Genomic DNA, 72,089 nt, shown 5'->3' on the forward strand with positions numbered 1-72,089 from the left:
TAAAATGCCCAGACATTAAATTCAGAGATAATGAAGTCTGGCATCGACCTATTAACCCCTGTGCATCCTGTCTCTGCTCTCAGTCTGCAGGTCACTCTGTGCCATGCCTGCCACCAAGCCAGCTCAAGAAGGACAAGGTTTTTGAATTGCAAAAGTTTTGCAAACACTCTTTCTGTTGACTACATATTAACTTTTCTGTTCATGCTGCATAAAAGTGGAAAGTTCTGTTGACTTGTAATTGCTATTTTAAAAACCACTCCAGGAAAGTAATCAGGCCATCATGACATTTGAAAAAGTCATAAGAGAAGCTCCTAGGAGGCAAGTTCAATGACCTGGGCTACACTCCTGTGACAAGCACAGCATCACAGCAGGAGGTGTCCCAGAGGAGAGAAAGACCCAGGAGAGGCTGGAGTGTGGCTCCCATGAGCTCAGCCTTCCCTGGTGTAAAGAAGGTCCATCTGCATCTCTGGTTTCAGCTCCATGGCCACCCTGAGTGGTCAGGGGGGCAAAGGAGGAAACTGAGACTCAAGGAGTAGGACTGCAAATCCCTGAGCCTCAGCGCAGGACCCCAGCCTCAAGCCCAGCACCTCCCAGTCTCACAGCTCTTTCTCCTCCACCTATGGATTCCCACACACCCTACATTGAGGTGCTGGTTGTTCTCACTGTTGGTGGTGCTGAGGGTGGGTGATGGGCCAAGGGAGCCTCAGAACAGTCCTGGTCATCCCAGGAGACCAGACTGTCACAATCCCCCTGCAGGGATGAGCTTCTGTGTCAAGGGCAATGCAGACCTGCTGTCTGTCCCCAGCTCCTCTAAGGTTCAGGTGAAGATTTCAATTTCAGGTGAGAGTGGGGTCAGGGGTGGGGCTGGACTCTCGGCCACCAGCCAGCTTGGTGAGCCCGCCACAGGGTCACCTCCTCCCAAAACACACTTCTGCCCCTCAGGGTCCAAGAGTTACGCATGTGGGCAACAAGCTGTGGGATACCAGTGAGAGGGTAACAGGCAGGAAGGCCAGGGGTCTCCAAATAGAGGAAGTAGCCTGCAAGTGTCAGACATTTTTATCTCTCTTAAGCGGCAGGAGGAAACAAACTAGCAATATTTTTTCCTTCTCTATACAAATTTAAAGGGAGGTTTCTCTTAAAATATTGTGTTGCCATAATGACACCCGGCTTGGCCTGAAGTTAGCTATTCTCGAGTCTAGAGATAACCAATGCCTTTTTCTTATGGAAATGTTTGTCTTAAGCTATGCTAATGTACTATGCCTTTACCCCAAACTCTGTCTCCAAGTTGGTTCCGCCTCTTGGCCCAGAACCTACTTGACAAACCAGTATGGATATTGTTCCCCTAATCTATGTAAATGAAACTATTTGTATGGTGGTCTGCCCTTCTTCAAGATTCAAGTTAATCATTTTATGGCCCAGGATAAACCATTTGGTGCCAAGATTATCCCAAAATGCATCTTATGGGTGAGGGGCCTGGTGCCATTCTGAATTTTAAGACATTCCTTTCTTTCATTAACAGACTGCTAGTGACTATATACCATCCAGCTAAAGACTAGCAGGGGGGTACTCTTTCTGCCCCCTTCTGATGCCTATGTCAGAAGCTTTCTCTATCTCCTTTATACTTCAATAAAACTTTATTACACAAAAGCTCTGAGCGATCAAGCCTCGTCTCTGGCCCCGGATTGAATTCTTCTCCTCGGGGGGCCAAGAATCCTGGTGTATTCGCGTGATTCAACAACAACCTTTCACCAGCTCACCCTACCTCCATGAGCTTGATCATGTTCCTCTCTCTGCTGAAATCCCTTTTTGGCTCTCTCCTGATCCATCATCCCATCTCAGCTCAGGGGCCACCTCTTCCAGGAAGCCTTCCAAGAACTAACTGCCCTCCATGCCTCTTTCAGCCTCCCCTGTCTAGGCCTCATCTTGCTGCCATTGCTCATGGCTGTAATCAGGGCTCTGCATTTCCATCTCTCGAAAAATGGGGCCACTTCCTCCCAAATGGGGCCCAGGCTGCCCGTCCTTCATATGGTGTTGACTGAATATTTGTTCAAAGATGAAGTCTATAGAGAATAAAGGAGCTTATCTCCGGGGCTGATTTTTCCTTTCTGAACTTCCTGATGTTCAAGCTGGTTTTAGAAAAGGCAGAGGAACCAGAGATCAAATTGCCAACATCCGCTGGATCATAGAAAAAGCAAGAGAGTTCCAGAAAAACATCTATTTCTGCTTTATTGACTATGCCAAAGCCTTTGACTGTGTGGATCACAACAAACTGTGGAAAATTCTGAAAGAGTTGGGAATACCAGACCACCTGACCTGCCTCTTGAGAAACCTGTATGCAGGTCAGGAAGCAACAGTTAGAACTGGACATGAAACAACAGAATGGTTCCAAATAGGAAAAGGAGTACGTCAAGGCTGTATATTATCCCCCTGCTTATTTAACTTATATGCAGAGTACATCTTGAGAAACACTGGACTGGAAGAAACACAACCTGGAATCAAGATTGCCAGGAGAAATATCAATAACCTCAGATATGCAGATGACACCACCCCTATGGCAGAAAGTGAAGAGGAACTCAAAAGCCTCTTGATGAAAGTGAAAGAAGAGAGTGAAAAAGTTGGCTTAAAGCTCAACATTCAGAAAACAAAGATCATGGCATCCAGTCCCATCACTTCATGGGAAATAGATGGCAAAACAGTGGAAACAGTGTCAGACTTTATTTTTCTGGGCTCCAAAATCACTGCAGATGGGGACTGCAGCCATGAAATTAAAAGACTCTTACTCGTTGGAAGGAAAGTTATGACCAACCTAGATAGCATATTAAAAAGCAGAGACATTACTTTGCCAACAAAGGTCCATCTAGTCAAGGCTATGGTTTTTCCTGTGGTCATGTATGGATGTGAGAGTTGGACTGTGAAGAAGGCTGAGCGCAGAAGAATTGATGCTTTTGAACTGTGGTGTTGGAGAAGACTCTTGAGAGTCCCTTGGACTGCAAGGAGATCCAACCAGTCCATTCTGAAGATCAGCCCTGGGATTTCTTTGGAGGGAATGATGCTAAAGGTGAAACTCCAGTACTTTGGCCACCTCATGTGAAGAGTTGACTCATTGGAAAAGACTCTGATGCTGGGAGGGATTGGGGGCAGGAGGAGAAGGGGACGACAGAGGATGAGATGGCTGGATGGCATCACTGACTCGAAGGACATGAGTCTGAGTGATCTCCGGGTGTTGGTGATGGACAGGGAGGCCTGGCATGCTGCAATTCATGGGGTTGCAAAGAGTCAGACACAACTGAGCGACTGAACTGAACTGAACTGAACTGAACAACCTTCACATTGCATCATGTTGTTCAATCACTCAGTCACGTCGACTGTTTGTGACCCCATGGACTGCAACACGCCAGACCTCCCTGTCCTTCACTATCTCCCATTCATGTGGAGATTCATGCTCACATTCATGTCCATTGAGTGATTAATGCCATCCAGCCATCTCATCCTCTGTTGCCTGCTTCTCCTCCTGCCCTCACTCTTTCCCAGCATCAGGTCCTTTTCCAGTGAGTCGGATCTTCGCATCAAGTGGCCAAGGTATTGGAGCTTCAGCTTCAGCATCAGTCCTTCCAATGAATATTCAGGACTGATTTCCTTTAGGATGGACTGGTCTGATGTCCTTGCAGTCCAAGGGACTCTCAAGTCTTCAATGTCCTGTCAACTCAGAAGTCTGTGGTTGTAGGGCCCTGGCTGTCCAGGACATACTGCTTTGTGTGAATTCTCTGTGTCGGTCCCCACTGGCCCCAAGATCCCCCAGGAAACAGCTGTGTATCCTCTTTCTTGCATCCCCAGCAGGTAGCTCAAGTGCCAAGAGATGGCAGATTTTTGGTTGATGTCTTGGTGTATGAGTGAATGAACAAATGAATGAATGTTAAAAAGTTAGAAATTGATAAATATTTTAACCAAGTTGAGATGTTCAAAAAGCAAATTCCTAAGCAAATGGACAGATAGAGAGCTGTCTGTTCTCTGCCTGTGATTGGTAAGGATCAGACATTACAGATGAAGGTTTCTTGGAGGGAATTTCAGTTGATTCTTCCACTCATAGACCAGAGACCTCAAGTATAGAAAAGTCCAGGACTGCCCACGGTCATCTGGAAAACCAGAGCTTACGCTCTAGAGACGACACCAAGCCAATGTATTATACCCTTTCAGATGGGCAGGGTAGAGAGTGGTGAGACTGAGGTGGTGAGGACAGAGGTGGGGCCTCTCTAAGGCGGTGACCTTAGAGCAGAGAATGAGTGAAGTGAGGGAGTGTGCCAGCGAAGGGGCTGCAAAAAGCCCATTCAAGCAGCTGACTGCAAGTGCAAATGTCCTGAGGCAGAAAACAGCTTTCTAAAATCTAGAACAGCAGGAAAACCAGAGTTGTTGCAGCAGAGGGTGGGCAAGGATGGTCATAGGAGAGGTCAGAAAGTTGGCAAGAACAGATCATATGGGGCACTGATGAATATTTTTCTTGAAGAGCTGGGGGCCATCAGGGGTCTCCAGTAGGAAGTGAAAGAACCTGAGTTTCCCTTTAAAAGGGTGACAGTGGCTGACTCAGTGGATCCAAGGGTCAGCTTACTAACACAGATTCTGTGTCCCCCAAGACCTGCCAAGTCAGAATCACTAGGCAGGATACAGCCTCAGGTCCAGCAGGGGAATAAAACCAGCTGCCTTCCGGGGGTCTGCCCTGAGCCAGGCCTTGGGCAGTCTCATGATCACTGTGATTTCCTACAACCCTGGGATGTGTTAAAGAACCCACCTGCCAATGCAGGAGACGTTAGAGACACGGGTTCTATCCCTGGGTCAAGAAGATCCCCTGCAGAAGGGCATGGCAATCCACTCCAATATTCTTGCCTGGAGAATCCCAAGGAGAGAGAAGCCTTGCAGAGCTGGACATGACTGAAGCGACTTAGCACACACGCTCTGGGACGAGGGATTCTCACACAACCCCACAAAGAGGAGGGAGCGGCCCAGAGAGGTTGGGTGACCTGAGGAAGGTGGCAGGGCCCCAATGCAGCAGTGGAGCCTGAAGCTGAGCCCAGGTCTCCAGGACCCCCCTGCACAGGAGGTTCTTCCTGCACCTGCTCCCCGTCGGGAACTCCCTGCAAGTTCAAGACCAGGGATGAGAAACGGGGCTCAGATGGGCTAAGTCAGGCTCTGGGATAAGGGTATCTGAGGAGGGGTCAGCTGGAGGAAGGGCTCTGAGGGTGTCTGATGAGACTGAAGCTCTGTGTGTGAGCCTAGGAGGCAGCGGAGGGGCGGGGGCAGGGAGGAGCGGCAGGGAAGAGGAGGATGGGGGCTTGAGTGCCACCTAGAGACGGCAGAGGGGACAAGCTAGAGAAGACCCAGCTGACTTGAGACCTGTGACGTCTCTGGATTCCAGGGACCGGTGTGCAGGAAGCCGGATCCCCACGCCGGGTTGGGGAAAGAGAACATGCACGCACAGGGAGGTCAGGGCACTCCAGCAGGTGCACAAGGTACCTGGCCTCTGTCAGACAGCTGTCTGCTCCATGATCCTCTCATCTGGTCAGGACTCGCCTCCCCCCGCAAGACTCTGGGCTCAGTCCTGACTCCAGCACTACCAGCTGCTGGGCCTCGGGCAGCTCCCTCAGCTTCCTGAGCCTCTGTTTCCATCTCGGTCGAGTGGGAACCTGTAAACTGCCCCTCCCCCCAGGTGGGACTGCGTGGTGCTGAAAGGGGGGCGGGATCTTGAGGCATTTGCACAGGGATTGGCACAGAGCACATGCTCCGTGGCTCACTGATCACGGTGACTGCGGTCATTGTCACCATCCTTTCCTGCCCCGGCTTCCATACCAAGGACCCCAGAGGATGGAGGCCCCTCGGGAATGGCTGCTGGCCACTGTGCTCGTGGCTGTGGCTCACAGTCTGACCCTGATTAACCAAGGCATGTTGATCTCATCCACTCTAGTCACCAGGACCCCTAAGCCTGGGCCAGCCCTGCCTCCGTCAGGGGAGGATGTAGAACACATCAGGTGGTGGAGGAGCCCAGCTGGAAACCTGCAAGTAGCTAGTCTCCCAGGTTGGGGTGCTGGGGGGCGGAGGGGTGATCCTGGAGGGAGAAAGGCCCAGCTCAGCTGCAGGATGGCAGGGTCCAGGGGCTGTGCCAGAAGACGTCAGGGCTGGAGCCCCTGCAGGTGAGCGCAAGGACACATCCCAGGCCCTGGGGAGGAAGAAGTGGACCTTGACCTGGAACCAGAACCCCCGGAAGTGGGCAGCAGGGGGCCCTCCCTGTCCTGGGCCTGAGGTCCAGTGGGCTCGGTCACAGGCACAGAGCCCGCTTCTGGGCCTTTTGACGAGTCTAAAGCAGAGGGGCCCAGGGGTGGGGAGGTCTGGGCGCTTGACCTCGGGGCCCAGGCAGCAGGGCATGGAGTCAGGTGGATCAGGGCAGAGACACACAGGAAGAAGTGCAGTCCAAGGAAGGTGGTTTACTGCTGTCGAAGGAGCCTCCTCGTGACTAGGACGCAGACTCCCTGTGCATGTAGAGCCCCAGCATCATCACTGTCACCTTCCCAGAGGTGAGCAGGTGGGGACAGGCAGGGTGGATCCTCAGTGCCCAGGGGCCAGGCTGCACCCAGGGACCTGGGCATCCTGCTCCTTAGGGAGGGCACCCACAGCTCAGAGCGGAGCTCTAGGCTTGATTGGGGTTGGTGACTTTCCCCAAGAAGGTGATGCTCTGGGTGTCTTTGAGAACTACGGCAATCAGGAAGGGCCTGTCGAAACGCACAATAGTTCTAAATGCGGACTTGAAGGAAAGTTCTACTCCCGTGGCAGCAGCTCCTTCCGTGCCCACCTCGTCCACGTCCAGCACAGCGCTGTGGACCATCTGTGGGGACAGCAGAGTATTACCGATTGGAGACGGGGTGGGCGGAGGTGAGCAGTCGCCTGAGCGCCTCTAAGGAGACTGCTATTCATCCACCTTCTGCCACTGGCCTGTCACTATGCTGTCTACCTTTTCAACTTTATTTTTCCCAACAAACCTGTCAGCTGGTTCACATATACATGACCCACAGCTGTGCAGAGTGCAGTCAAAGGCTGTAAGTCCTGCGCCCAGGGTCAGAGAAGCAAAGAGCAGGGGCTCCCTGATCTGAATCCCCTCCGTCTGAGTCCAGAGACTCTGCTGTCCCCAAACACTCCCTAGTGTAAGGGGAGGGGCAGATAGAGGCATTTTTCTTTCCGGGAACTGTCCACAATCCCTCTATGTCAAAGCAGCAGATGGGCAAGCACTGCTTTCTGCTTCTCTCCTGCCCCAGCTGACATGTCCCTCAGCCACCTTGCCTAGGATTGGCTTCCCATCCCTGGACCACAAAGCCCCATAGCATCTGTGTCTGCTTTATCAGGTCCCCTGGCAGGTGGGTGCAGGGGAGACTGCAGGGCTGTCCAGCACCCGCCCCCCTCATTCACTCTGATTCCTCTGCTTCTCAGATCGCAGTACCAGGACCGCTGGTGTTCTTCTCTCCTGCTCTTAGTGTATACTGATCATGATGGCCCTGAGCCACTGTTAGTACCTATTACCTCTTACCTGCTCTGCTGAGCACTGCACAGGAGCGAAGAACTATCATGTCTTTTAAAAATGACAAGATTCAGGACTAAGGGCTTTAATAATTTATCCCATAGGCAGTAAAAGGTGCTGCAAGGGATGGGGGTTTACAGCTGATCCCACCTCAGGCACATTCCCAAGACTGATGTCTATCCCAAAATTCATTACAAAGAAGGTAGAATTAGCCCCCAGATGGTTATAACCCAGCTCCCCTGGGCTTGAGGGTCGCAGGCAGGGTAACTGAGTACTGCCCAGCATACTAAAAAGCAAAGACATCATTTTACCGACAAAGGTCTGTGTAGCCAAAGCTATGATTTTTCCAGCAGTCATGTACAGGTGTCGTTGAACCATAAAGAAGGCTGAGTGCTGAAGAATTTATGCTTTTGAACTGTGGTATTAGAGAAGACTCTTGAGAGTCCCCTGGATTGCAAGGAGATCAAACTCATCAATCCTAAAGGTAATCAGTCCTGAATATTCATTGGAAGGACTGATGCTGAAGCTGAAGCTCTTATATTTTGGCCACCTGATGCGAAGAACTGACTCATTGGAAAAGACCCTGATGCTGGGAAAGATTGAAGGTGGGAGGATAAGGGGACGACAGAGGATGAGATGGTTGGATGACATTACCGACTCAATGGACATGAGTTTGAGTAAACTCTGCTAGTTGGTGATGGACAGGGAGGCCTGGAATGCTGCAGTCCATGGGGGTCTCAAAGAGTTGGACATGACTGAATGACTAAACTGAACTGAACTGATCTGAGTAATAAGCAATGTAGTTGTTCTGCAAATTCAAGATTACCCAAAGGTCTGCCTTGCTGTCACCTTTCAAGCTCCCATGTGGAAGATGAAATGTTCAAAGTTTAAAAACTCACCTGGGAAACTTCTAAGTCCATGACATCTGTGATTCCTGACAGGTCAGCCTCAGAGGTGAAGACTTTCTGGATGCCCAGCTCAGAAAGGAAGTGTTGCAGATTATAGTCACTGGAGATGGAAAACTTTGGCAGGTAGATGGTATCTATCAATCTAGGAGGTGAGAAAAATAAACTTGATGGTTTACTCAACTTGGTGCTCACCGTTCTCCCACATCTCAGCTAGGTCTTCCTGGGTTTCGTCTCCATCCACCCCATTCTCCCTGGAATAAGCACTCCTTTCCTCAGTTTCCAGATTCCTCAGGCTAACTCTCTTTAATTCCTTCATTATACATTCCTGTGTGCAGCTTTCTCACCTTCAGGGCAGCGTGCCAAGGCAGGGGCTGTGGGCTTGCCCCCACCTGGCCCTGCTTCTCCCCTGCAAGCCTGCAGGGCTCAGGAATCACCCTTCTCCAACACGGATTCCACAGCTGCTGGGAGACCGTGCTGGGGGGAGGGGGAGGAGGGAGCACAGGGAGGGATGTACCAGGGTCATCAGGAAGGCTTCTTGCAGGAGGTGGCATCCAGTTTGAGTCCCTGGGGAGGGGAAAGAGTGGGCTGGTTGAAGAGGAGGCCACGAGGCAGGTGGAGGCACTTGCAGGAAAGAGGGGCTGCTGCAAGGTGGTGAGGGGCTTGGCAGGGACAACAGTGGGACATGAAGGGCTTGGGGCTGCATTCAAGGGTTTGGGGGGCCTGAATCATCCAATTCAGAGTCTGTCTTGCCTTCCCAGTGAGCTCCTTGCGGGCAGGGCTGCTGCATCTGAGCAGAGCCGCCAGCAGTTTCTTGGGGTAAGAGATGCTGTCTCCCACCCCCAGGTTCCCTCCCCATCTCTCTGTCTGTACTTCCCTTAAGACTCTTACCATGGTGACTGGTCTGACAGATGCTAAATGCGAGGAGACTGAGGCTTCTCTTAAACCTTGGGTCCCTTGTAACAGGGAGGTAGTTGTTCCTCCTCATTGACCTACTTTCTTTCTTCCTTACATTCATCCTTCCTCCCCCCTTTATACACGAGTCAATAAATTCCTACTGAGCATCCTTTATGGGCCAGGAATGTATAGATACATGTCTCCTCAGTGATTGTAAATCAAGGTGTCTGATGCATATTTTCTCCATTTACAGCTATTGACTGGGCCGCTGCCCTGTGGTAGCTCTTGGGGTTGGAGAAGGAAGGGCTGGGAAAGGAGCGCAGGCAGGGCGAGGGGGTCCCCTGTCCTGAGTCTCCTGGGATCTGCAGGAAGGGGAGGCTGGGAGTCAGGAGCCCCAAAGCCTCAGGTCCCCTGGACAGGAGTCGAGAAGGGGCTACAGCCTCTACTTCACATGCAGGCAGGTCTCCAGTCCCCCGTGCTTTATGAAGTGCCTCCCACATCCATCCCCACTGGGTCTGCAGATCCCGCACTCAGAACAGAGGGTCAAGGACACCCCTCCCCTCACAGCAGGGAGCTGAGCCCCAGAGAAGCATAGGGAGTGGCCGGGGGAGTGTGAGCCTGGGAGTGGGACTCTGGGTCTGGGGTACCCCCGCCCCCTCATGCTGCCCTCACCCCCTCCCTACCCGCCCCTGCAGACCCTGGCCCAGCACTGCCTCTCCCCTTGTCCCCCTGAAATAGGTCTCCTGAATCCCACCTCCTGGCCTGTGTGTCTACCCTCCATTTACCCAGAACTCGACCCCTCCCCACGCTTCCTTCTCCTCCTGGTCCAGCCCCCAGCGCCCTCCCCTGGGGGACCCCTCTGGGCTCCTGGTGGCCTCCCTGCCTCCATGCATGTCCTCTGCCATCTGCTTTCCACTCGGCACCCTCGGTGATCCTTTTAAAGCATCGCTCAGATCTTTCACTCTTTGACCCAAAACCTTGTGATGAGTTTCCGTTTCCCTTAGACAGTGGGGGAGTCAAAGTGTCTGCAAGGCCTTAGGTGACCTTAGTCCTCCCTGAGGACCCCGACCTCTCCCAGCTTCCCCCTCACTCCCTCTGCTCTCCTGCTCTGGCCTCACTAATCCTCAACCACACCAGGCTCGGTCCTGCCTCAGAGGCTTTGCGCTGGCTGTTCTCTCGGCCAACAGGGCTTTTCCCAGCACATCTGCATGGCTCAGTCCCTCACCTCAAACACCACCTAAGGGCGCCCCTAGTTACAATCACAAAATACCTCTGGGTCCAATTTTATTTATTTATTTATTTATTTTTGCTTTACTATCCCTGTCTCTCCCTTTCTAACCATTCAACACACCAAATTATTCATTACATTTATTTCCTGTAGGTTTATCTCAATCACAGAGTAAGCTCACGAGGGCAGAGAATTTACTGTTCTATCTGCTGACCTACCCTCAGAGCATAATTAGTCCCTGGCACACAATAGCTTCTCAATCGATCAATCAGCCCTCAGCTGATACAAATCCATCTGCTCCCCCACCCAAGAGGTGGGGACATGAGACAACAGCACGCGTGTTGGGGGCTTTGTTGAGGATCCTCACGACACAGCACGTGTTAGTGTGAGAGGAAGGCCCTGTCCCCTCTGACGCCATCATCTTCCAGAAGGAAAGAATCAGGCTCAGAGCCACCCAGGCAGCAAAGGGCAAGGATATCTCAGTACAGGCTCTCCCACGTCTGCCCCCAGTCCCACACATTCCTGAGGCCCTGTTGCTGGGGGTCAGGAGTCCAGGAAGAGGGGGAAGGACTGAGAAGGCAGGTGAACCCACAGCTCTGGGTCCTGGGGACAGTCACCTGGGCTGCAGGGAGTTTCGCCACCTCGTCAGCATCTCCGGGGTCAGCTTGGCTTCCAGGTCCTGCATTTTGCCCTCGTCAGGGAGGATGAAGAGGGCGCTGTCGTTGCTGGTGTATGTGAGCTCCACCAGCGTGCAGCCCAGCTCCTCGTCCCGGAAGTAAGGGGTCACCAGGCTCCCAGTGCTCATCATGGGCACCTCCACCGTCTTGTTCTCGCTCACGTGGAACTCTGCCTGCTCAGTGCGCTTGGGGTCAAAGGGGATCTTCCACCTGGCTGGAGGAGGGCGGACAGGTGAGGAGTCTGTGAGTGCAAGTCTCTCCCTCCTCGGCCCTGCCTGAGCCAGCAGCGCCCCACACCACGTGCCTCTGGGGGTGGGCCTGCCAGCTGTGCATGTACACCTGGGAAGATGGGTAAGCCCTTGGGGATGCGGTGAACCCCGCAGGTCAGGATTGAGAAGCGGGGCATGAAACAAAGCTGGTTAGTTGTGCTACATGCAAAGTCAACAGGAATGTGGAGGGCAAGGGAGAGATGGGGATGAGGCTGGGCCTGGGGAGATATGGGACCTCCTGGTCCTTCAAGGGAACAAGTGACCAGGGGTTAGTTGTTGGCCTTGTAGGGAGGACACACGTCCCCATGGCCTTGTGAGCCCAACTGGAGCAGGAGCCACACGGTGACCCAGAGGGCAGGGTGGGGTCAATAGACGTCTCCACCCAGGAGAATGAGTCTCTTGCTGAGGCAGGGACTTCTATGGGAGATTAGGGCTCTGGGGTGTGTATCCATCCCCACCTCCTTCTTTGATTCCATCCCTGCCTGTGTCCCCATGGGGAGAGGCAGGAGCAGACAGAGAGGGTGCCCCTGGGGAGGAGATTTTAGAGGAGAAATTCTCAAGATGGGGTGGGTTGTTAGGAGAAGAAAGCATGCGAGATACAGGTAACAAACACGGCACGTCATGCCTGGATTCCTTTTCCAAGGAAATGCCATCCCGTCCCTTTATTTACAGATGAAAACACAGATGAAGGAAGGACATCCCTGGACTCATCCAGGAGCCCCTAACTCAGGGCTAACTTGTCCCCCACAGCTAGGGTCTCTTAGACACCTTACCATTTCATGATTCAATGATAATCTTTTGTGCCTTATCTATTTTGAGTCCCTTTTGCACTGCTGGCTCCCTGGGTGAAATCTTTCTGCCTTCACTCTGCCTCTTATGAGTCTCCTGGCTGAGGTTTGTCATAGCAACTTGCTATCCATGGGACTGGGCACGGGACCAGCTAGAATCTGGAGAGATATTGTGTCCCGGAGGGAGTTTTAAGAGGGAGGAACATGTGTATACCCATGGCTGATTCATATTGATGTTTGGCAGAAACCAACCCAATTCTGTAAAGCAATTATCCTTCAATTAAAAAATAAATGAATTAAAAAAAAAGAAGATATTGTGGCCCAGATATTGTCCAACCCCAAGACTTTCCCCAGATGTGGTCTTGCCTCAGGATAGCAGAAGCCCACCACTGAAGAATCTTGAGATGGCCAGGCTGCTCAGAGGCTGTCGCACTGGGAAGATGGCCACCAGCCCCACCTCAACCCCCAGAGACAAGGTCTGTTTAGAGGGACCCCACGTCTGACGCAGCCCGCAGTGTGCGGAGCCAAGGCCTTCCTGAGCGTGTCCTAAAGTGTCTCATCAGGGAGGAAGCTGGAGTCGCCATCCCCCACGGGATAGATCTGAAAGGAAAGCTCTCCTTCTTTTGGCAGGCAGGCAAGTTTAACTCAGAATAAAGTCTCCCTCTGGGACTTCCCTGGTGGTCCAGTGGCTAAGAATCCCTCTTGCAATGCAAAGGACACGGGCTCAACCTCTGGTCGGGACGTAAGATAACACACGCCTCCAGGCAAAGCCAGCCTGCCACAACTGCTGAGCGTGCCTGCCACAACTGTAGAATCTGCCTGCTGCCACGAGAGATCCCACGTGCTGCGACTAAGAACCAAGGCAGTCAAACAAATAAATTAAAAAAAAAAAGCATCCCTCTGCCTCACGTAAGGGAATCACTGCCCTACAATGAGAAAAGCAATTTGGAAAAAGCTAAAATAGACAAAGACTATGGTCAGAGTGGGCCTTGGTGTTTAAGCCCCCCAAGCCACGAGGAGATTTCTCGATAGTGGGTTGCTGGTAACATAGTTGGCTGAGCTGGGTTAGAAATGATTCTGAAGCCTGAGAACTATATGTGCGTCTCCCTCAACCCCAATCCAGGTATTCACCTTTAAAGTAGATGTAATTCAGCAGGATGATCTTCGTGAGGGAGTCAAGGTTCTTGAACAAGTCTTCAATTTTCCCCTGGGTTTTATTCTTCACATAGTCGTTGATGAGCTTCATGGCAGCATTGGAATCGTTGAACTCAGTGGGGAAGGCCTCGGAGGAGTACAGCACCCAGGCGTCTTCCCTGAACTTCCCTGTCCAGAAGCATCAGCTGCTCCTGCACAAACATGGCGTTGCCCACACTCAGCTGCAGCTCATTGCTGGGTCGATTGAGCGTCTGCAGGAGATGCTGGAAGCCCTGGTGGATTTCTGTCTTGGGGGTCTCTGTGAGGTTGAACTTGAGACCCTCCATTATCTCCGTCAGGGTGGAGCCACGGGCCCCCAAGGACAGGAAGCCCAAGGCTATGGAGACACTCAGAGGGGAGAAGTGAGGTTTTCCAAAGCCAACTGCTTGTAGAGGCTGAAGGCGAAGTCAGTGTTGCTTGAGGCTAATGAGTGGCCATCCACAGATGTCCCTTTGTGCTGTTCTTCTGGGGTCACATTCTCCGGGAGGCAGTGGACCCTGGAGCACAGTCCAGCCACCAGGAGCCCCAGAGCCAGGAGGGGGGACATTCTCTCTGCCCTCATGTCTGAAAAGCAAAGCTCCTTTCAGTCCACATGTCAGATGATGTCCCAACCCCTACCCTCTATCCCCCGTGGTCTCTGTTCTCTTGCCCTGCTGCTCTGGGACCTCTCAGGGGTAGGCACCCTGCTGGGCTCCCAACACACAAGGAGGCTCTGGGCTCTCTCTCACCCTTTGATCAAGTGCTGTGATCGTTAGCAATTTCCCCAGTGGAGAGACTGGGCACAGAGAGGGGAAGGGGCTTTTCCAAGGTCACACAGTAAGCAGTGGAGTACTAAGGGTGAGGAGCCTGGGGTGCCTGGCTCCAGGGTGAGGAAGCTGGTGATGGGTGTGAGGTGCTGTCCAGCAAGAACCCATCTCCCTCTTCCTGGGAGCTGACACTGTGAGAGGGGCCTAGGAAGCAGCGCTCCTTTCCCACCATGTCCCCTCTCTGTCCCCCCAGGAAGGAGCCCTGCACTGATCAGAGGACACAGCACCTCTCCCCGCCTCTGAGGATAAGGGTGTGACCTCAGGGAGGCTCTCCCATCGAGGTACCTGGTCACAGTGAGGGTTCAGGAGAGAGGCCGCCACAGGCAGTGGGAGCCGTGCTGGAGCCTGGCTGCCCTGAGGAGGGCTGGTGCAAAGAACAAGGAGGGCAGAGCATTCTGCTCAGCCCCTGCCACGTGGACATGTGAAGGGTGTTTCCAACAAGAACCTGGAAAGGCCTCCTAGTGGGGAGAAGCAGGGTGAGCTCAGAGTCTCAGGGACCTGGTAGAGGATTTCATTTTGGCTACTTGTGAGTGCTGTGTGTTGACGAGCAGTGACTGAACCTCTCTGATCCTAAGTTCCCACCTCCATCCAACATGTGGAATGGCTCAGGTGACATACAGGATGAAGGTGGTGGGCTCCTAAGAGGAGTTCCAGACGTGTCACCCCCTCCACTGGTCACCCTCTCTAGGACTCTACAAGCCAGACTGTGATCCCTGGCAACAGAGGACCGAGCTACTGCCCAGATGCCTCAGGGGAGACTGAGGTCAAAGCTGTGACCTCAGCAAACAGGACTGTTTCCCTTCGGTCTCTGCCCCTCATCTCAGGGTTCAGAGGAGAGAGCACTGCAGGGGTGTTGAGCAGGGAGGGAAGGCAAGGAGGAGGTGGGAGGGAGGAGCCTGAGCTGAGACTCAAGCCCAGGGGAAAAGCCTAGGGGCAAGCCTGAGGACAGGGGCGATCAATCTTCCCAAAAGTTTGTTTATGCAGAGCTGATGCAACGGTTTCTTTCACAAAGAATTAAACGTTTTCCCCCAAAATTCTTCCTGGAAAAATAGCTAGCCAGATGCTCTCCTGGTGGGTCAGATGGTAAAGAGCCTGCCTGCAGATGCAGGAGACATGGGGAACATGGGTTTGATCCCTGGGTCAAGAAGATCCCCTGGAGGAAGAAACGACAAGCCATTCCAGTATTCTTGCCTGGAGAATCCCATGGACAGAGGAGCCTGGTATGCTAGAGTCCATGGGGTTCCAAAAGTGTCGGTCACGACTTGGCAACTAAGCAACCAAAGAAGCATTTGGCCAGGTTGGAGGGCTGGCTTTGTTTCTGAGCCGTCTGTCTTTTTCAGTGCTAGGCAGATTCAGGTCCTGTCTGCTTGCCAGGGTCCCTGGAGAGACAATGGAACCCAGAAAACCCCCCTGGAGACCCCGCAGCCTCTGCCCAGAGGGACCTGGTGCACTAATTCTGTCCCCAGGACTCTCTGAGAGCAGTGCCCTGTGCCAGGCAAGGAGACGCACCTCAGGGCTCTCGGAGGACCTCTGACCTGACGCTGGATGCACAGCTGGATGGGGCACAGCTGGCTCGAATCACAAACCCAAAGACTCAAAAGCAAAAATGCCCCCAGAAGCCATGGTGGCACATCCCTCCCTTTGCAGGATGAAAACAGAGACCCAGAGAGAGGACTGGTCCTCCCAGCATCAGACGCACATCCTCCCGCCTCCTTCCTGCCTCAGGCTCTACTGACCCCTGATCAAGGCCAGAACCACCCCGGGAAAGGGGTCCCTTGGCTCCCAGTGTAGGAGCATCATGGATTACCTGCCTGCGAGAGCGGGGTGTGGGCAGTGGATCCAGAGCCGCCGCTTGCCCGGATGCTGGAGTTTCCCGGGTGCTGCTGCCTAATTATCCTGCAAAGCCCTCCTCCCAGGCTTGTGAAATGTATGTCCTCTGACTGGAAATTCACAGCCTCCCATTTCCAGTAACAGAGTTTATTAGATCTATTTGAACAATCTAGTTACAGGAACCACTCACTTTTTGTCCCTCCCCACCAGAAAACCTAAACTAAAAATAAACAGAAATTTCCCTTGAGAGTGATTTCTCCCATTTAAGAAAATCCATTGAGGGGTGTGTGAAAGCTCAGAATATATAAAAAGGGACATTGAAAAATACCTCTGACTCTTTTTCTTTTAAAAAATATATATATTGACTCTTCTTAGTTTTTTCCTCCCCGTTTGTCATATCCTCATTAAAGACCATGTAAAAACCCAGAAAATGGAAAGAATATTTGAAAATATTCCCCAGAGCTGTGTCACTCCAGGACACCTTTGGCTAACGCTGCGTTTCTTCTATGACTCACTTGTCTTGATGTGTGTGTGCAAGTGTGGGTGTGTGATCAGGATCCCCAAACACAAACTCAGACAAAATTGAAATGCAGGACCCTTTATGTGAATATGGCTCGATTTGTATGTTGAGATGCGCTCCCATTCCCAGACAGGGCTGTTCCGCCCGAGGGTCCCTGAGAGTGTCAAAAGCACAAGTGTCTGAGACCTCTGATATCTGGTGCCATCTGTCTTTGGGGGCCTGCTGTGCTTTGGTTTGTCCCGTTGCCGTTCACTATTGGTTCACTTCAAGAGCCGGCTGTCCCTCATTCTTGCCCCTGGGGTCTCCTAGGACACTCTCTGAACTAATCTCAGGCCTTTCTTGTGCTTGTGGGGGAACACCTACCCCTTCATCTCTTACACTCACAACCATCCATCCATGAAAGACCACGACAAACCTCTGTTACCCTTAGGGACTCCACCAAACTCTGTTTGGAGATCACTGTGTTAGTGGTGAGAATGTGGCTTTGGCAGAAGATAAACCTGAATCCTGAAAGTCTACTCACCAGCTGTGTGACCTCAAAACCTTTATGGAAACCCTTCCACCTTCATCTTCTCATCTCTAAAGGCAGATGCATTTCCCTGGGAAAGGAGGGGTGTCTTAAAAGGTTAAGTGAAATAATTCTAAATGTAAACTCTGTTAAGACAGGATTTTTGACTTGTTTTGTGCTGTGCTGCATCCTTAGAGGACGCAATAAACATTCATTTGACTGTAAGACACTGAGGTGACCAAGGAGAGTTTGATCGCATCTTTCTGAAATGATGCGTCCTTTCAGGCTCCATATATGGCAGAATTGATAATATATATTAAGTTACACACAATCCCTAAGAAACAGTGGCTGAAACAAGGTTGCAGTTTACTTCCCTCTCATGTAGGTCCAGATGCAGGCAGCGTCTGCAGGCAGACATGGGGATTTCACTTTGGCAGGGACCCAGGTTCCTTCCAGCTTGTTGCTCTCCATTGCTAAGGTTTGTTTGCCAGGAGGCTCATTGCTGCGTCAACCTTCCAGTTAATGGGAAGTGAGGAAGGGAAAAGCACAACCTTCCCTTTGAAAGAAATGTCCTAAATGTTGCCTATGTTATTTCCACTTCTGTTCCATCGGCCATTGCTTGGTCACCGGGCCACACCTAGCTGCAGGGGAGGCTGTTCAGTGCAGCCAACATTCTAAACTGTGTAGCCATGTCCCAAATAAACATGCATTACTTTGAGAGAAAATGAGAACGGACATTTTTGTTGTTGTTTTTCAGTTGGCCAGACCTGTCTGACTCTGTAAGCCCATGGACTGCAGCACACCAGGCCTCCCTGTCCCTCGCCATCTCCTGAAGTTTACCCAAGTTCATGTCCATTGCATTGATGATGCCATCCAGGCATCTCATCCTCTGATGCCCTCTTCTCCTTCTGCCCTCAGTTTTTCCCAGCATCAGGGACTTTTCCAGTGAGTCAGCTGTTCGCATCAGATGACCAAAATACTGGAGTTTCAGCTTCAGCATCAGTCCTTCCAATGAGTATTCAGGCTTGATTTCCCTTAAGATTGACTGGTTTGATCTCCTTGCTGTTCAAGGGACTCTCAGAAGTCTCCTCCAGCACCACAGTTTGAAGGCATCAATTCTTCAGTGTTCTGCTTTCTTAACTGTCCAGCTCTCACAACCGTACATGACCACTGGGAAGACCACTGCTTTGACTGTGCGAACCTTTGGCAGCAGAGTATGTCTCTGCTTTTCAACATACTGTCTGGTTTGGCGTAGCTTTCCCGCCAAGAAGCAAACAGCTTCTGATTTCATGGCTGCAGTCACGGTCCACAGTGATTTTCTAGCCCAAGAAGAGGAAATCTGACACTACTTTCACTTTTTCCCCCTCTATTTGCCATGAAGTAATGGGGCCAGATGCCATGATCTTAGTTTTTTTTAATATTTAGTTTTAAACCAGCTCTTTCACCCTCCTCCTTCACCCTCATCAAGAGGCTCTGTAGTTCCTCTTTGCTGTCTGCCGTTAGGGTGGTATCATCCACATATCTGAGGTTGTTGATGTTTCTCCCATCTGTCTTGATTCCAGCTTGTAACTCATCCAGCCCAGCACTTCTCATGAAGGAGTAGGACAGAGCTGTCTGCTCTGTTTGTTTAATCTATATGCTGAGCACATCATGAGAATGGACATTACACATCAGTGCTAATTGTTGCCCCAATATTTTCCCCAAGTGTTCCCATTTCCTTAAGACTGAACTGACTTAGTCTGAACTCCAGTTGATGTAAAGCTAAAGAATTTTCTGTTTTTCTGAGTGCTGCTGAGAATGTCTGTGGGGGGCTGATTTGTCCTGGATGTCCTCTGTCCCCTGGAGTTCCACACTAATGCTCCAGGGCCATCTCTCAGCCTCTCCCTGAGCTCCTATAGTCCTCATTAGTCTCAGCTCAGTTCAGTCGCTCAGTTGTGTGCTACTGTTTGCAACCCCATGGACTGCAGCACGCCAGGCTTCCCTGTCCATCACCAACTCCTGGAGCTTACTCAGACTCATATCCATCAGTGATGGCATCCAACCATCTCATCCTCTGTCATCCCTTTCTCCTCCTGCCTTCAATCTTTCCCAGCGTCAGGGTCTTTTCCAATGAGTCAGTTCTTCACTGGAGAAGGCAATGGCATCCCACTCCAGTACTCTTGCCTGGAGAATCCCATAGGCAGAGGAGCCTAGTAGGCTGCTGTCCATGGGGTCTCGAAGGTCGGACACGACTGAGGGACTTCACTTTCACTTTTCACTTTCACGCATTGGAGAAGGAAATGGCAACCCACTCCAATGTTCTTGCCTGGAGAATCCCAGGGACGGGGGAGCCTGGTGGGCTGCCATCTATGGGGTTGCACAGAGTCGGACACGACTGAAGTGACTTAGCAGCAGCAGTTCTTCACATCAGGTGGCCAAAGTATTGGAGTTTCAACTTCAACATCAGTCCTTCCAAAGAATAGTCAGGACTGATTTCCTTGAGGATCGATTGGAAGTCCAAGGGACTCTCAAGAGTCTTCTCCAACACCACAGTTCAAAAGCATCAATTCTTTGGAACTCTGCTTTCTTTATAGACCAATTCTCACATCCATACATGACTACTGGAAAAACCATGGCGTTGACTAGATGGACCTTTGTTGGCAAAGTAATGTGTCTGCTTTTTAATATTCTGTCTAGGTGTGTCATAGCTTTTCTTGCAAGGAGCAAGTGTCTTTTAATTTCATGGCTGCAGTCACCATTTGCAGTGATTTTGGAGCCAAAAAATTAAAGTCTGTCACAGTTACCCCATCTATTTACCATGAAGTGATGGGACCGGATATCATGACCTTCGTTTTCTGACTGTTGAATTTTAAGCCAACATTTTCACTCTCCTCATTCATTTTCACCAAGAGGCTCTTTAGGTCTTCTTTGCTTTCTGCCTTAAGGGTGGTGTCATCTGCGTATCTGAGGTTGTTGGGGTTTCTCCCGGCAATCTTGACTCCAGCTTACTGGTCTGCTTTGTTTTAAAAAAATTTTTTTATTTAAAAATATATATTTATTTACTTTGCTGCAGAGGGTCTTAGTTGCCACTTGCAGGGTTTTTGGTACTGGCTTTTTCTTCAATTCCACATGCACTGTTCCTGCAAGGATGGTCATGGAACCCTGTTTTCCAGGTACTGATGAGAATATAAGGAAATTATGATACAGAAGAGATTTGAGATTGGTTCTTCCTCTGTGTGAAGTGAATGGAAGCATTTCTCCCAGAATGCATGGAGGGTCTTGTCCAAGACAGAGACCAACTTCTGCTCCATAGAAAGAAGGCTCCACAGATTTTTTTTTTAATATTCATTTTTGTCCTTGTTACCCATGGACTGTATAGGTTACAAGCACATTTGTAATATTGCTCATTCCTTTATTCCATCTGTTCTGGGAGGGACAGATCTTATTTCCCTGTCCAGGCATTGAACCTAACTGCCAATCCATCAAGGGTTAGAGGCTAGAAGCAAAGTTCTCTGATTTTGTACCCTGTTTGAAAGCAAAACCGTTTCAATGAGGCAAAACATGCCAAACAGGTACAAAGTTCATTACTAAAGAGATAGTGCAGTGTATGGGGGAGCACAGAGAAGCCGTTTCTTTAAGTCAGAAGCAGGACAGAAATACACACCCGGAAAGGAGTGGCAGCATCCTGAATGAGAAGCGAAGTGAAAAGGTCCTTCTGGGTCTTTGTTTACACTTAGCCAGTTATGTTGTTTCTTTTTTCACACCGGACTGGGTCCTTGGTCCCTCCCCAAGATGCGTACTCGACGTTTTGCTAAGACGGATCCCACTGAAAAGGCCTCTGGGTACATGTCCACACTTATTGTGGGGTAGGGGGTCCCTCCTTTTTGACCCCCAAGAAGGCTTTCTGCGCATATGCAGACAAGGAAGTCTTCCTGGACCTCCAAGTGGACACCTTATCTCTTTACTTCAGGAGAGCTCAGCTTCTGCTGGTAGCTTTGTCCTTGGAGTGTCTGGGTGAGAACAAAGCTTGAATTTTACTCCACTTGACAAACCCCAGCTATGTAGCCCTGGACCCATCATCTCCTACCTCACTTCTTTCATCTGACAAATATTTACAAAAGGTGATTTCATGAGCCAGGCTTTCACCTAGAAACTGGGCATCCAGGAGGGAACAAAACAGGGCTGAAGGTGAGTCGTTTCTCTAGTTCTGGAATATCACCCTTAATGGAGTTGGGGTCCATAATCCAGATGTGTTCTGTAAAAGGCCAGATAGCAACTATTTTATGTTTTAAGGCCACATTCAGTCACCTTCTCTCTTCCCCCGCTTCCTCTTCCTTCTCCTTTTGTTTTAGCAAACTTTTCAAATCAAAGTTAAATGTAACTTTAAAATATTTTCATAATATAATTTATAATATCAGATCAGATCAGATCAGTCGCTCAGTCGTGTCCAACTCTTTGCGACCCCATGAATCACAGCACACCAGGCCTCCCTGTCCATCATCAACTCCCGGGGTTCACTCAGACTCACGTCCATCAAGTCAGTGATGCCATCCAGCCATCTCATCCTCTGTCGTCCCCTTCTCCTCCTGCCCCCAATCCCTACCAGCATCAGAGTCTTTTCCAATGAGTCAACTCTTTGCATGAGGTGGCCAAAGTACTGGAGTTTCAGCTTTAGCATCATTCCTTCCAAAGAAATCCCAGGGCTGATCTCCTTCAGAATGGACTGGTTGGATCTCCTTGCAGTCCAAGGGACTCTCAAGAGTCTTCTCCAACACCACAGTTCAAAAGCATCAATTCTTCGGCACTCAGCCTTCTTCACAGTCCAACTCTCACATCCATACATGACCACAGGAAAAACCATAGCCTTGACTAGATGAACCTTTGTTGGCAAAGTAATGTCTCTGCTTTTGAATATGCTATCTAGGTTGGCCATAACTTTCCTTCCAAGGAGTAAGCCTCTTTTAATTTCATGGCTGCAGTCACCATCTGCAGTGATTTTGGAGCCCCAAAAAATAAAGTCTGACACTGTTTCCACTGTTTCCCCATCTATTTCCCATGAAGTGATGGGACCGGATGCCATGATCTTCGTTTTCTGAATGTTGAGCTTTAAGCCAACTTTTTCACTCTCCACTTTCACTTTTATCAAGAGGCTTTTTAGTTCCTCTTCACTTTCTGCCATAAGGGTGGTGTCATCTGCATATCTGAGGTTATTGATATTTCTCCCGGCAATCTTGATTCCAGTTTGTGTTTCTTCCAGTCCAACGTTTCTCATGATGTACTCTGCACATAAGTTAAACAAGCAGGGTGACAATATACAGCCTTGACGAACTCCTTTTCCTGTTTGGAACCAGTCTGTTGTTCCATGTCCAGTTCTAACTGATGCTTCCTGACCTGCACACAAATTTCTCAAGAGGCAGGTCAGGTGGTCTGGTATTCCCATCTCTTTCAGAATTTTCCACAGTTTATTGTGGTGCACACAGTCAAAGGCTTTGGCATAGTCAATAAAGCAGAAATAGATGTTTTTCTGCAACTCTCTTGCTTTTTCCATGATCCATCGGATGTTGGCAATTTGATCTCTGGTTCCTCTGCCTTTTCTAAAACCAGCTTGAACATCAGGAAGTTCACGGTTCACATATTGCTGAAGCCTGGCTTGGAGAATTTTGAGCATTACTTTACTAGCGTGTGAGAGGAGTGCAATTGTGTGGTAGTTTGAGCATTCTTTGGCATTGCCTTTCTTTGGGATTGGAATGAAAGCTGACCTTTTCCAGTCCTGTGGCCACTGCTGAGTTTTCCAAATTTGCTGGCATATTGAGTGCAGCACTTTCATAGCATCATCTTTCAGGATTTGGAATAGCTCAACTGGAATTCCATCACTTCCACTAGCTTTGTTCGTAGCGATGCTTTCTAAGGCCCACTTGACTTCATATTCCAGGGTGTCTGGCTCTGGGTCAGTGATCACACCATCGTGATTATCTGGGTTATGAAGATCTTTTTTGTACAGTTCTTCTGTGTATTCTCGCCATCTCGTCTTAATATCTTCTGCTTCTGTTAGGTCCATACCATTTCTGTCCTTTATCAAGCCCATCTTTGCATGAAATGTTCCTTTGGTATCTCTGATTTTCTTGAAGAAATCCTTAGTCTTTCCCATTCTGTTGTTTTCCTCTATTTCTTTGCATTGATCGCTGAAGAAGGCTTTCTTATCTCTTCTTGCTATTCTTTGGAACTCTGCATTCAGATGTTTATATCTTTCCTTTTCTCCTTTGCTTTTCGCTTCTCTTCTTTTCACAGCTATTTGTAAGGCCTCCCCAGACAGCCATTTTGCTTTTTTGCATTTCTTTTTTATGGGAATGGTCTTGATCCCTGTCTCCTGTACAATGTCACGAACCTCATTCCATAGTTCATCAGGCATTCTATCTATCAGATCTAGGCCTTTAAATCTATTTCTCACTTCCACTGTATAATCATAAGGGATTTGATTTAGGTCATACCTGAATGGTCTAGTGGTTTTCCCTACTTTCTTCAATTTAAGTCTGAATTTGGCAATAAGGAGTTCATGGTCTGAGCCACAGTCAGCTCCTGGTCTTGTTTTTGCTGACTCTATAGAGCTTCTCCATCTTTGGCTGCAAAGAATAGAAACAATCTGATTTCGGTGTTGACCATCTGGTGATGTCCATGTATAGAGTCTTCTCTTGTGTTGTTGGAAGAGGGTGTTTGCTATGACCAGTAGATTTTCTTGGCAAAACCCTATTAGTCTTTGCCCTGCTTCACTGTGTATTCCCAGGCCAAATTTGCCTGTTACTCCAGGTGTTTCTTGACTTCCTACTCTGCATTCCAGTCCCCTATAATGAAAAGGACATCTTTTTTGGGTGTTAGTTCTAAAAGGTCTTGTATTTCTTCATAGAACCGTTCAACTTCAGCTTCTTCAGCGTTACTGGTTGGGGCATAGACTTGGATTACTGTGATATTGAATGGTTTGCCTTGGAAACAAACAGATATCATTCTGTCGTTTTTGAGATTGCATCCAAGTACTGCATTTTGGACTCTTTTGTTGACCATGATGGCTACTCCATTTCTTCTGAGGGATTCCTGCCCGCAGTAGTAGATATAATGGTCATCTGAGTTAAATTCACCCATTCTAGTCCATTTCAGTTCTCTGATTCCTAGTAAAATATAATTCTTAGCTTGTGAGATACACAGAAACTACTGTGGGGAGGTTTGGCCAGGGACCTGGTTTTACTGGGAGGTGGTCAGAGCTCCAGAGTCCACAAACTCTGGACTCTGGATGTGAAGAAGCTTTTCCCTGTGGTAGTTCAGGCTCACATCAGGGCTTTCATCCACGCGTGGTATGGGGTTTTGGTGTATTTCTTTGCCCCTCTCCCAGCTCCCCATTCCATCCCACCCTCGTTGCAACTGCAGGGAACCCTTCCCCAGTGGAATCTTCTCATTCTCTGCCTTCTTGCCTCCTTCTTGCTCTTCTTCTATGGCCTCTTGGTCCTGAAAAATCCTCTGCTTCCTTCTTTTTCCCCAGCCCCCTTCTCCTAGCTCCTGAGCAGGTAGTCAGATTGCCAATCATCTGTTCAGTCCCACAAGACCTCAGATGGGACTCCCTGGGTGGGGCCAGGTGGCTGCTGCTTATTCCACAGGCAGAAAATCTACTAGATAATCCCCCATGGGCCACAAATGACTGCCTCTTTGTTTAGGTATGATTCCTATTTATGTTGATGATTTTGATTATTACTTCTTTGTCTGTGTCAATCTCCAGGGAAGGGACTTGGGAGGAAGGAAAAATTTCAATCTTTCCCAGGTGGTGCCATGGTAAAGAGTCTACCTGCCAATGCAGGAAATGCAGGAGATGTGGGTTTCCAGGGTCTGGAAGATCCCTGAAGGAGGGCATGGCACCCCACTCCAGTACTCTTGCCTGGAAAATCCCATGGATGGAGGAGCCTGGTGGGCTGCAGTCTGTGGGATCACTAAGAGTCGGATACGACTGAGAGACTTCACTTTCACTTTTCACTTTCATGCATTGGAGAAGGAAATGGCAACCCACTCCAGTGTTCTTGCCTGGATAATCCCAGGGACGGCGGAGCCTAGTGGGCTGCCGTCTATGGGGTCGCACAGAGTCGGACATGACTGAAGCAACTTAGCAGTAGCAGCAGCAGCAGCTAGGCAGAGGACAAGATGGCTAGATAGTATCACTGACTCAATGGACATGAATGTGAGCCAACTCTGAGAGATGGTAAAGGACAGGGAAGCCTGGAGTCCTGCAGTCCACGGGATCACAAACAGCTGGACCCAACTGAGCAAATGAACACACATAATTAGGCTAAGTCTGTTGTCCCTGGGGCTGAGCAAGAACATAGAAGCCAGAGAACAAAGAACTTCCCAGGAATCTCCAAGAGGTGGCACTCAACACAACAGTGTAGCAAGAGAGAATGCTGCTCCTTTCATCTTTATACCTAAGAAAACCCAGGGCCTGAGTGGTGTGTAAGCTCCTCTGGCTGCTTATACAAACTGCCACATACTGGGTGACTTGAAACACAGCCTCTAGGGCAGCCTCCACTCCTTGCTTCTTGCACGTGCTGCTGGCTGCCAACACCCCTTGACTTGTGGGTATAGCCCTCCCATCTCTTCCTCCATAGTCACACCGATTTTCCTTCTCTCTGGGTTGATTCTCTTTTGAACCAGTCTCTTACAAGGACTCTTGTGATGACTCTGAAGTTTTACATGGAAAATCCAGGATAAACTCCCTATCTTCCATCTCAAGATCCTTCAGTTAATCAAATCTGCAATAATCCTGTCACCCTTACATCTTTTATTTTCTTCTGCCCTAGAGGTAACATTCACAAATTTCAAAGGATTCAAATCTGGATATATTTTGGTGAGCCAGTTTTCAGTCTACCACAAGGGACAGCAAAGAAAAACAATTGAAATAAGGAACTCTCAAATGTTTCATAAAGGCAGGAGCAAGAAGAATGAGAGAGACACAGAAAGAGAGAGAGACTGAGAAAGAAAAATAGGGTTAAGTATTGTTGATGGTCACATCTTATTAGGATGAGAAAAAGCCATGGGATTTGGGACAGGTGGAGGTTAATATAAATTGGTGGGGAAAAAAGAGTATATTTTGATTGGAATAAAGAGTTGGTATCTAATTTCCTGCCAGGGTCCAGCCCCGACAGGATCCAGGGAATCCCTCAGGATGACGGCGTAGGCAATAAGGAAAGTAAAAGGGGAGAGAAAGAGGCTTGATCTTCCTTGGTTTACACAGAAAGCCAATAAAACTCCTGACACGGAACTTACTCTGTTCACGGAGGCCACAGGCGCCCTCTCGGTGGAGTGAGGATGCAGGACGCCCTCTCCCCGGTGAAGATGCAGGGCACCTTCCCGATCGGGTCTTAGAAGCCCAGGCACAAAAGGGAACTCAGAGAGCTCCTGTGCCCCAGTGAGTCATCCTGAAAGAAGAACAGAGAGAGAAAGAAAGAAAAGGAAAGAAAGAATGACACGGGGAGACCAAGCTTCGGTGAGCGAGGCTCATAACTTTATTTTCAAAAGGAACTTTTATACCTTGACTTGTACATAGAGGGAAATGAAAGATGCAAAGTCATGCAGAGTCAGCCCAAACATTACATCTGTTTTGTCTTTATCGAAACCAGGATTTTTTCTGCATACCGTTCCCATAAACAATGTTGTATACATTATCTTCTGGCCTTGGAGGCCTGTGGACATTTTATGACCCTTTTTTGATAAAGCCTGCTCAACCAGAAGACTTATTTTCCCTTGAAGTGTTTTTTCTTTATATTTCTAATCTATGTCAGCCTCAGAAAGTGCTAAACAGAGTTACATTCTCACGGAGCAAAGGTGCAGTGAGTTACAACAAAGAAAGCCAATTAGCTCAAAGGTCTGATGTGGTTAATTCTAAGGCTACTGCTTGTTTTTCTTACATTCCAACGATGTTAACCAATGCACTCCCAGGTTCACAATGGATAAGGGATATGGGCCCTTGGCAGCAAGCATTAGCTCAACAATGAAATCTTACACTAGCACTACTCTAATTGTTTTTAACTCTCTTCGAAAGGCTATGTTTTTAGAATGTTTTAGGCTTCCCGTGTCTCTCACGGTTGGGAGGCTGTGAACAATCACATGCGTAGCTGCAAGAGTCTGGATAAACCTGTCAGGCAAGCCAGAAAGCCATCAGAGGGGTTTGCATTGAAACACTCCTATCATGTCCAGGAGACTTATTAACTAAAGCCCTAAGTTGACTTTTTCCAGATAAAGGTGGTTGGGAATAGCCCCCTGTTAATGTCAGAAGAGGTGGTGAAAGGCACAAAATAGTAAGACAGACAGATTCTGGTTTTGGGGTAGATGCTCAAGCAGATCCAGGGGGTCCCTCGAGTCATGATCTGCCTTGCTCGTCATGGCTCTTCCACATGACCTTGTCATGGGTGGGATCTCCCGTGCTGGCTCCCGGCAATTTCCAAAGATAATTGAGACATACATCCAATTATGACCATTGAGAAAAAGAACATAAATATTAAAATATATATAAGTATATTTTATTCTCCAAATGGTCATTGGTAAAAAAAAGATAAAAGAATAGAATTTTAGTCAAAGTAGGAAATATATAGAAAAGAAAAAGGACTAACAAGAAAGCAATATATCATAAGTCTAAATTGTGATTTCAATCTCTGGTGCTGGAGAAGACTCTTGAGAGTCCCATAGACTGCAAGGAGATCAAACCAGTCCATCCTAAAGGAAATCAATCCTGAATACTCATCAGAAGGACTGATGCTAAAGCTCCAATACTTTGGCCACCTGATGTGAAGAGCTGACTCACTGGAAAAGACCCTGATGCTGGGAAAGATTGAGGGCAGGAGGAGAAGGGGGCAACAGAGGATGAGATGGTTGGATGGCATCACTGACTCAATGGACATAAGTCTGAGCAAACTCTGGGAGATAGTGAAGGACAGGGAAGCCTGGTGTGCTGCAGTTCATGGGATCGCAAAGAGTCAGACATGACTGAGTGACTGAACAGCCACAACACATGGAGGAATAAATTTTCCAGAGAGCACCAAAACCATACTTTCTGTCCCACAGTGTGACCTTGGCACTCCCTGGGTGGTAGTTTATAATGACCTTGACCAATATGGTGGGTGGTGTGCAAGTGACTGTGGGACCTGTGGTCTCGCACAGCGCTGTGAGGAGGGCCACGCCACATGCAAGGGACTCATGTAGGTGTCCTGACCACAGCTTGGCCGAGGTCTTTGCTCACAGCCAGCATCAACCACCAGACATGTGGGTGAGGAAGCCTTTGATGGTTTCAGTCAGCCATTGTCCACAAGTAACCACAGGAGACACCCAGAGTGAGTCTAACTGCCTAGTCAGACTTGAATGCCAGAAATGCAAGAATTAGTAACAGAAAATGGTTGTTGTCTTATTACCAACATTCTATACACAAAAATAATATTCTTCAAAATTGAAGGCAAAATACAGATTTTTTTTTTTAGACAAACAAGAGACTGGACAACTTATTGCCAGCAGACCTGCATTATGTAAAATGGAAAAGAAAGTTCTTGGGACAGAAGGAAAATACACAGACAGAAACTGGTACCTAAACCCAGGAATGAAGAATACCAAAAATAGGAAAAGTAGACTTTTTTTCCCATTTTGGAACTCTTTGATGGATGTCAATTGTTCATAGCAACAACAAATTGCAATATGTTGTGGAGTTTATAATGTATATAAATTAAAGACAACAATAGCACCAAGTACAAAAGGAAAAAATAAAAAATATTGATGTAAGTTACTTACATTTTACTCAAAGAAGTATAATGTTATTTGAAGGTACACACTGATAAGTTAAAGATTTATTGTCAATTTCTAATCTACTGAAAAAATGTAAGACAAAGAAATATAGCTGATAAGCCAACAGTTGAGTAAAACAAAAACATAAAAACTCTTCAAATAATCCAAAAATATGGCAAGAGAAAAAGTAAAAAATATAGAGGAATCAAAAAGAAAGCAAACAGAAAGTTAGAAGTCTGCCCTAAACATATCAGTGTTCACATTCTGTAGCAAAAACTATAGCAATGTATTCACTCATTCATTCATTTATTTACTGAACATTTATTGAGTACCTAGTATTTGTTAATCACTATAGTCTTATTGGAATACAATGGTGTACAGAAGTGTCAGAGTCCCAGCTCTGAAGGAGCTTTAGATAAGTACCTTCAGTGAAAATATATTGTGATATATTCTTTGATAAGAGTGGGTCAGGTTGAACTCCTACCTCATACCATGTATAAAAATTAACTCAAAATGGATCGAAGAGCTAACTGTAACATATAAAAACTCCTAGAACAAAGGAGTAAATCTTTACAACCTTAGGTTTGACAATGGATTCTTAGATTTGACACCAAAAGCATGAGCAACGACAATGAAAGGAAGCAAATTGGACTTCATCCAAATTAGAGCTTTTCAAGTCCAAAGACACTATCAAAGGGACATCCCTGATGGTCCAGTGGTTAAGAATCCACACTCTAATGCAGGGGACGTGGGTTCCATCCCTGGTCAGGAAGCTAAGATCCCACATGCCACGGGGCAGCTAAGACCACACACCACTACTGAACCCTTGCTCTCTAGAGCCTACATACCACAACTAGGAAAGTCCACCCACCATATCAAAGACCCAATGCAGCCAAAATAAAATAAAAATAAAATAAAATAAAATTCTGTGTAGGTTTTCTTCGAACAACCCAAGGAGTAAAGGGATTGGAGGTAGGAGAGAATTACATTGGTCCCATGTTGATAGTGACTGCAGTAGATTGTATCTATGTGGGGTTCATAAAGTCATCCTCTCTATTTTTGTCTATGTTTGAATTCTTCCATAATAATAATATGAAACAAACAAAAAAAAAGTCCTTGAAATCAGGATGGCGCTTTATTCCCCAGTACTTAATGCATCGTCAGTGTGAAGTAGGCGTATACCTGTGGCGGATTCATGTTGATATATTGCAAAACCAATACAATACTGTAAAGTTAAAAAATAAAATAAACAGAATGAATGAATGAAACCATGAATAACCACCTGCTGTGCCTCCCTTTGGTAAACATCAAGAGAAAGAATTGACAGTCTCAAGAAGTCAAGGAAAAAAGTGAGCCTGTGCGTGTTTATGTCCAGACAGTGGATGAGCAGATTAAAAAATACAGTCATAATAAATAAATGTGGAGGATAATGAAGTCTGGCTGGCACCCACTAACCCATGTTCACCCTGCTTCAGCACTCAGGCTGGAGGCCACCCGTGTGCTACCCCTGCTGCCAAGCCAGTTCAGGAAGGACAAAGCTTTTGAGTTGCAAAAGTTTTGCAAATACTCTTTCTGCTGAGTACATATTAACTTTTCTGTTAATGCTGCATTAAAGTAGAAAGTCCTATTGATTCATATTTACCATTTAAAAACCACTCCAGCCAAATGAATGAGCCACCTTGACATTTGAAAGAGTCATAAAAGAGGCTCCTAGGAGGCAAGGTTGACAAACCGGCCTGCACTCTGGTGATGGGCACAGCATCACAGCAGGAGGTGCAGGAGAAAATGTCCCAGGAGACGCCGGAGCATGGCTCCATGAGCTCTGCCTTCCCTCGTTTAAGTGTTAGTTGCTCAGACGTGTCTGACTCTTGGCGACCCCATGGACTGTAGCCTGCCAGACTCTTCTGTCCACTGAATTTCCCAGGCAAGAATACTAGAGTGGGTTGCCATTTCCTCCTCCAGGGGATCTTCCCTTCCCAGGGATCATACCCAGGTCCCCAGCACTGCAGGCAGATCCTTCACCATCTGAGCCACCAGGGATAAAGAATGGCCATCTGCATCTCTGGTTTCATCTCTATGGCAACCCTAAGCGGTCAGGGGGGTGCAAAGGAAGAAACTGAAATTCAGGGGGTCAGGCTGCAAACACCTGAGACTCAGCTCAGGTCCCAGCACCTCCCATGCTCACTGCTCTGTCTCCTCCACGCACGGATTCCCACATATCCTGCACTCAGGGTTGTTCTCCTCACTGTTGGTGATGCTGAAAGGTGGGTAATGTGCCAAGGGAGCCTTATTCCAGGAGGCCAGCCTCTCACTATTCCCCCCGCAGGGACAAGCTTCTGTGTCAAAGTACCTGCAGACCTTCTGTCTGTCCCCAGCTTCTCTAAGGTTCAGGCGAACATTTCTATTGCAGGTGAGTGTGGGGCCGCGGGTGGGGCTGGAGTCCCGGCCCCAGCCAACTTGGTGAGCCGGCCACCTCCTCACATGACACACACGTGTTCCATGACCCCACATGCCCCAAGAGCCACACATGTGGGCACAGCCTGTGTGGTGCTGGCTTGCCCTCCCTCGTGACCTCGATCACACTCTTCTCTTGCCTGAAAATCCCTTTCCTGGCTCTCTGCTGCTCCATCTTTCAGTCCTCGCTTCCTCAAGATGCCTTTCAGGGACTCCCTAGAAATAAACCCTGGTGAATTCCTCCTGTGGGGTCAAGTGATGATTCCAGAATTTTTCTTACTGGCCACTCACCAGACTGTGATGACTCTGGATAAGCAGAGCTCAGAGGCTGCTGCTGCCCCTAGCTCACTCTCAGACCTCACCCCCATGTTGACCCCAGACCCCCCACCCAGGTGCTGAGTTCAGTCGACCTTTCCTGGCGATGACTTTGCACACAGAAATTTTCCCTGATTTTAGGGAGGAAGATTGTCAACCCACTGGGATCATGCCCCCTGTGGGTGCACTGGATGACTCTGAAGGAAGACAGTAAGAGACCACTCTGGGGACCCAGTCAGCTTCCAAGTCTCCACGTGGCCGTGGATACATCACCTGGCATCTGGGATTCCACCTCTTCATCTAGATGTGAAATGGGAAATATTCTGAAGCAGGGATGAAGGCAGGTAATCTTGTACAAGCTTGATGCAACCATGAAAATTATCACTGGCCCACATGCTGGGAGATTCTGTTGCAGAATTGGGTTTAATGAGATATCCCATGAACCCCGGCTCCCTTGCCTGGTTTCTATGGGAACCTGTGGGGTGAGGGTAACAAGGGAGGTCAAGGCTGTGCCGCTAAGAACACACCTGTGAGCCAGGTGCGTTATACACTTCATCTTGTTTTAAAATTAATTCCCAGGACTTCCCTGGTGGCACAGTGGATGGAACTCTGCCTGCCAGTGCAGGGGACACAGATTCGATCCCTGGTCCGGAAAGTTCCACATGCCCCAGGGTAACTAAGCCTGCATGTTGCAACCACTGAAGCCCTCAGGCCTGGAGCCCATCTCCCCAACAAGAGAAACCACTGCAATGAGAAGACCGTGCACCACAAATAAAGAATAGCTGCCATTCACCACAGCTAGAGAAAGCCCATGAGCAGCAACAAAGAACCAGCACAGCCAAAAAATAATTAATTAGTTAAAATTAATTTCCACAACATCTGAACAACTATTAAGTTAAACCATATGAAACTGATTGTATTTTGCCTTTTTTTTTAACCTGCAGAAAAGGCAATTTCATACAGTTCCACTATTTCTCTCTTCTCTGAACTGAGGTTCAGAGCTTGAAAGACACATGCATGCCCCAGCTCACTCAGCTAGAAAATAGCTGAGAAGGGATTCAGGTGTGTTTTATTTCAAAGCTAGACTTTCCTCTCTCACTCATTTTCTAGATCAGTGATTTTCAAACTTGTTTGTGTGCACAGCCTTTCTGAGGATCTTGTTAAAAAGCTGATTTTGATTCAGTAAGTGTGACCTGGGGACTGAGGTCGGGCATTCCTCATGAGGTCAAGGACGCCCAGGCTTCTGGCCAGGTGACCCTGCTCCAAGTAGCTGGTGCTAAAAGCTCCCGCCCCTGTGAGCGCAGGAGGGGTCACGTGGGTGTGGTCACCAGGGCCCTAGTGTGGCACTGACCCTTCAGTGCTTGTGTGAGGCTGAACAAAATCATAGCAATACCTTTTTGAAGCCTGCTGGAGCTGCTGCTAAGTCGCTTCAGTCATGTCCAACTCTGTGCGAACCCATAGACAGGCAGCCCACCAGGCTCCTCTGTCCCTGGGATTCTCCAGGCAAGAATACTGGAGTAGGTTGCCATTTCCTTCTCCAATACATGTACACATGCTAAGTCGCTTCGGTCATGTCCAACTCTGTGCAACCCCATGGACAGCAAGCTGCCCACTAGGCTCCTCTGTCCACAGGATTCTCCAGGCAAGAAAACTGGAGTGGGTTGCTATTGCCTTCTCCATTGAAGCCTGCAGACAAAGATTGTTGTAGTAACGCGAGTTTTGCGGGAAAATCGTGTTTTAAATAAAGGCTTTTTCCGCATTCTAAGCTATGGTGGGTGCTTGTCACTGGCTGTGGGCTCTGTTTCATGTCAGTTACAGCAACAGCGACTTGGGCTGCCAGCTGGCTCAAATCCCTGTTCTCTAACTGCACACAAGGGTGCCACACAGGATCTGGGAACAGACACAGCTGGGATCGAATCCTGCCCTTGCCTCACCAGATGCCCTCCTGGAGCAGTGATGCAGCCGTCAGACAACCCTAAGACCAGGCTGAGTGCTGGTCAAGGGGCTGTGACATGCGATCCCATCTCACTCTCACTTAACATTTTACATTTACTGTCAGAGATGAATTGGTTTTTATTTTCTTAAAACACATCATGGCCACAGTGTAGGCAATAATAGCTGAGAGGAGCACAAGGTAACTTTGTTGATTCTTGTTTAGGCTTAGTTTATGCCTGAATTGTTCCATTATAAAAATGTGAAATAAAAAATCCTTGTGGGCAGGACTGTGATTTTTTCCCCCCTACTACTTGTTCTAGTTCCAGAAATGCATTTCAGTCACCTAGTTGATTTCCTGTGAGGTGTGGTGAAAGTTATAGTCATGTCTGACTCTTTGTGACCCCATGGACTGTAGCCTGCCAGGCTCCTCTGTCCATGGGATTCTCCAGGCAAGAATACTGGAGTGGGTTTCCATTCCCTTCTCCAAGGGATCCTCCTGATCCAGGAATAGAACCCAGGTCTCTTGCATTGCAGGCAGATTCTTTACTGTCTGAACCACTATATGGGTAATTCGTGACATTGTTACTTCCCCAAGTATTTTTGCAATTTATTAGAGAGGAATTTAGCCTTTGGCCTTTGCTCCTTGCAATCAAGAAGAGATTGTCAAATGCTTAAAAAAAAAAAAAAAAAAAAAAACTTACTGATTTTTTTCTTATCTCCAGTGAGAACGTGCCCAGCAAGCACCAATGAATCAATATTGTTAGCCTACCAGAAGGGGGCGCCCTGGAGTCAAAACAGAGGAGTAAAAAGTATGGGAGAAAGAGTGTCTCCTCTTTTGTTTTTTGAGGGTTGACAGCGGGGACGACAATCTCAAATGGCTATGGGGCTAGATGGGCCAAGGGGGGATTAGGGGGGAAAAAAATAAAAGCACAAGTTCATTACTGGATGTCAACTGAGGTGACGTTGGGAATGCATAAGATTGAGTGGGGACTGTGGTAAACTGCATCTCATCTAAAGGGGGCATTCAAAGTTAGCCTGCCTATGATAGTGACTTAGATAAGACAAGTTTCAATTTTGATCTTACATAAAAGTGAGCTGACATGTAGTTCTGCTTGATCCAGGCTTCTTATAAATTATGGGTCTGCTGTGCCTAGGGTGTTGTCCTCACCTGCAAGCTTAAAGACCACAGGCTAGTGCCTCCACCTTCCAGCCCACTGGAAAGGAACAAGGGAAAAGTTACAACCCATGAGTTACACGTGTATCATTAGCTCATCTCCAATTGGCCGGAACTTAGTCACATGGTGTATCTAGTTGCAATAGAGGCAGAGATGTATCATTTCTGTCTTGGGTGACCATGTGTCTAGCCACAGACTGAGGGGTCTCATTTTAGAAGAGAAACTGGGAACTGCTGGAAACTTACACATACATATGGTGCTTCCCTGGTGGCTCAGACAGTAAAGAATCTGCCTGCAATGCAGGAGACACAGGTTCATTCCCTGGGTAGGGAAGATCCACTAGAGAAGGGAATGGCTAACCCACTCCAGTATTCTTGCATGGAGCATTCCATGGACAGTGGAGCCTGGTGAGCTACAGTCCATGGGGGTTGCAAAGAATCAGACATGACAGAGCGACTAACACTTTCATCCACATATACACAGACTCTGCCTAAGTTCTTGTCAGCCTCAGTTGTATATTACCTTGCAGAAAGCTGTCTCAGGGTTGCTGGTTTTTCAATATTTTAAGAGAAACTAAAAAGCCAGGTTTTTCTGTGAGAACGTTTCCGTTTTTGGTGCTGACCACTAATTCAATTTAAAGACTTCTGAGCCACCCAACAGTGTGTCAGGCGACTGAAGCACAGAGTGGGTCTGGAAGGGAGCTACACAGGCTGAAAGACAGTCGGCAGGATGCCGAAGGCTGGACTACAAGGCACTGGTGTCAGGAGCTCAGTTAGAACCCAGTCCTGGGGTGTGACCCGCCTTGAATTTCCCAGGCAAACATGAGACTTTCTCCAGGGAGAGAAGGCGGCAGCTATAAAGCAGCTTAAATCATAGGACAACAATTCAGAAATATTTGACCACATTTTACAAAAGATGATCCACATTCATTTTTAGACTATCTCTGTCAGTGTAGCTAGTTTATATGGAGATTATTATTATAACACCATGATTGGTGATTTTGCTGAAATGAAGGCAAAAATAATAAATGTTATGAAAATGATATGAAGATTTGTGAATTATCTATAACTTTATTTCTCGTCCAAACCTTATGAGCTCATTGAAAGACACCAAAGATATATACAGTAAGTATTTAGTTCCGTCATTGTGGATATTTTGCTGATTTTCCAAGTCTTGTAAAATGGTAGCTGGATGCAGAATTTTCAATTCTATGGTTTCGAAGGTTTAAGTTTTCAAGGGATGGATTTTATTCAGTAGTTTGTTTTAGCTTGATTGACAGCTTGTCCATCTCTAGATTCATGGGAATTGGCTTTCTTTTGTACTTTGCCCTTGGAGGGCCTGCCCAGGAGATGGTTGGAATCTCCTGTTGGTGCCCTCTGGGAGGGTACAGCACTGGAGGTGTGACAGCAGGAAGGGGGAAGGGCAAAGCCGGGATTCCTGAGGCCAGACAGAGGGGGAGGCCTGGAGGAGGGAGAGGTCACGGAGCAGGGATGGGCCTGCCCAGCTGAATGGTTCGTCCATCATTCACTCTGCAAGCATCTGTTGAGCACCCACTGCATACCGAACACTGGGCATGACTCACATGGACATGGTTGGTGTGCAGAGGGAGCAAGAACCCTTCCTGCAGGACACCCCATGGGGAAGACAGCGTCCTTGACAACAGATGTATTAGTGGGAAGGACCCCCAGAATCAGCACTCCCTGCTTGGATGGCCTTTGAGGGTGGCCAGAGTTCCTGGGGCAGAGATTCTGGGCTTACAATGAGGAATGTTGTGGGATGGGGCTGCTTTTCTGTTTCAGGAGGAAGGGAATTACCAACATGGGATGTTGGGAGGGATGACCAAAGCCTGGGGCTACAACATTGATCTCAACCCACTGGACAGCCCAACTTTCCAGAGAAGAGTAACCAGGGAGAAAACAGCCTCTACTCAACAGCCCCACCTGAGTCCCTCTGCTGTGTGGACTCAGTTGGGCTCGACCCAGTAGTCCCTAAAGAGACAGGGGCACTGGGAGCCTACAATGAGGGGCTATCTGGATGTCCTCCCAGTGGCCCATTTGAGCCCCAGGGTAGGGTATCCCAGTGGTTAGGAGCTGGATTCACATACTGCCTGATTAAAACTTGTACTTTGTGGCAAGCAGTGTTTGTCCCTTGGCTTGCTTTTATAAGCTGGAAGTTCTCTCACCTGCAAATGTGGTTTTGATAGTCCTACCACACAGGGTTGTGAAGGTGAAATGAGTTAATCTGTGGGACATGCATGGCAGAGTCACCAGGCCAGGAAGTTGCCAAGGAAGTGTCTGCTGTCATTCCCAGAGTGAGCTGAGTGGTGGGCCCTTAAAAGGCTTGCCTAAGTCATCATCTCTGGAGTGAGCTGAATGGTGGCCCCTGGAAGGCGTGTCTATGCCATAATTCGTGGAGTGAGCTGAGTGCTGGCCCCTGGAAGGCTTGCCTAAGTCATCATCCCTGGAGTGAGCTGAATGGTGGCCCCTAAAAGGCATGTCTATGTCATCATCCCTGGAGCGAGCTGAATGGTGGCCCCTAGAAGGCATGTCTATGTCATCATCCCTGGAGTAAGCTGAGTGCTGGCCCCCAGAAGGCATGTCTATGTCATCATCCCTGGAGCGAGCTGAATGGTGGCCCCCAGAAGGCATGTCTATGTCATCATCCCTGGAATGAGCTGAATGGTGGCCCCCAGAAGGCATGTCTATGTCATCATCCCTGGAATGAGCTGAGTGCTGGCCCCTAGAAGGTATCCCTATATCATCATCTCTGGAGTGAACTGAGTGCAGGCCCCTGGAAGGCATGCCTATGTCCTAAGCTCCGTGAGTATTTGTCTTGCCAGATGACATCAAGTTAAGGATATGGAGATGATCATCCTGGATTAAATCCAATGACAAATGTCTTTATAAGAGACAGGAGAGGAGAAGACACAAGCAGAGAGACTGATGGAGTGATGGAGCCACAAGGAAGGCTGACAGCCATGGAAGCTGGAAAAGTTAAGGCCCTTCCCTAGAGTTTCCTGAGGGAGCACAGCCCTGCTGACACTTTGACTTGGATCTTCCAGACTCCAGAACTTTGAGAGACTATGCTTTTTTGTTAAAGGTTTTATTGGAGTACAGTCGATTTACAATGTTGTGTTAGTTTCAGATGCACAGCAAATGATTCAGTTAACACACACAGATGTCCACTCTTCATTTTTGTTTTTATTCTTTCTCATATAGGTCATCACAGAGTATTGAGTAGAGTTCTCTGTGCTTGACAGTAGGACCTGGTTGATTTTCTATTTCATATATATGAAAGTGAAGTGTTAGCTGCTCAGCGTGTCCATCTCTTTGTGACCCCTGAACTGTAGCCTGCCAGGCTCCTTTATCCAGGGGGATTCTCCAGGCAAGAATATTGGAGTGGGTAGCCATTTCCTTCTCCAGGAGATCTTCCCAAGCCAGGGATCAAACCCGGGTCTCCTGCATTTCAGTAGATTCTTTACCGTCTGAGCCAACGGCAAGCCCATTCTATATATATAGCAGTCTGTGTATGTCCATCCCAATCCCTCAATTTTTTCCTCCCCTTCTTACACCCTGGCAACCATCAGTTTATTTTCTACATCTGTAACTCATTTAACTCATTTCTGTTTTGTAGATAAGTTCATTTGTACCTTAGTGTTTTTTTAGATTCTACATATAAGCGATACCATATGATACTGGATTTTTGTTTTAAGTCACCCAGTTTGAGGTCACTGGTTTCAGCAGCCCTAGAAGCATCAACATGGTGCCCATCGAGACTGGCTGGCACCAGCTTACGGTCTGCAGTGGTGCTGTAGTGGGGAGCACGCTTGCTGAATGAATACCACGTGGGGCTGTACTTGTGGCGGGTGTGGCTTTAATCCCCACCTCTGGGTCAACAATGCCGTGTCCCTTGAGTTTCCCGGAAGAGTCAGATCTATTCTGGGTTCCATCCTGGGAGCTGGCAGAGAGTCTCTTCTGGCCATTTGAGGCTCATTTCCAGGCCCTTCTTTGGCTGGGTGATTCCTGGTCCTGTCGCATGCTACTCCACTCTCAGAGGCCCTGCTGAGTCACTCCTTGTCCAGGCCTGCAGGGGCTGTGAAGCCAGCCAGCATCCGGGTGGTGCTAGTGGTGAAGAGCCCACCTGTCAATGCAGGAGATGTAAGAGATGCGGGTTCGATCCCTGGGTCGGGACAATCCCCTGGAGGAGGGCATGGTAACCCCCTCCAGTATTCTTGCCTGGCAAATCCCATGGACAGAGAAGCCTGATGGGCTACGGTCCATAGTGTCACAAAGGGTCAGACACGACTGAAGTGACTTAGCAGCATCAGCATTCATATGTCCACTTTCTGACCATTCTCACCCATCCCGAGGGGCCCTGTACAAGGTCTGGTCACCCCCCAGGCCTTTGCTAGGGATGGAAGTGCTGGAGTCCCTGTTCATGTGCCCTGTCTCCTCTCTTCTGGGTTTAAGGGCCTCCTTCCTGTTCATCCCACTGATCTGCCCACCCCCCATCCACACCCTGAAGGACAATCTGGTCCAAGTCTGTGCATGAGTTCAGGCATCCATGATACCAAAGGCGAGGGGACCCTCTCCTATCTGATTCTCAGTCCCAGGACCCAAAAATCCTGTGACAGCGAAGCTCAAACACTGGTGAGCCTTCTGGAACAGGCAAGCACATGGGCAGTATAGGTAACATTGGCAAAGATCATCCTTCCATACACAGGAGAGCCCAGCCCTGCCTTCCAGGAGTTCCCAATGGAACTGGCAGGATGTCAGCCACAGTTACAACAGAGGGTAAACTGAGGATGCATTTAACTTGACAAGCGAGGCAGGATGGCCTTTCAGACAGACCTCGGGAGCCGGGGGGTCCCAGGTGACAGCTTGACACCAGCCAGTGGTTGTGTGACCAGGAGCAAGTCCATCTGTATGTAACATGACGGCCACAGCGACACTTGACACCCCTCATCCACCCTCACCCCAATCCCATGAGAGATGGGTCCCTTGCATTTGACAGTGGTGGAAGCCCAGGGATGGAAAAGCTTGAGTAAGCCCCACTTCTGAGCCCCCCTAAATGGAAGCGATGTCACCCCCGGTCCCTCAGAGCCCTCTACATCTCTCCCGAGCCTTGAGTCCCACCCTGGGCATTTAGCCTGTGTCCACCTCTGATGTGGACCACAAACTGGACCATGTCTGGGCCACATCTGGATCTTTCAGGGCTGCAAAGCATGCCTAGGCCAGAGTGGGCAATCAGGGGACCCTGGCTGGCTGGAATTCCGGCAGATTTGGGCTGTTCCCGCGTGAGGAGCAGAGGAGAAAGAGAGATGGAATCTAGGAGTGAGGGGAGAAGTGTTAACACAGAGGCATCCTCTGTCTTACACACGCATACACATACACACACATGGCCCAGGATAGGGCAACAGGGAAAGCAGAACCCCAGGGATAGCTCCAGCAAAAGGCAGCAGGGAGACAGGAGAGAAAATTGCAGACTCCCAAAGCAGAGCAGAAGAAATTGTTTCCAGAAGTAGCTTGAAGCTGCCCGCTCTGGCCCCTGCAGCCCTGTCACTTAGCGGGTCTAAAGGTCCCCTTGCAGCTGCCAGGGCCAGGAGGAGGTAGGGCGGCGGGCAGGGGTGGAGGGAGCCTGCTGGAGAAAATCTCCCCAAACCAGGCTTGGCATCCGGGCCTCTGATTGCCCTGAGCCGGGGGGGAGGAGTGGCAGAGAAAAGTGGTCCAATCTGGCTGGTCCCCACGCGCCGCCCAGATGCCCGACTGCTCATTAGGAGAGGTGGGTGCGTAACCTGAGAGCCCCGGAGGTGTGGCCCTTAAAACCAGGCCCTCGATAAGCAGGGGGCTCGGTCTGCAGGATCTGGGGTTGGCAAAAGTGAAGCACAGAAATCTCAGGTGCGGCTGGAGAGGAAATGCAGTGTGAAGTGAAGGGGGTCAGCCGAATTCCTCCCTTTTTTCCCTGCCTTTTGTTGTAGTGAGAACACGTCACATGAGACCTCCCTTTTAACAAATGTTTGAGTGTGCAACTCAGTATGGTTAACGACGGGCACAAGACCATACAGCAGATCTCTAGAACATTTTCATCTGGCATAACTTCAACGTTTTATCCATTGGACAACAATTTCCCACCTCACCTTCCCACAGCCCCTGGTAACCACCATCCTACTCTTGGCTCTTAAATGAGTGTGGCTGTTTTGGAGACCTCACGTTAGTGGACTCTTACAGGGCTTGTGCTTCTCTGACTGCCTATTTCACTCAGCACAACGTCCTCCAGTTTCATCCGTGTTGTCGCCTATTACACAATCCCCTTCGTTTTTAAGGTTGAATAATATCCCACCATAGGTATACAGTGAAGAAAACCTATGAAATGGGAGAGAATATTTGTAAACCCTATTATCTCATCAGAGGTTAGTATCCAAAATATATAAGGAACTTTTATGACTCAGTAGCAAAAAAAAAAAAAAAGAAATAAGCCTACTAAAAAATGGACATACGGTTTGAATAGACATTTCTCCAAAGAAGACATACAAATGGTCAACAGGGAGAGGAGATGTTCAAGGTCACTAATCATCAGGGTAATGCAAATCAAAGCCACAAAAAATCACCACACTTTTTAGACTGGCTGTTATCAGAAAGTTAAAATGTTGGCGATATGTTGAGAAACCTGAACACTTGCGCACTGTTGGTGGGAATGTAAATGGTACAGTTGCTATGGAGGATACTCCACAAATTTCAAAAGGAATTTCCACATGATCCGGTAATCCTACTTCTGGATATTTACCCCCAAAGAATTGAAATCAAGATCTGCAAGAGATATCTGCAACCCCACATTGACCGCAGCCGTATTGACAACGGAACAGAAGTGGAGGCCACCTTCAATGTCCATTGTCGGCTGAACGGATAACAAATTCCTCTCATTCTTTCCTTCTTTCTGTCTTCAGCCTTCACCCTCTGATATCAGAGCAGAAAAAGATCCCACAGGCATAAACCCCTGTGCTTTTTCAAACGTTCCTCCGAGGCGAGGATGACAGGATGATGGAGCAGAGAGGGGACACTCAGTGGCCCCTCTCTGCTCCAAGCTGGGCCATTCCTTCCCCTGTTTTTTCCTTTTTCTTTTTTGGTGGCTCATGCAGCTTGCAGAATCTCGGTTCCCCAAGCAGGGATTGAACCCAGGTCACAGCAGTGACAGCTGGGAATCCTAACCACTGGGCCTCCAGGGAAGTCCCATGCCCCCTGTTCTTGAAGTAAAATCTCAACTGAGAAAGAGGTCACACTGATTAAACTATTAAAGGCAAAGCAATTCCTGATGACACTGTAAGATATAACGGATTGCTACCCCAGGGAAGGGAAAGTGGTTGGTAACATCTCTAAGCCTCATGGCTGGAGTGGATGAGCGGTCAGCCTGGGGCACAGGGACCTCTGAATCAGGCAGCCCTGGGTGCTCTGCCGAATTCTGATTCTTTTTAGCTGTGTCACCATGGGTGAGTTGCAGAACTGGCTTCATATCCCTCCCTGGTAAAATGGGGACCGTGTAGTCCCTCCTTCATTGCAGTGGGGAAATGAGTTGCTTACCCCACTGCCTTCAGGAGCTTGCCAGGGGCAATCTCGGGGAGCACAGCTACTCTCACCTGGGCTGGGCACCCTGAGACCTAGTTCTGGTCTCAATTCAACCACAGACACCTCCTCCAACTTCCCACTCTCTCTCCTCACCTGCTCAGCAAGAACACTGGTCTAAAGCCCTGGTTCTCCACTTTGGCAGAAAAATAAAATCAGCTGGGAAGTTATAAACGGTCTTCTCCCCCAGCCTCACTCCTATAGTTTCTGATGTCACTGGTCTGGAATGGGATCAGATATCAGTGCTTTTTTTCTCAGTGATTCTCACATTCAACCAGAGTTGAGAAGTCATTATTCTAGCCATTTTCAAGCCCCTTCAAGCTCTAAAAGTCTGTCCCTGGACTCAGCTGTACTCCAGAAATATCTGATAAATCATCTAATAGGTTTCAAGCACTGTGTCAGGACTTTGGTCCACTTACTTTCATTTATTTCACTGCTTAGGAAATGCCTGAGTGGCTTAAGCTGGGAGTTTTCAGATAAGGTTCTTTTCCCCCTTGATATTAACCTACTTCCCTCTTGCCAATTTTTCAAATAAACAAACCTTATGAATAACAACCATAATGCTCGAGTTCACTGTACAATGATCTCTGCAGGTTAAAAGCAGGATTGAAATATTTGTGAGCAACTCTAGCTTACCCTGAGTCAACACTGAGTCATGCCTATCCACTCTACCTTCATCTCTAGTAATTTTTAAAAAGTTTGGAGCAATCAGAAACTTTCACACATACAAAGAATGAGAAAGAAAGAGAAGAAGAAGGATAGAAGGAAAGATGGAAGAAAGGAAAGAAGGAAGGGAAGGAGGGAGAGATTCTTCTTATACAACAGCAATACCAAGGACAAAACAGCCAGGAACAAGCTTAGGAAATGTCATGGTAATGGAGGCAAAGTGTTAAATGCTGCTGAAGAACAAAAAGAAGTTCCAAACAAAAGGAGAGGTACAACATGATCTTGGGGAGGAAGACTCAGCATCATAAAAATGTCAGTTCTTTTCATGTTAAATTAGAAATTTAATGGGAACTCAATACAATCATCAGTAGGATATTGTAACTGAACAAGCTGATTCTATAATTCATTTGAAAGAAATAAGCAAGCAAGAACAGTCAGTAAGATTCTGAAACAATAGAAAATATTAAGAAAAAAGAAAATATTGGGAGAGGACTAACATTAAAACATATTATATAACTCATTAATAAATTATGAAATTGTAATTTATTAATTATAAACACAAATAAAACCAAATCCTGCAAGAATAGACTGATCATTGGAGCTAAATAGAATAATTCCAAACCCATAATGGAGTTCAGACCACAATGAAGAAGGCATTTCAAATCAGTGGGAAAAATGTGGATTAGTCAGTAGAACTGAGACAACAAAGTTGTTATCTGGAAATACAAGTTGGATCATAATTCTGGCCGTAATCATTGAATCTGTTCACAAATATTCCAGTTCTTTCTCTGACCATGTGATTTGCTTTGACCAATGAAATGTGAGCATAATGTGTTCCTTCCAAGGAGCCAGGGCATGAGCCACCACACCTCTATGTTCCTAGCACAGAGACCAACAATGTTCCCTGTCAGCCTGGATCCCAGAGACCCCAGCTAACCCAAGTGAACATGTAATAGGAGTAGGAAATTGACCTTTGTTGTTTTCAGTGATGAGGCTTCTGGTTGTTACTGCAGCATACACGAGATTATCCTAACTGTTGCATTCACAGCATATACCAGGATGAATTTCATAGAAATGAAAGATTTAAATGTAAAAAGTGAAACCCAAAAAGTACTAGAAGAAATCATGAAAGAACTTAAAACCTTGGAGAAGGGAATGGCTTTGTAACTAAGCAATAAAACCTCAAAACTGTTTTTAAAAGATTAATAATTTTAGATACATATAAAATTTTTAAAGTCTCTGCATGACAAAAACTACCATAATCAGAGTCAAAATAAAAAGGAAAAAAAACTAGGGGAAACACACACAATTTATATCATGGAAAGAAGACTAATTTCATTTTTATCTAAAGAGGTCTTATAAATCAGTATGAAAAAGACTAATGACCCAATGTAACAGTTGACAAAAAAATTATAATTGTTCATAATAAAACAAATGAACTTGACTCTTAAACTTATAAAAATAGTCTTCAGATTAAGAGAAATGCAAATTAAAACTACGAATGAGAAGCTCTGCTTCATCTGTTAGACTGGGCAAAGACCAAAGTGGATGCTGAGACTTCCCTTGTGGTCCAGTGGCTAAGGTGCGTGGCTCCCAATGCAGGGGGCCTGGGTTCAATCCCCGGTCAGGGAACTAAGATCCCGCATGCTGCAACTAAGACCTGGCACAGTCAAGAACGGGAAAAAATAGTTGATGCGGTACTGATGACAGTGTAGGAAATTGTGAAATAGTGATAGGGACTCATATATTCTTATAGCAAATTTAAATTTAAACAGCCTCTCTGGATAGATATCTGATGATAACTCTGAAAATTATTGAGTACATATGCCTGCAATCCGGGAGACCCAGGTTCGACTCCTGGGCTGGGAAGATCCTCTGGAGGAGGGCATGACAACCCACTCCAGTATTTTTGCCTGGAGAATTCCACGAACACAGGAACCTGGAGAGCTACAGTTCACAGGGTCACAGAGAATCAGACATGACTGAGTGAATGTATACATACCTTTTAACCCAGCAATCCATTTTTCGGAATTTATTCTATAGGCATACTTACAATGATGATAAATATATAAAACGAATTTCGTTGCAGCTTCATTGAAATTGCAAAAAGGAAAGAAAAAGAAAAGGAAGCAACCTAAGAACACCATCAATAAGCAACAGTTTGCGTAAGTAACAGTCCATGCATATAATGCATGGAATTCCGTGCATATAATGGAATCTAATGCAGACAAAAGAACGAACACACTCGTTGTGACTCTGAACTGATAGGGAAAGATCACCAAAATACTGCTGCTGCTGCTAAGTCGCTTCCGTCATGTCCGACTCTGTGCGACCCCATAGACGGCAGCCCACCAGGCTCCCCCGTCCCTGGGATTCTCCAGGCAAGCACACTGGAGTGGGTTGCCATTTCCTTCTCCAATGCATGAAAGTAAAAAGTGAAAAATACTGCTAAGTACATTAAAAAAGCAAGGTACATGACAGTAAACTACACTGCCGTTTGTATATGAGCAAAACATTTCTGGATAAAAAACATTCAATTTGTTAAAAACATTCTTGCCTCTGGGAAGGGGACATTGGTGTCTGGGGAAGGTTTGGAGGCAGATTTGACTGTATTCCTTTAATTCATTTTGAATTTTGAGTGATGTCAAAATTATCTCTTCAAAAAGCAACTTTAAGTAATGTGGAGAACAAAAGCTCTCTGAGTGTAACTAGTTACAGTGTAACTGGAATTGGCCAGCATGAGACCACAACTAGGACCCATCAAACAATGAAATTAAGTGTTTATATGTTTCCAAGTATTGGAAACAATTATGTAACCCTAGATGGGTTTGAAATTTCATACCAGGAAGGTTCAAGGCAATTGACCATAATTTCCCACTGCACGGGGTTTTCTATATTTCAGAACTGGAAGCCATGTCTTCAGAAAAGCTAAAGCCAAATCTTTTTTAAAAGGTCAACTCTAATTCCACTTCAGCTGAGAGATTTTCTTCCTTAACTAAAGCCATCAAATTGCTCCAGAGTACCAGATGTATTTTTATCTTCTTATCTTAGAAGAAAGCTCCCATGGAGATTGTACTCACAGCTTCCTTATCAACAGAGGCCACGAAAGGCCTTTGCCCAAATAGAGTATTTCCTATCCATCCAAACCACTAATTTCAGGTGAGATACCGACCTGGATTACCTGGGCAGAGGGGTGAGGATACATCAGAGATCTCTGATGCTTCAATAGGAGGACAAAATGGGGCCTCCTACCCAGTGTTCCACCCCAACTCTACATTGCCCACTCTAAGGACATTGTACATAGAGTTAGCCTGAGAAGAAGTGTTAGATCAGAAAGACCTAGATTTGAATCCATGCTTCATTGGGCTTCCCTCATAGCTCAGTTGGTGAAGAATCCGCCTGCAGTGCAGGAGACTCCGGTTCAATTCCTGGGTCAGGAAGATCTGCTGGAGAAGGGATAGGCTACCCACTCCAGTATTCTGGCCTGGAGAATTCCATGGACTATACAGTCCCTGAGTTGAAAAGAGTCGGACAACACAGCGAATTTCACTTTCATTGAGAGTTTTACACAGAATCCCTCACATTAGGAAACCATCTGAATGTGGCAAGAGGCTCAGATGACAACAACTGATTCATATTTGAATGGATATTGGAGAATCAAGCAGCATGACCATGACAATAAGGATCCTGACAATGAGCATCCCCAAAGCACCACTAGGGCAGAAGAACTGAGGGCTGCCTACAATTTAATAGGGCTTGCCTATTGGCTCAGATGGTATATCTGCCTGCAATGGAGGAGACCTGGGTTCAATCCCTGGATGGGAAGATCCCCTGGAGAAGGGAATGGCAACACACATTAGAAATGAATTTCCAATCAATTGGATGGAGACTCAGAGCTACAGGAATTTACTTTTTTTTTTTTTTAAAGAAAGGCTACAACATTTCTCATATGCCTAAACTGGTGGGATAAGATAATTATCTACTATTATTTTTGTTATCACTATTAGGTTAGTGGGGGCTTCCTGGTGGCTCAGATGATAACGAATCACCTGCAATGTGGGAGACCTGGGTTTGATCCTGAGTTGGGAAAATCCCCTGGAGGAGGGCATGGCAAGCCACTCCAGTGTTCTTGCCTGGAGAATCCCCATGGACAGAAGAGCCTGGCAGCTACAGTCCACAGGGTCCCAAGAGTTGGACACAGCTGTGCGACTGAATGCATTAAGTTAATATTTTGCAGGAGATGCTGCTTTTCTTGTGTCCCAACCTGTTGGCTCATGTAAGTATGTGTCCACGGGCAGGGGAGCTTTCTCAGGCATTGTCTCACTCCCTCAACCTGAACCTACTTGTTCAAGAGCAGCTGTCTCTGTCTGCAGCTCCTCTGCTCAGACTCTGCCTTCTGTTTTCTGCCCAGATCCCCACAAAATGACACTTGTGCTCAGTTACAGGTCCCCTATTGGCTCCCAGACACTGTCCCTTTAGCTCCACACTCTGCTCCCATCTAGGTTAGTCCCACCCACGCCGGTATCTGGAAGTTTTAGCAGCCATAGATGACCAAGACTGTCCAGAGGAATCATCTAACTTGCCCACTCTGAACACCCAAATCTCGACTAAATTAATCACATTAGGTGAGTTCTGTACATTTTGAAAGCTTCTTTAACTGGAATTCTGTGTGCACGCATGCTCAGTCACTTCAGTTGTGTCCGACTCTTGGAGACCCCATGGACTGTAGCCCTCCAGGCTCCTCTGTCCGTGGGATTTGTTGAGGCAGTTCGAAATGTTGGAAAAGAATTTCCAGACACAGAGCATTTCAGACAGGAGTGAGTTGATTAAGAACAAAGAGCAGAGACAATGAAGGCACTGATAAAGGGCCTCATGGTAGACCAGGAGGTCTCCCAACTTTTATAGGAAGTGTTGTGAATTAAGAGCCAATTTTTATAGCCACAAGACAAAAAGCAATTCCTGCTGGAAGGTTGGTGTTAAGTGATTGGTTAGGGCTCTATACGGTGTTTACTGGAGCAGACATCTTTGCCTAATTTGGGGTCAGGAAACTTGTTAGTGATGATCAGGGGCTTTTGGCAACAGTTACAAAGGGTCTCAGTAAGCTTTGGAGGTGATGTTGGTTCAGAGCTCTGCTTCTGTGGCTGTGGTGTCAGGCCTTGAACCTGTGACCTGGTGCAGGACTCAACAAGATTTTCCCAGCAAGAATACTGGAGTGGGTTGCAAACCCTCCTCCAGGGGATCTTCCTGAGCCAGGGATCAAACTGAGGTCTCCTGCATCTTTTGCACTGCAGATGGATTCTTCACTGCTGAGCCACCAGGGAAGCCTAGAACTCTTGTATATAAGAAAAAGAAAAGTTCACTGAGAGTCATTGATTCCATGTCTTGGAATAAGAAGTGTACTAAGTTAATTTAAGACAAGTATAAGCATTGTGGATATTGTCTGGGGTTTCTCATGGTGCTTCTAGCTCCTCAGCATCAAGGAAGCAATGAGAACTTTTAACCATGAGGGCGGAGAACAATCTCCGTTATGGCTGACATGCATCCTTTTTCTCTTTCCTCTGGACCCTGAACTGCACATCTGCTGTGTGGCTTGATTTCTCATCCTTGTCCATTTGCCCTTAGATGCCATCTCAACGGGATCTCCTATTACCGAGTTCTCACCAACTGCACTTGGAGATACTCAAATTCCTTTCAAGTAGAATGTTACCAGAAGCTCCATCTCTCTCTCATGGGTCTTAAAATTCTGGTTGATGCTGTAATTGTGTTGATGCCACTCAACACATACATTACACTGGGCACCTTTTTCTTGCCTCTTTTTAAATTCTGGAGATGACTTTGTCTGCTTGTTGGTTTCTTTGACTCATATCTGGTTTGGACAGATGGTCTCAATTTCTTTCCATCTTTTGGACCATGGCTTAAAGGGTTTCAGTGAGTGCTAAATGAGACCACATAATGACCGTGTCTCACATACTGCCTGGCACGTAATAGCTGCCATAAACTGTAGCTATAATTATTATTACTGTTGTCTCATGTTTATGCCACTCTTCATGACCTAGCATACAAGAGTTGCCTCTGCAAATAAACTTCAGTGATTTTCAAGAAAGGACCCCCAGTTTATTACCATCTCCTTCTGCTCCTCTAAAGTAGAGTAAAAATTTCGAATGACTTCTGAAAACAAATGATGTGACATTTTTATCCTAAACAGTTATGGAAAGCTGCCTACTTTGTTGAGGCAGTACCTTGGTGTGCACGCAAAGTCTATTTTCAAGTTCTTCTTTGTTGCTGGGTCTTGACATTCAGCCAGCAGAGAATAGCCACAGGAAGTGGAACAATAAATAAAAACTTGCAGAGCCAAGGAGAAAACATTCTGTGCTGATGGTAATCAGATTGTTAATGGAATTCTCGAGCCCAATGGGGAAGCAAGCTGACTCAGAGGTCCTCTGGGACTCAGAACCGTCTGCCCAAGAAGCCTTGATCGTGGAGACTCTCTGGGTAGCCCTATTCTCAAGGCATCCACTATGGCTCACCTCCTCCTGTGCTTCAGGACCCATGACCTCGTCCTGCCCTTTGAATCCCAGTTCCCTCACCACCATGATATAGCTCCTCACCCACACCCAGGTCTTTAGAGGTCATCCCTGAGGCTGGCTAACATCCAGACAGAGAAATCCATTTATGGATTCAGTTCAGTTCAGTCACTCAGTTGTGACCCCATGGACTGCAGCATGCCAGGCCTCCCTGTCCATCACCAACTTCTGGAGGCTACTCAGACTCATGTCCATCACATGCCATCCAACCATCTCATCCTCTGTCGTCCCCTTCTCCTCCTGCCTTCAATCTTTCCCAGCATCACAGACTTTTCCAATGAGCCTGTTCTTTGCATCAGGTGGCCAAAGTATTGGAGTTTCAGCTTCAGCATCAGTCCTTCCAGTGAATACTCAGGACTGATTTCCTTTAGGATTGACTGGTTGGATCTCCTTCAAGGAGATTCATGGATTGACACAAATCAATTCCCTGAGCCTAAGCTATGCTGATCCAAGGCCACAGGTGAGGGGGGGTCCCTAGTGGATGGTACATGCATTTTTTCCAAGCAGGTTCAGAATCCCCAAAGCCTGAGTAAACCATGTTTTTTCCACCCTCAAATCAGGAAATTGCAAAATAGCTTGTAAGTATTAAACCATATTGTGTTGGAAATACAATACATGACATTTATTGAAAAGAATAAAATGTTATAAGATTAGATTAAAGCCTATGAAACAGCCATCTTGGGTGGATAAAAGCAATTGAATATTAGCAATTTCAAATGGTTCAATCCAATAACTGTAGATAATATTCACTGAGCATGCATCACACACTGCACATCTTCCTCTGTGCTTAACAAGTGCACATCCTGTGAGTGAGGGCTGTTGTTGATCTCAGAGGGAGAGCAGTGATCTTAGTTCACTGCCCAGGAACTAAACCTGGGCACACCAGGTTTAAACTTTGTGTGCACACCAAGGTACTACCTCAACAAAGAAGGCAGTTTTCCATAACTTTTTAGGATAAAAAATGTCACATCATTTGCTTTTGGAAGTCATTTGACACTTTTTACTCTACTTTAGAGGAGCGGAAGGAGATGGTAATACACTGGGGGTCTTTTCTTGGAAATCACTGAAACACATTTGCAGAGGCAGCTCTTGTGTGCTAGATAATGAACGTGAACTTGAGCAAATTCCAGGAGATAGCATGGGCCAGGGAGGCCTGGCGTGCTGTAGTCCACGGGGTCGCAGAGTCGGACATAGCTGGGCAACTGAACAATAATAATAGCAACCTGGATGGAAACCAAGAGACCTAGTCACTAGGCCACCAGGGACTAAAGGCTAGAAGCAAAGTGGCCCTGGCCCTTGCCCCTGTTTGAAAGCAAGAATGTTTCAAGGAGGCAAAAATCTGTAAGAGCAGGTGCAAAGTTTATTATTAAAGACACAGCATAATGTATGCGAGTGAAGCGTGTGTTGTTGCTCAGTCGTGTCTGACTCTTTGTGATCCCATGGACTGCAGCCTGCCAGGCTCCTCTGTCCATGGAATTCTCCAGGCAAGAATACTGGAGTGGGTTGCCATTTCCTTCTCTAATTGAACTCAGAAACCAGGCAGAAACACACACCTGGAGAAGAATGTGGGCGTCCTGAGTGAGGAAGAGTGCAGTCACTTGTATAGGACAGTCCTTCCGGGTCTTTGTTTATCTTTGGCCAATTATCTTGTATCTTTCTTCACACCTGACTGGTCCATGGATCCTCCCCAAGATGCATATCCAGCTGTTTGCTAAGATGGGTCCCACCACAGAGGTCAGTCGGTGAATGTACACACTTATTATGTGGTGGGGCCTCCTCCCTTTGGGGCTCCCTCCCTTTTCGACCCTCCAAAAGCCTTCCTGCACATTTGCAGACAGAGAAGTCTTCCCTAACCTCAGGAGTGGGTACCTCATCTCTTTGCTTTAGCAGAGCGCAGCCTTTACCACTAGCTTTGTCTGTCCTTGGAGTGTCTGGGTGAGAACAAAGCTTGAATTTTACTCCACTTGACAAATACCAGGTGTCCAGCCCAGGGGCCACTGTGTCCTACCTCATTGTCTTTGTTTTACAAATGAGGAAACTGAGTCTCAGGGAGGTAAAGTAACTAGTCCAAAATCAGGCAGCTGGTAATGTGTTCTGTTGGGTTTAGACAATACGCTGAAATCTGCTTCTCAGTGAATGCCTACATTTCCAGGCATCTTTTCCTCTACCCTGTTTTTCATAAATACAATTTCATTTATTTATTTGGTTGCACTGGATCTTTGTTGCTGCACAAGGGCTTCTCTAGTTGTGGCAAGTGGGGCTACTCTTCACTGTGGTTCAAGCGCTTCTTGTTGCAATGACTTCTCTTGCACAGTAAGGGCTCTAGGGTGGGCGGGCCTCAGTAGTTTTGGTTCTTGGGCTCTAGAGGGTGGGCTCAGCAGTTGTGGCATGTGGACCTCCTGGGCCTGTGGAATCTTCCCAGACCAGGGATCAAACCCATGGAGCCTGCATTGGCTGATTCTCAACCACTGGACCACGAGGGAAGTCCTCCTCTACCCTTTGAGAATAGCTCTGTTTCCACAGCTGCCCCCTAGCTTTGGTCATGACCAATAACTGACTGCAGTTCACATGATGCTCTCAGAACATCTGCCTCTCGCCCTGGACCACTAGCTTCTGTGTTTAGAGCACACTCACTCTAAGCATTCCATTCCAATACCTTTTCAGACTATTAAATTATCCAATCCCTGACTACCAATTTCCCCCCTTCCTCAGACTCTCTCTTGTGTTCATTTCCCTCTTCAACCAGCTGAGAGTCTGTATCCATTTTCAACTATTCACTAGCATTTCTCGCTAATTCTCTTTCCCCCTTCACCCCTCAAAGTATGCAAACCTCCAAATATGCTGATACCTGTATCACTTTTCAGAGAAGATGCTGATTCTGAGGATCCCCAGTGCCACAGATCCAATCAACAAGCAAGAGATTTAGTTCTGTTGCCAGGCTCCAAGAGAGACCAGCTCAGACATTCTGGAGAGATTGCCACACAAGCACTGAAATCAAATCAGAAGTTTCTAGTATTCTACAAAGAAAACAGAGAAGAAACTAATGAAATATTTCTTCCATCTTATTCTGAAAAAGATCAAAGGTGTAGAAAAGTTAAAAGAATGAAAGAAAGAAAGTGAAGTTGCTCAGTCGTGTCTGACTCTTTGTGACTCCATGGAGCAGCCTATCAGACTTCTCTGTCCATGGGATTTTCCAGGCAGAACAATTAAAAACAATATACTCTCATTTTGAAATGTATAGAAATATCGAATCACCATGTTGGGAAATAGGAATTAACCATGGTGTAGGTCAATTATACTCAAAAACAATCACTCATAGAAAAAGAGAGCAGATTTGTGGTTACATGGGGCGGGCCGGGGCGGGGTGGTGTGGCGCAGAATTGGAGGAAGGTGGTCAAAAGATATAAACTTCCAGTTTTAAGATCAGTCAAGTACTAGGGTCATAATGTACAGCATGGGAAAGATAATTAGCATTCTATGATATACATTATATATGAAAGTTAAGAGAGTTCTCATCACAACGGAAAAGTATTTTTTCTGTTGCTTTACTTTTGTATATATATGATATAATGAAAGAAAGTGAAAGTCACTCAGTCGTGTCTGACTCTTTGTGACCCAATGGACTATACAGTCCATGGAATTCTCCAGGTCAGAATACTGGAGTGGGTAGACTTTCCCTTCTCCAGGGGATCTTCCCAACCCAGGGATTGAACCCAGGTCTCCTGCATTGCAGGTGGACTCTTTACCAACTGAGCCACAAATAGATGTTATTAAATTCATTGTGATCATCATTTTACAATGTATGCAACTCAAATCATTATGCTATACATCTTGAACTTAACCAGTGCTGTATGTTAATTGTATCTCAATAAAACTGGAAGAAAAAGAAAAGAACCAGATTCACTGCTCCTGGTTTTATTAGTCCTTAACTTTGCCACATTTGCACACCCCCATGTGTGTGTTCAGTTCAGTTCAGTTCAGTCGCTCAGTCGTGTCCGACTCTTTGCGATCCCATGAATCGCAGCACGCCAGGCCTCCCTGTCCATCACCAACTCCCGGATCTCACCCAGACTCACATCCATCGAGTCAGTGATGCCATCCAGCCATCTCATCCTCTGTCGTCCCCTTCTCCTCCTGCCCCCAATCCCTCCCAGCATCAGAGTCTTTTCCAATGAGTCAACTCTTCACATGAGGTGGCCAGAGTACTGGAGTTTCACCTTTAGCATCATTCCTTCCAAAGAAATCTCAGGGCTGATCTCCTTCAGAATGGACTGGTTGGATCTCCTCGCAGTCCAAGGGACTCTCAAGAGTCTTCTCCAACACCACAGTTCAAAAGCATCAATTCTTCGGCGCTCAGCCTTCTTCACAGTCCAACTCTCAGATCCATACATGACCACAGGAAAAACCATAGCCTTGACTAGACGAGCCTTTGTTGGCAAAGTAATGTCTCTGCTTTTGAATATGCTATCTAGGTTGGTCATAACTTTCCTTCCAAGGAGGAAGCGTCTTTTAATTTCATGGCTGCAGTCCCCATCTGCAGTGATTTTGGAGCCCAGAAAAATAAAGTCTGACACTGTTTCCACTGTTTCCCCATCTATTTCCCATGAAGTGATGAGACACATACTTTTTGCCAATCCATTTGAAAGTAAGTTGCAGACATTGACACACATACACGCAGACATACACGTCTATGCTTATACACACTCCTAAGTGCGGTGATGGCACCCCACTCCAGTACTCTTGCCTGGAAAATCCCATGGGCGAAGGAGCCTGGTGGGCTGCAGTCCATGGGGTCCCGAAGAGTCGGACATGACTGAGCGACTTCACTTTCACGCGCTGGAGAAGGAAATGGCAACCCACTCCAGTGTTCTTGCATGGAGAATCCCAGGGATGGGGGAGCCTGGTGGGCTGCCGCCTATGGGGTCGCACAGAGTTGGACACGACTGAAGTGACTTAGCAGCAGCAGCAAGTGCGTGCACACACACATGAATGTATTAAAGAATACCAGGCAGCATCTCTGACTCTCAGAGCTGGTGCTCAGCACAATCCTCAACGCCCACTTTCATGACTAACACCATTCTGGCCACAGGAAAACAGAAATGTGTCTTCCTGTCTCTTGTCCCCTGTCATCAAAACAAAGGGTAAGAGTGTCCAGATGCTGGGAAGGCTTGTGGGTTGTGTCCCTGTTGATTTTGGAGACAGACCCGGTTTCTGCCTGTGGGGAGGGTTTGAGTCCTTAAGGAAGAAGACAGACAGATATACTGACTCAGATAGTAAAAATGCAATATTCTTGCATGCGATGTATCATTTTTTTTAGAAGTACAACTCTCCATTTTCCTGCCTTATTTATGTTACCATATGTGTTTCTGGAGGTACTCACAAATTGGCACAGAATTCCCAAATAGTTGTTAATGAAAGGTGAGGAACATTTTTCAATATTAAATAATTATATACTCTACATTTTTGTAATATAAGTCTAGACAAAACACACACAGAGCAGGAGATGGATTTTTCGCTTTGCCATTTATACCAAAATCGCAAGTGGCTGTATATTGATTTAAATATTTAATAAGCTATGCTGCTGCTGCTGCTAAGTCGCTTCAGTTGTGTCTGACTCTGTGCGACCCCATAGACAACAGCCCACCAGGCTCCTCCGACCCTGGGATTCTCCAGGCAAGAACACTGGAGTGGGTTTCCCTTTCCTTCTCCAATTCATGAAAGTGAAAAGTGAAAAGTGAAAATGCGGTCACTCAGTCGTGTCCGACTCTTAGCGACCCCACGGACTGCAGCCTACCAGGCTCCTCCATCCATGGGATTTTCCAGGCAAGAGTACTGGAGTGGGGTGCCATTGCCTTCTCCATAATAAGCTATAACTAGATTTAAAAATAAATAATTACTCTTTATTTTGAAATTCTTATTTAAAGTTTATATTAATTTAAATTGTATTTTGCCACCTATTGAAAGGCAATTTTAAATATGCTAGAAGACAAAATTATGATTTGAAAACATGGTTTTTATTTTTCTGGGCACTACATTTGTCATTTACACTTTAATGAAAGTATGTTCACAGTTTGTAAACTTTGAATTCATGACATTTCTATTGTTTAATGCTTTAGCTCATTATGGCCAATAGAAATGTGTAATAATCCTGGTTATAGCAATATAATTCGTGATTTTGCTGAAGTAAAAGAATAAATGAAGGAATAAAACTATTTTTAAAATAAATATATATCAATTTGGGGTGAATGGGCAATATGCGATTTTCCCACTACTACTGCTGCCAGGAATGGGGTGTGCAGAGTCATGTCCAACCGCGGGAAGCTGGGTTCCTTGGCCTGGTTTACACCTGCACCTGCTCCTCCGCCAGCTGAGACCACAGTTTCTTAAGAACTGAGTCCACATCTTATTCTTCTTTGATTCTGCCATGTCTGGCATGTGGCTGTTTGTCAACGACTCAATAAAATGGAATTAGATGAACTGATTATAAAAAAAAAATATATATATATATATATAGCAATTTAAAGATTTTGTGTTTATATACTGTATTACAACAGTTAAATACTGATGGTCCATTATCAAAACATCCTGACATGTGATATAATAAGTTATATATAAATTATATATATTATAAATATATACCTTATATTATATATTATAATAATATAAAATATATATTAATATATATTATATATTATAATTTTATGATTAAAAGTTGGCAAAATAATTAAGAGAAAGCTGAATTTATATATATAATATATATAAAATTATACATATACATATATATTTATAATATAATGATATACTATATATATTGACATATAGAATATAATGTACATATGATTATAACATATCTACATTATATATATCATATATAATATTTTATTATATATTATATTAATATTATATTAACATATTATATTATAGAGAAATATATTGTATGATATATGATGTTAAATATGATATATTATATTATAATATATAATGTATAATATAGAGAATATATTATATATAAATATATTATTATATTATATTATTAATAATTATATATTATATAATATATATTATGTTAATATATTATATATAATATATATTATGTTAATATATAATATATATTATCAAATGTTATATATTATATTATGATTATATTATATTATAATTAATTATATTATTAATAAATATATAAAGATATTATATGTGATGTATGATGTTAAATATGATATATTATATATAATATTATAATATATTATATTACATAATTATATAACATATATTTATATATTACATATTACATATATTATATACATTATACATTATATATTATTTTATTATATAATTATTAATATTATATAATATATTATAATGTGTTATATATATTTTATACATTATATCTATAATATATATTATTTACATATGATATATATTTATAAAATAATATATTTATTATATATATTATATTATGTTATATTAATATATAATATAATATATATTATATATGTTATATTATAATATAGTATACACTTAAAATTATAATAAATATATTATAATTATATAATATAATGTAATATAGTATAATATATTATTATATTATAATATATAATATAATGTATTGTTATAATTATAATATCAGTTCAGTTCAGTTCAGTCGCTCAGTCATGTCTGACTCTGCGACCCCATGAATCTCAGCACGCCAGGCCTCCCTGTCCATCACCAACTCCCAGAGTTCACTCAGACTCACGTCCATCAAGTCAGTGATGCCATCCAGCCATCTCATCCTCTGTCGTCCCCTTCTCCTCTTGCCCCCAATCCCTCCCAGCATCAGAGTCTTTTCCAATGAGTCAGCTTTTCGCATGAGGTGGCCAAAGTACTGGAGTTTCAGTTTTAGCATCATTCCTTCCAAAGAAATCCCAGGACTGATCTCCTTCAGAATGGACTGGTTGGATCTCCTTGCAGTCCAAGGGACTCTCAAGAGTCTTCTCCAACACCACAGTTCAAAAGCATCAATTCTTGGGCACTCAGCCTTCTTCACAGTCCAACTCTCACATCCATACATGACCACAGGAAAAACCATAGCCTTGACTAGACGAGCCTTTGTTGGCAAAGTAATGTCTCTGCTTTTGAATATGCTATCTAGGTTGGTCATAACTTTCCTTCCAAGGAGTAAGCGTCTTTTAATTTCATGGCTGCAGTCACCATCTGCAGTGATTTTGGAGCCCAAAAAAATAAAGTCTGACACTATTTCCCCATCTATTTCCCATGAAGTGATGGGGTTAGATGCCATGATCTTCATTTTCTGAATGTTGAGTTTTAAGCCAACTTTCTCACTCTCCTCTTTCACCTTCATTAAGAGGCTTTTTAGTTCCTCTTCACTTTCTGCCATCAGGGTGGTGTCATCTGCATATCTGAGGTGATTGATATTTCTCCTGGCAATCTTGATTCCAGCTTGTGCTTCTTCCAGCCCAGCATTTCTCATGATGTACTCTGCATATAAGTTAAATAAGCAAGGTGACAATATACAGCCTTGACTTACTCCTTTCCTGATTTGGAACCAGTCTGTTGTTCCATGTCCAGTTCTAACTGTTGCTTCCTGACCTGCATACAGATTTCTCAAGAAGCAGGTCAGGTGGTCTGGTATTCCCATCTCTTTCAGAATTTTCCACAGTTTATTGTGATCCACACAATCAAAGGCTTTGGCATAGTCAATAAAGCAGAAATAGATATTTTTCTGGAACTCTCTTGCTTTTTCCGTGATCCAGCGGATGTTGGCAATTTGGTCTCTGGTTCCTCTGCCTTTTCTTAACCCATGTATGATTTAATGGTTGGTGGTTCAGACGGTTAAGCGTCTGTCTACAATGTGGGAGACCCAGATTCGATCCCTGGGTCGGGAAGTTCCCTGGAGAAGGAAATGGCAATCCACTCCAGTACTATTGCCTGGAAAATCCCATGGACAGAGGAGCCTGGTAGGCTACAGTCTATGGGGTCACAAAGAGACGGACACAACTGAGCGATCTTCTTTACAGTTTGGTTTACAACTTTTTAATGCTTAGGCACATGCTGTGTGGACTTCTAGTTATACTCTGATCCCAGGGCCTTTATTTATAGTCTCACTCTAGGTTCTGTGTATGTCACGACAGACCTTTACACACAGACCTTGACACACATGCACTTATCTCATTTATATAAAGTGAACTGATAGTCGCTCAGTTGTGTCTGACTTGGCGATCCTGTGGGTATAGTCCATGGAATTTTCTAGGCCAGAATACTGGAGTGGGTTGCCCTTCCCTTCTCCAGGGGATCTTCCCAACCCAAGGATCGAACCCAGGTCTCCCACAATGCAGGTGGATTCTTTACCAGCTGAGCCACGAGGGTAGCCCAGTTTATATTAAAAAAGTTGTGAATAAAAGAACAAATGAACATTAGCAAGCCAAAATTCAAATTAGTTGTAACAATGTTCTCTGTGACTTTGTAGAGAAACTTGCAAGGCAAAGTGGTTTAATAATTAATAAACTACTAATTTAATGTAACACATTTATGAAACCAAGCAGTCCTAACAGATACTATGAAGGCAGTTGATAAAATTTAATATTTATTCTCAATTTCAGTTTCTGCAACATTTGGGAAAACTAGGAAGAGTCGAACATCTAACTTCATCTCACATTTGAGGGTCAAGTATCCCAGATGTTGCCATTAAATTGGGACAAGAAAAGAAGGTCAGGGGTATTTTTATTAGTTCACATTGTTCTTTAATTTCCACCCAATGCAATTCTGAATGAAGTAGAAATAAAGAGAGATAATTTCTGGAGGAAGAGATGAAATCAAGTTATTTTTAGATCATCTGATATATCAAGAAAACCCAAGGGAATCATCTGAAAAGCTATTACAAAGAAGTGAGAGTTCAATAGTATAGCCAAACCCATGATAAAAATGCCAAAGTTAATAACTTTTTTAATATACCAGCAATAACAGATGAGGGGACATAAAGAGAAAAAGAGACCCCCTCTACAATAATAATAAAAAACATAAAATCTCTAAGAACGACTCTAAAAAGAAAATGGAAGAATCTCCATGAAGAAAAATATGAAGCTTTGCTGAGGGCCGTAAAAGAAGACTTAAGAAAACCAAGAGAACATGTCTCTGAATAAGAAGACAAGATGGGGAAAAGATGCCAATTTATCCCAAATTAAATAAAGATTTAATGCCATAATAGTCAAATCAACAGGAACTTTTCATAATTTGACAGTAGTAGACATAAAATGACTCTTTTAAAAAGTTAGACTAGCAGATAGAATTCATTCAAACAAAAGGGAAACACATTCATTAAGCTCCCAGTTATTAAAAAGTATTATCTATCTACATTAATTAAAAAAATGTGTACTGGTGTGATTACAGATCCATCCGAGGAAAAACAAAAGCCCATTTGTTTCTTTAGCTCCTTAATGATCTTGTCCCAACCCTCTTCCCCAATTCCAGTTGCTTCTAACCTGTGAAACCCATTCTCAGCACTAATTCAGCAAAAGTACAATCTACATATGTCTCCAAGATGCTCCTTGATTTGTAACTTTTTATTGTAAAAGCTATATATTTGGAAAATGTAAAACTATTCAACTTTATATGGCACACATGTAGGCTAAAAACTCCTCCCCAGTGTAACCCATGGTAAGCGTGACACTAAAGTGGGGGGAAAGATGCATTTTTCAGCCAATGTTGTTAGGATGATGTGGCAAGTATGCTGACAAAGTGCTCGTGGGGTTCTCAAAGCAAGACTACTGAAGTGGCTTGCCATTCCCTTCTCCAGGCTTTTGATGAAAGTGAAAGAGGAGAGTGAAAAAGCTGGCTTAAAACTCAACATTCAAAAGCTAAGATTATGGCATCCAGTCCCATCACTTCATGGCAAATAGATGGGGAAGCAATGGAAATAATGACAGACTTTATTTTCTTGGGTTCCAAAATCACTGCAGATGGTGACTTCATCCATGAAATTAAAAGACGCTTGCTTCTTGGAAGAAAAGCTATGACAAACCTTGACAACATATTGAAAAGCAAAGACATTACTTAGTCAACAAAGGTCTGTCTAGTCAAAGCTATGGCTTTTCCAGTGGTCATGTATGGATGTGAGTTGGACCATAAAGAAAGCAAGCACCAAAGAATTGATGCTTTTGAACTGCGGTGCTGGAGAAGACTCGAGAGTCCCTAGGACTGCAAGGAGATCCAACCAGTCAATTCTAAAGGAAATCAGTCCCGAATATTCATTGGAAGGACTGATGCTGATGCTGAAGCTGAAGCTTAAGCTCCAATGCTTTGGCTGCCTGATGCAAAGAACTGACTCATTGGAAAAGACCCTGATGCTGAGAAAGGTTAAAGGCAGGACAGGGGTACAACAGAGGATGAGATGGTTGGATGGCATCACTGACTCGATGGACATGAGTTTGAGCAAGTTCCAGAAGTTGGTGATGGACAGAGAGGCCTGGCGTGCTGCAGTCCATGGGGTCGCAAAGAGTCAGACACGACTGAGCAACTGAACTGAAATGATACTGACAAAATTATCTGGGACTGCTTCTTCATTCTCTATGTAAATATACTTCAAATGAAGCAACAATTTAAATGAAAAAAAATGAAATTTAAGAAAATGTATTGAAGTAAATATAGGAAAAATTTGTTTGTATTTATGGAATATACCTCTGTGTGTACGTGTGTGTTTTCTCATAGGCATGACCCTAATCCAAATGCCGTAAAAGGAAATTTGATGGATTTGAGTGTGTAAAACTTGTACACTCAATATGACAAAGGGACCCTGAAATGTCAGCTGGCTGAACTCCATCCCAAGGAGATGGAGAACCAATAAGGAGGCCTCTCATTCATGGCTTTTGCAAAGCGGTTGGCTTCCTGGCTGTAGGACCTATGTCGTTAAGTTTTTGAAGACATCGACCTTGCGCTCTGCATGCCGCAGGGTTAAGCATTACGCCGAAAGACATGCAACTTTCTTTTCACACTCAAGGAGAACACACTCAAGACCTCACTATGGTGGGACACATCTTATTTTTTAAAAAAACAAATCCCTTCTCCTTGTTATTAGCAGTTTTGAATGTTCAATTTTGCCCCACCATGGGATCAAAGGTACTGAAGCAAATGACTGCAAGTAGAAAAGTAGAGGTCAGCAATCAAATATTGGCAGTTTTTCCATTTTCATCGTACATGAATTTCCAATAGAAGTACAGGGACATAGAGCAGTAATGCAGGTCAGGATGTTTCAGCAAAAGAGTTTCAACAGTTCAACTTATTGTAAATAAACCTGTTAAAATTTTCTGGACAACCCAGAATTTTAATTGAAAACACAGAAAAGGACAAGTGTTTTTTTTTTCCCCCTGATAGCAAACAAGTGGTGTTTGTATGTTTGTACTGTTTTTATCATGGAGAAAATTCCATCTTTTCCTATTTCTGAGTTGACCTGCACGCTGCAAATTTTAATACTGTCTTCTGTGCTGTTCCTATAATTTTGCTATTAAAATACATTAAACAACTTTTTAAAAGAAAGTGGATCTATGACTACTCATAAAAAATAATAATTGCTGCATGAAAAGAAAGATGCAGAGCAGTGTGTGTAATGTGCTTCCATATTTTTAAATACACGTAGTATCTTTCAAGAGAGAACACGGACTTCCTTGTCTGTCCAGTGGTTGAGACTCTGCACTTCCACTGAAGGGACCGCAGGTTCAATCCCTGGTCAAGGAACTGAGATAGATTTGCTCATGCCGCTGCATACGATTTAAAAAAAATTTTTTTAATAAAAATATATCCAAAAAAACTGACAATAATTGTTAAAATAATGACTCTGAGTGAGGAGCTGGGAGAAAGTTCAGGGGAGGAGAGCGGTTGAAATGTACTTGACGGTGACGTGCCTGTTCGTGTCAGCTGGGGCCTGTTGAACTGCTTACTGCGTATTAACTACTCAAATAAATACATCTGAAAGGTCTTTCCACTCTGAGATAAGATAAATAATCATGTCTATTTCCTTGTGGCCTTTTACATTTTTTCACTTGTTTTTATATTTAGGTCTCCAGTTCAGCCCAGATTTATCTTGGGAGCTAGTACAAGAGCTTGCTTTTCCAGCTCTGTGCCCTGAGGTGCTATGGAGTTACAGCCTGGGGGCAGGCGGGGTGGGCTTCAGGCAGGATGGAAGGAGAAGGGGCCGCTCAGTCTCACCTTCATCTGGATTATAAATCAGGACCCCACCTCGATGTTGCGGTGTGCTTGCACGCGGGGAGAGGTGCCGTTAGCAGTTGGAAATAAAGGTCTGGAATGCAGAGGAGGGGTCAAGCCTGGCAGTGCAGTACAGTAATTTCAGAGAAAAAAGATGTCACGTTCTTGTAGTCATGTTATCTGAGGAAGCAGAAAGAGAAAGAAGGAAAGAAAGGAAGGAAGATGGAGGAAGAGAGGAAGAAAGAAAAAAGTCTAAACCATCAAATTTAAATTTTTTTATCTAATCATTTTTTTATTGAAGTATAGTTAATTTACAATGCTGTGTTAGCTTCAGGTGTAGAGCAAAGTGATTCAGATATACAGATATAGATTCTTTTTCAGATTCTCTTCCATCATCAATTCCAATCATCTCTTCCAACATCAATTACAAGATGTTGATTGAGGTTCCCTGTGCTATACACTGGGTCCTTGTTGGTTATCTATTTCATATATAGTAGAATATATCTGTTAATCCCATACTCCTAATTTATCCCTCCCCTTACCCATTTGGTAACCATAAATTGCTTTCTATGTCTATGAGTCTATTTCTGTTTTGTAAATAAATTCAATTGTATCATTTTTTTAGATCCCACATATAAGCAATTATCATAAACTGTCAAATTTTTAAGATCTGACTTAGTCTTAAGGACAAACAAAAGGGAAAGGGTCACAAACCACCCAAGGTAAGAGAAACCCAAGTAAGACGGTAGGTGTTGCAAGAGGGCATCAGAGGGCAAACACACTGAAACCATACTCACAGAAAACTAGTCAATCTAATCATACTAGGACCACAGCCTTGTCTAACTCAATGAAACTAAGCCATGCCCGTGGGGCAACCCAAGACGGGTGGGTCATGGTGGAGAGATTTGACAGAATGTGGTCCACTGGAGAAGGGAATGGCAAACCACTTCAGTACTGTTGCCTTGAGAACCCCATGGACAGTATGAAAAGGCAAAATGATAGGATACTGAAAGAGAAACTCCCCAGGTCAGTAGGTGCCCAATATGCTACTGGAGATCAGTGGAGAAATAACTCCAGAAAGAATGAAGGGATGGAGCCAAAGCAAAAACAATACCCAGCTGTGGATGTGACTGGTGATAGAAGCAAGGTCCGATGCTGTAAAGAGCAATATTGCATAGGAACCTGGAATGTCAGGTCCATGAAGAATGTCGCCATTCTAGGAATCAGTGAACTGAAATGGACTGGAATGGGTGAATTTAACTCAGATGACCATTGTATCTACTACTGTGGGCAAGAATCCCTCAGAAGAAATGGAGTGGCCATCATGGTCAACAGAAGAGTCTGAAATGCAGTACTTGGATGCAATCTCAAAAATGACAGAATGATCTCTGTTCATTTCCAAGGCAAACCATTCAATATCACAGTAATCCAAGTCTATGCCCCAACCAGTAACGCTGAAGAAGCTGAAGTTGAACGGTTCTATGAAGACCTACAAGACCTTTTAGAACTAATGCCCAAAAAAGATGTCTTTTTCATTATAGGGGACTGGAATGCAAAAGTAGGAAGTCAAGAAACACCTGGAGTAACAGGCAAATTTGGCCTTGGAATACAGAATGAAGCAGGGCAAAGACTAATAGAGTTTTGCCAAGAAAATCTACTGGTCATAACAAACACCCTCTTCCAACAACACAAGAGAAGACTCTATGCATGGACATCACCAGATGGTCAACACCAAAATCAGATTGATTCTATTCTTTGCAGCCAAAGATGGAAAAGCTCTATACAGTCAGCAAAAACAAGACCAGGAGCTGAATGTGGCTCAGACCATGAACTCCTTATTGCCAAATTCAGACTTAAATTGAAGAAAGTAGGGAAAACCACTAGACCATTCAGGTAAGACCTAAATCAAATCCCTTATGATTATACAGTGGAAGTGAGAAATAGATTTAAGGGCCTAGATCTGATAGATAGAGTGCCTGATGAACTATGGAATGAGGTTCGTGACATTGTACAGGAGACAGGGATCAGGACCATTCCCATAAAAAAGAAATGCAAAAAAGCAAAATGGCTGTCTGGGGAAGCCTTACAAATAGCTGTGAAAAGAAGAGAAGCAAAAAGCAAAGGAGAAAAGGAAAGATATAAACATCTGAATGCAGAGTTCCAAAGAACAGCAAGAAGAGATAAGAAAGCCTTCCTTAGCGATCAATGCAAAGAAATAGAGGAAAACAACAGAATGCGAAAGACTAAGGATCTCTTCAAGAAAATCAGAGATAACAAAGGAACATTTCATGCAAAGATGAGCTCGATAAAAGACAGAAATGGTATGGACCTAATAGAAGCAGAAGATATTAAGAAAAGAAGAACTGTACAAATTAAGAACACAGAAGAACTGTACAAAAAAGATCTTCACAACCCAGATAATCACGATGGTGTGATCACTGACCTAGAGCCAGACATCCTGGAATGTGAAGTCAAGTGGGCCATAGGAAGGATCACTATGAACAAAGCTAGTGGAGGTGATGGAACTCCAGTTGAGCTATTCCAAATCCTGAAAGATGATGCTATGAAAGTGCTGCACTCAATATGCCAGCAAATTTGGAAAACTCAACAGTGGCCATAGGACTGGAAAAGGTCAGTTTTCATTCCAATCCCAAAGAAAGGCAATGCCAAAGAATGCTCAAACTACTGCACAATTGCACTCATCTCACACGCTAGTAAAGTAACGCTCAAAATTCTCTAAGCCAGGCTTCAGCCATACGTGAACCGTGAACTTCCTGATGTTCAAGCTGGTTTTAGAAAAGGCAGAGGAACCAGAGATCAAATTGCCAACATCCACTGGATCATAGAAAAAGCAAGAGAGTTCCAGAAAAACATCTATTTCTGCTTTATTGACTATGCCAAAGCCTTTGACTGTGTGGATCACAATAAACTGTGGAAAATTCTGAAAGAGATGGGAATACCAGACCACCTGATCTGCCTCTTGAGAAACCTGTATGCAGGTCAGGAAGCAACAGTTAGAACTGGACATGGAACAACAGACTGGTTCCAAATAGGAAAAGGAGTTCGTCAAGGCTGTATATTGTCACCCTGTTTATTTAACTTCTATGCAGAGTACATCATGAGAAACGCTGGACTGGAAGAAACACAAACTGGAATCAAGATTGCCGGGAGAAATATCAATAACCTCAGATATGTAGATGACACCACCCTTATGGCAGAAAGTGAAGAGGAACTCAAAAGCCTCTTAATGAAAGTGAAAGTGGAGAGTGAAAAAGTTGGCTTAAAGCTCAACATTCAGAAAACGAAGATCATGGCATCCGGTCCCATCACTTCATGGCAAATAGATGGGGAAACAGTGGAAACAGTGTCAGACTTTATTTTTATGGGTTCCAAAATCACTACAATGGTGACTGCAGCCATAAAATTAAAAGACGCTTCCTCCTTGGAAGGAAAGTTATGACCAACCTATATAGCATATTCAAAAGCAGAGACATTACTTTGCCAACAAAGGTTCGTCTAGTCAAGGCTATGGTTTTTCCTGTGGTCATGTATGGATGTGAGAGTTGGACTGTGAAGAAGGCTGAGCGCCCAAGAATTGATGCTTTTGAACTGTGGTGTTGGAGAAGACTCTTGAGAGTCCCTTGGACTGCAAGGAGATCCAACTAGTCCATTCTGAAGGAGATCAGCCCTGGGATTTCTTTGGAAGGAATGATGCTAAAGTTGAAACTCCAGTACTTTGGCCACCTCATGTGAAGAGTTGACTCATTGGAAAAGACTCTGATGCTGGGAGGGATTGGGGGCAGGAGGAGAAGGGGACGACAGAGGATGAGATGGCTGGATGGCATCACTGACTTGATGGATATGAGTCTGAGTGAACTCTGGGAGTTGGTGATGGACAGGGAGGCCTGGTGTGCTGCGATTCATGGGGTCGAAAAGAGTTGGACACGACTGAGCGACTGATCTGATCTGATCTATGCAGTAGCGTTGGGTCTAGAGGACACACACATGACCAGGAAATTACACCTAGGACATCAGGTGGGATACTCACGGTGGGAAGACTGAACTCTGGGGCCATGGAGCCTGATAACAAAGGAAGCTGAAAATCCACTGGGCTTGGGGTAGCCTTTCCTTCAATCTTCGGTCTTTCCTGGAGACTTATCACGTGCCATGAATGTCCCAGGAGCTAGGAACAGTGCAGGGAGCAAACAGCCAAGTTCTTGCCTTGATGGTGTTTCCATTCTAGCCAGGAGATAAGTGGCAACAGCAGTGTCAGTGTGAGATGGTTAGCGTATGGGGCGGAGATGAGACCTGCCAGTCACTGTAGCACGAGGCTGATGGGGGGATGGAGCGGTGTGGGGATGGGAGGGGGTGCTCAGAGACCGTCTCGTTGGGAAAGCCACACTGGAGCCAAGATGTGGGGGTGCTCTGGAGAACCTGGAGCAGACCGGTCAGGCAGAGGCAAACATGCCCTGAACCCCATGCCAGTGTGCCCAGCAAGCTTGAGGGAAAGCAAGGACAGATATTCAGAGAGGAAGCCTGGGCTGTTTCACTACAGGTGAGCTCTCTGCAGGGACTGGGCCTGGACTGGATGGAACCCACTATCTCCAGATTTGGGACTCACATTTTGATAAGGACAAGTCAATGCCCAAGGTGTTTTCAGAGTGCCCACAAAGGTAAAACAACATTGTCAAAAGGTCTGTGGGGGCAGAGCCCTAAGCAGACATGATTATCTCATGGTTCCCTCTTAGAGCCAAAAGCCCATCTCTGCTGGGAAGATTTGCTTCCTAGAACCTGTGTGTGTGTGTGTGTGTGTGTGTGTGTTAGTTGCTCAGTATTGTCCTACTCTTTGCGACCCCATGGACTGTAGCACGCCAAGCTCCATAGGGATTCTCCAGGCAAGAATACTGGAGTGGGTTGTCATTCCCTTCTCCAGGGGATCTTCTCCACACAAGGAGTGAAGCCAGGTCTCCTGCATTGCAGGAGGATTCTTTACCATCTGAGCCACCAGGGAAGCCCTCCTAGAACCTTGTGAGTGAAAGTCACTCAGTCATGTCTGATTCTTTGTGACCCCATGGACTGTAGCCCACCAGGCCCCACTTCTCATGGGGATTCTCCAGGCAAGAACACTGGAGTGGGTTGCCATGCCCTCCTCCAGTGGATCTTCCTGACCCAGGGATTGAACCCAGGTCTCCTGTATTGCAGACGGATTCTTTACCAACTGAGCCACCAAGCAAGCCCAAGAATATTGGAGTGGGTAGTCTTTCCCTTCTCCAGGGGATCTTCCTGGCCCAGAAATTGAACTGGTGTCTCCTGCATTGCAGGTGGATTCTTTACCAACTGAGCTACCAGGAAAGCCCAGAACTAGAACTGGAAGCCCAGAACTAGAACTGGAAGCCCAGAACTAGAACCTTAGTTTGCCAAAAATGTCAATGTGCTGATCCTCAAGTTTGGGGACTTCCCTTGTGGCTCAGACGGTAAAGTGTCTGCCTACAATGTGGGTGATCTGGGTTCGATCCCTGGGTCGGGAAGATCCCCTGGAGAAGGAAATGGCAACCCACTCTAGTACTCTTGCCTGGAGAATCCCATGGATGGAGGAGCCTGGTAGGCTATAGTCAATGGGGTCGCAAAGAGTCCGACACAACTGAGCAACTTCACTACTACCACTACTAAGCTTGAAGGGCAATATAGGATTAAATTAAAACACACACACACACCCAGTTGATCAGATCTAGCCCAGAATGGGATTGGAGAATATGAGTGTCCTGTAGCCAGAGGCAAAGCTCTGAGAACATCTGTGAGCAGAGCCATGAGGCTGTCTGGGGGTGGTCACTGTCACAGGAGGAGTGAGCCCCCAGCTCCACCAGAACAACTTCCCAGTCTGTCTCCCCATGGAGGCCAGAAGAGCAGGGTTCTGGGTCCTCCTTTGGTGAGAAAACACGAAGTCTCAGCACTTCTGTTTTTCTTGACCCTTCCTGGGGTGGGATCAGCACTGTCAAGATGATACATGGTTCTCCAGTCTCTCTTCTCTGCTGAGATATCTTTAAAACACACTGCACCTCAGGGCAGGACCAGTGGATGCAGGCTGAGCCCCCTCTAGTCAGCACCAAGCTGTGAGGCCCTGGATGAGAAGGCAGACAGAACCGGCTCTGCTACGCGCCTGGCATTGGACCCCAACACTCAGGTGAGGCCAAGGGACATCAGTACTAAACCTCTCAGGGCTCCTGTCTTCTCACCTATGAATCAGGGACCAGGTGTCCCCCTCATCGGACTGGGGATCCATCACAGTGTCCTTTCTCTTTTTTAAATTTCTATTTGATATCAGAGCATGGTCGATGTCAATGTTGTGTCAGTTTCAGGTGTATGGCCAAGTGATCAGTTATACATATACATGGATCCTTTTTTCAAACTCTTTTCCCATTTAGGTTATTACAGAATATAATGAAAGTGAAAGTGAAAGGCGCTCAGTCATGCCTGACTCTTTGCAACGCCATGGACTATACAGTCCATGGAATTCTCCAGGCCAGAATACTGGAGAGGGTAGCCCATCCCTTCTCCAGGGGATCTTCCCAACCCAGGGATCGAACTCAGGTCTCCCGCATTGCAGGCAGATTCTTTACCAGCTGAGCCACAAGGGAAGCCCAAGAATACTGGAGTGGGTAGCCTATCCCTTCTCCAGTGGATCTTCCCGACCCAGGAATCTAACCGGGGTCTCCTGCATTGCAGGCAGATTCTTTACCAACTGAGCTATGAGAGAAGCCTAATGGAACACCATATACTGGCTTCTGGAACCATCCCAAAGGGTTTGCCACCATAGACCCAAGTTCCGGCCTGCCATGGCCCAGACCCGTAGTGAGGGTTGAGGGAGTTGGAATCATAGAGGGGAAGGAAGGGCAGACAGGTTGGGCCGGGGGAGACCCAGGTGCCTTCTTCTTCTCCTTCCTTTTATATAAACAGTGTCACTTGCCATTAAAAGTGAAGATGACATTGATTGGAAAAACTGCCCGACAGCTCAGTGGGAAGCACTCTCAGCTCATTACGCAAATATCCAAGGCCTCACTTTTAATTACTCACTTAGTGCTGGATTAACTCCCAGTCCCTGCCAACGGCACGGCCTTCCTCCCGGGGAGGTCAGGATAAATCAAGAGGAAACCAGATGAGGCTGGACCTCTCACCCATCCCCTGACTCTGGGAGGAAAATGTTTAGCTGGGAAGGCAGGGTCACCACGCACTCCAGAGGCATTACTCAGCCGGGAAACAGCCCCGCTTCCTGTTTGCATATTTTCCTTTGGTTTTAGTCTCAAGTCTTATTCTGCTGGGGGAAGACCTCTTAGAATTCTATTTTCTTGGGGGAATGGAAAGAAAAGCAGCCTGATGAATGTGGGCTCACTTAGAAACCTCAGATCTCAGACCAATAAGGGCTTCCAGATGCCTCAGCAGAGGGCAGCATGAACTTCTGTGACGCGGACTTTGTCATTCGTTTTGTCTCCTCGCACACGTACCAGGGGCACCGACTTCATGCCAGCTCCATGCTATACATGGAGTCAGAGATGGAAAGGAGCGCCACAGCCCGAGAGACTCAGCCCAAGGAAAAGACGGACAGGAAAATGAATGAGAGCAATTGGCTTCTGTGGATGCTGAGATGGAGGTATGCATGTGTACCATGGAGCACAAAGGAGGGGCAGGAGAGGAGGCAGAAGAAGATTGGTGCAGGGGAGCTGGGTCAGAGATGACCGGGGAACAAGGACGAGGAGGAGCCACGAGAGGCAGTGGGGCAGTGGAGTGTGAGAAGGTTCACGGGACTGGAAAGGGGCTGGTGTGGAGATGGCAGGCATGCGTGCTGCTCCCTAGCCTCCCAGAACCTCTGAGCTCTCTTCCTGTATTTAAGAGTAACCCTCTTAAAAGTCCTAGCCTTCCCAAGGTGCATGCATGCTCAGCCGCTTTGGTCAGGCCTGACTCTTTGCTACCCTTTGGATTGTAGCCCACCAGGCTCCTCTGTCCATGGGATTTTCCAGGCAAGAATACTGGAGTGGGTTGCCATGCCCTCCTCCAGGGCATCTTCCTGACCCAGGGGATCTTCCTGACCCAGAGGTCCACCTGCATTGCAGGTGGATTCTTTACGGCTGAGCCGCCAGGAAAGCCCAGGCTTCCCAAGGCAGAACCTGGTGATGCTTCTTCCCAGCCTCCTTTGCAGCTAGGGCACAGCCATGTGACCTTGAATCCACCAATCAGACACAGCCATGGGAGACTTGATGGTACAACATGGATACCTTGTAGGTTGGCCTTTCATACTCCATCCTGCTGAGCATGGTGAGACACAGTGCCCCACATCATCAGCACCAGCTTCCTGTCTGTTCAGCGGCAGTGGCACAGGCTCCTCCTCTAAATGGAGCCATGGCTTCTGCTTGTGAGCCACCAAGCCTGCACTCCAGGCTTTCCTGGAGCCGTGGAGGGTTTTCAGAGTCCTTTTACAACCTCCTTTTTGCTTTAAACTTACTCAAGGAGTTCTGTTACTTATAACCAAGCATTCTGATGGGGGTAACCCAGTGCCTTTCCACTGGGTACAGCAGAGACCTTAGAGTTGGAAAAGCTTCCTCAAAGCTTTGGCTGATGTGGGGGCTTCTGTGTCACCCTCACCTCCCACCCCACTGCTCTACATTGTCTTTCATACACTGTTCTTCCAAATGAAGGTTGTGTTCATAAAATAATAACAGTAGTAAGCTGCTAAGTCACTTCAGTTGAGTCCAACTCTGTGCAACCCCATAGACAGCAGCCCACCAAGCTCCCCAGTCCCTGGGATTCTCCAGGCAAGAACACGGGAGTGGGTTGCCATTTTCTTCTCCAATGCATGAAAGTGAAAAGTGAAAGTGAAGTCACTCAGTCATGTCCAACCCTCAGCGACCCCATGGACTGCAGCCTTCCAGGCTCCCCCGTCCATGGGATTTTCCAGGCAAGAGTACTGGAGTGGATTGCCTAACATTTATGGAGCACTTGCTATCCACTTGCTGTCCACTATGTGGCAGACTGTATTTTCCAAGATGGTCATAACAGATTCTTGTGTCTCACATGCTTTTCTTATAACATAACCTTGACAGCCTTCCTTCTGCACCAAGAAGTCTCTTCTCCCAACCCTTGAGATCCCAGCCCACAGCCAACATCTCCCGCAAGACAGATGAGAGAGGAAGCCTGGAGATGGTT

General features: G+C 46.1%; 1 protein-coding gene across 1 annotated transcript; it reads right to left on the bottom strand.

The window, feature by feature from the left end:
* Positions 1-5,287: 5,287 nt before the first annotated feature.
* On the bottom strand, positions 5,288-16,165 carry LOC102269727 (serpin A3-8-like). Its single transcript, XM_014477747.2, is given in 7 exon segments — positions 5,288-6,868; positions 8,455-8,605; positions 11,203-11,476; positions 13,451-13,640; positions 13,642-13,880; positions 13,883-14,077; positions 16,127-16,165. Coding segments are annotated over 6 exon segments (1,242 nt in total). The 5' UTR covers positions 14,076-14,077; positions 16,127-16,165; the 3' UTR covers positions 5,288-6,673.
* Positions 16,166-72,089: the final 55,924 nt, after the last annotated feature.

The sequence above is a fragment of the Bos mutus genome, chromosome 21, assembly GCF_027580195.1.
Source record: "Bos mutus isolate GX-2022 chromosome 21, NWIPB_WYAK_1.1, whole genome shotgun sequence".
Taxonomy (NCBI): domain Eukaryota; kingdom Metazoa; phylum Chordata; class Mammalia; order Artiodactyla; family Bovidae; genus Bos; species Bos mutus.